This window comes from Anabrus simplex, chromosome 5 (assembly GCF_040414725.1).
Source record: "Anabrus simplex isolate iqAnaSimp1 chromosome 5, ASM4041472v1, whole genome shotgun sequence".
Classification (NCBI taxonomy): domain Eukaryota; kingdom Metazoa; phylum Arthropoda; class Insecta; order Orthoptera; family Tettigoniidae; genus Anabrus; species Anabrus simplex.
Window position 1 is genome coordinate 346,598,563 of NC_090269.1, and position 72,089 is coordinate 346,670,651.

The window sequence follows — 72,089 nt, forward strand, 5'->3', positions numbered from 1 at the left end:
TATTACTTGTAAACAGATATAATACCTTGTTTCAGAATATTTAAGGGATCAGTGAGGGAATATATCGTGAATTTATGACTGGAAACATGATTTTAGAAAATCGAAATGCCTGAACAATGCACCTTAGGCCATACAGTTAATATTATTCATTCGTCGCCATAAGACCTATCTGTGTCGGTGCGACGTAAAGCCCCTAGCAAAAAAAATAAATATATATATATATATTATTCATTTACCTCAACTTCTAAAACCGCTTTTAAGTGAGATGATAAAACTGGATGTAACAGGTTAATAATAATAATAATAATAATAATAATAATAATAATAATAATAATAATAATAATAAAACAGACAGATTGAAATAGATTGACGAAATAAGAACTGATCTGAAAGAGGCAAAAATTACATAAGATGTCCAGAACAAGGTAATCTTCGGATCCAAAATTTACAAGTTAGTCTGAATACAGAAAGGAAGCCCACAGCACATGAATGAAAGAAATATGGGCACAAAGAAAGGCAAATTCACGCCTCTAAGTACTGTGCGTAGACTTAACGGCCTTATTCTTAAATAAATAAATAAATTAATTAATTAATTAATTAATTAAATAAATAAATACATAAATAAATATAATGATAATAATAATTCGTATTCTAGTCTATTCTAACATGGATGTTCTCACTCTCTATTTCACCCGCTCACTTGGTGATTCCATTAACTCCTGGTATTCTTCCATAGCCTATGAACTAGAAATAAAACTCTTCCTACCCGGGTGAATGACTCAGACGGGAGAGCGCTGGCCTTCCGAGACCAAGATGGCGGGTTCGATCCTGGCATAATTTCGTGGTTTCTGAAGGTGCTTAAATACGCCTGACCCTCGTGCCCGCAGATTTACCCACACGTTAAACAATCATCAGGAGAATATCTCCGGCATCGCAGCGTCTCCGGAAAGTTGTTAATTGTATGTAAGCCTAGGTCAAATTACATCATAAATACTTCTGCGGTTATCGTTTATATGACACTGCAATTGCTACACTGTGTTTCTAAAATGCATTCCTTTATTATTTTAAAGTATTTATATTGTGGTAAATATCAGAATAGCTGCTCAGAAAAGTGTTCGTATTGTAGTCATTTAATGGTATATTCCGACGAACATAAATTCCGTTCTTTTACTGACGTGTGACCAATCTTTGTAGTACCACCAATTTCTACCTTCAGAAATACACGAGTGAGAATGCGAGCAAATATTTCCAGTCGGTCGTACACTATCGGTAATAAAACGGTAATAAAAAGGAGTAGGGTTAACAACCCTGCCCCTTACCAGAAGACCTAAAGCTAGCCATACACGTACAGGAAATCCTCAGGGAAAAATCCTCCAGGATTTCCTTGGGGATTTCCTCAACCGAACCCTCGCCCACACACGGAGAGGATTTCCTCTAGCAAGGAAAAGGCCTTGGGGATGTTCTCAAGGTTCAACGCCAGGTCAACATAACAGTTCTGTTGACTGGTGGTGGCTGGTTGAACACGTGGTTTTGCAAATAGTTTTCATCTTGATAATTTTTAACTCAATCATTCTGGTATATTTTTATAAATTCTGTTAAAAGTTCTCGAGACATGAGGATATAGGACACTCCCGACAATCACTTCACTTCACAAATTCTCAAGGCCTACTGCCGTCAAATACACGCAGCAAGAGACTAGGAAAATCCGGCCTGCTTGGCCTCAAGGCGGAAAAGAATTGAATTTTTTTCTGTAATTTTGGATCTCTCGCACCCAGCGCGGCCTCAGGAACGCAGGCACACACGTTGCGGAATTCCTCACGGATTGGCCTGTTCAGGCCGAACCTTGAGGAAATCCCGCTCGTGTATGGCCGCCTTGACGTTCGATTTCCGGCCTCATCAGGGACTTCTACTTATCTCCGAGGCTTGGTTCTATTCACAACCAGCCTACGAGAGAACGGTTGAGGGGCTCCCTGACGATTAAAATATAAGATCGGCTCTGATATAGAAAGTCAAGAATAACGCCTCTGACCACGTGTCAGTTCGTAAACTGTAGACCATCACAGGCTGAGCAGCAGTCGCTTGGTAGAATCAGGTCCGTTAGGTCTGAAGCGTCATGTAAAGTTGGAGGGGCAGTGTGAGCATATTAGGCATGTTTTGCCTCATTCAGTTGATATTTTCAAAATGTCTCCAATGATATGAAGCTTAAAATTAATAGGCGATATGACAAAAATACTTGGCTGAAGTTTAATAACTGATTCCTCACATGTAGCGAAGAAAAACTGTTGCATAAATTTGAGATATCGCTCTCTAAAGTACCTATCTAAAGTATCACAGCCTGAAGTACGATTTTCAGGAGTAATGTATTACTCGCACAGTTTTTTGTGATAGATGGACACCCTAGTGCTGAATCGGTGGACCTCGGTTGTCTTAGAGATTCGTATTGGCAACCTTCGAAACACAAACTATGAATCGCTTATGCATCGCTGTGCGACATCTGGCGTACACTTTATGTACTAGTACTATTGTTTTTATACAGCAAAGCCAAACTACAGAATTCATGCTAGGAACAAGATTCGCATCGAGAAATGTTATATAATGTTTGTGTGACACAGTTGTTGGCTTAAGATAATAAAGGTTTAGAAAATTAGCATCGATCGATCATATTATCGATTCACTTCATATTTCGTTTCCATTCAGTTGGTAGCATTATCGGAACCAGGAGAGCTCCATCCTTACTCCTCACCCCTGTACAAAAAACTATCACTAAAAAGTGTGCGAGTAATAGTACTAACTAATTCTAAGGTACGGATTTACATTGAGGCTGACTTTTTTTACCAATATAAGGAACCTTGAAAACCATCAAAGTTATCACCAGTTTAGTTAAAATTGTACAGAATTTTTAAAATCTTTTTTCACAAATTTTATTTTCTTAAAGTGAATTATTCCAAGAACTTATGCGTCAATTAAATCGGTATTATGAGATTATAAATACAGATTTTTATGCATTTATCTCATGAACAACAATATTTGTGCTGTATATGGAACTTAAGAGAAAGTTAATAACTTAAAATTATATATTGTCACCACATTTATGAAAATAGAAACCACAAGCCCAAGAAGGATTTCCTGGGTTGTAATTTGTGCATTTTTCTGTACGTTTGTCAAATTTGAAAACTGCTACTTTACGAGCCAGCCCATTATTTTAGCTGATCGTTAGTTGTAAGTTTAAAAATACAATTATAATGTGGGTAAAATCAGGACATGTTATTTGTCTAGTAAGGCGACTTAAAATTTTCATTATAATTGAACAAGTGTTTCTGATGGTTGAATCATAATAGCAGAACAGGAGCAATCTTATTTGTAGGGCAGTTACATGTCAGTTTAACTATTCGCACATTGCGTGCAAAACTTCTCGTGGCTAGATTGAACAATGTCATCATGAAATCTATCAAGACCACCATGAGACTGCATGAGTGCAATGTATAGGCCAGTGAAACAATACGAACAACTCCAGGTATTTTTGGCCTTGTTTGTAGCGTATAGATGTTTTAAAAGGTAATTAACAGATTGCATAATTACATGAAATTCAAACAAACCATGATATTTCAGATTTTACAAATAACCGAATCTATGGCCATAAAACATTTTCTTCTTCTCGGCAAACGAGCAAATCCACATAGATATTTAGCGTTTATTTTCGTTAAATTCTATGTGTACAACTCCAAATACTTGTAAAGGCGTATTTCAATATTGCAAACCAGTTATTTTTCTGGGAAGGGACCAAGTTAAATTTTTAAAAGCTATGGATGTATATACTAGCGTAGGGTGTAGGCTGCTGGAATGCGCGAAATCATGCAGAAAAACTGTAAAATACGCTAAGTATTGGACAAAACATGTCAATCTACATTTAATAGGTCTTCCATTTCAGCTATTCGTTTTTAAATATTCGTTCGGTTCTTCTGTTGATGAGAGCTAGAGTGTCAGTCTTGGAATCGTTAGGCATAAACCTAGTAGGGATAGTAGGATTTTTGAAGAACAGAAAGAAATTCATTCCATATTCTATGTTGTAAGATATCGTCAGGAAAACTATCCTTGGTAAAACGTGTTAAATAATTAATAAAAAATTGGTTATATTTTACCCAGTAGAGTTTCAGATTCTGTGTAACCGGATAGAGTAAAACCGTACGTCGAAATTGGCACGCAGGTAGCATAGTTGTTTTAAAAGGAAATGCCATCGCACGGTAGCTAACGCTGCATGATAATAGTGTTGATTATTATTATTATTATTATTATTATTATTATTATTATTATTATTATTATTATTATTATTATTATTATTATTATACATCTTCACTATAGGCTGTTATCACCTTCAGTATTCAGTCCGTAAGCGTCTGAATTAACCATGCGTCCCCACATTCCTCTGTTTGCTACCAACTATGCGATTTCACTCAGTTCCATACCTTTTATTCTCAGATAATTAAAAACAGAGTTTAACCACCACCCGTTTGCCCTCCTACCCTCCATGTCTAAGTCAATTATTCTCCTAGGTAAACTAACCATCTCTGTTCGCCTCAGAAGTCCCGAACACCGAAGCCGCACAACTTTATCCAACAATATCATTCCTGACTTACCCTTTAACTCCTCATTCCGATTACAGTGATGCCAATGCTCCTCTCCATCTGTCATTTCCGTATAACACTGGTATGAAAGTAGACCGATGTAAAGATAGTTTCGTCCTCGAGTTGACATTTTCCTTATGGTTTTTCTTAAAAATACCATTGATCGAATCTGGAAGCTGACTATACATTAGCTTTGCTACACATTGAGTCAAATTCACTGTGTTTATATTATTATTATTATTATTATTATTATTATTATTATTATTATTATTATTGCTGGTACAAACAGTTGGGAATAATGGCAGGAGGATACTAGGAATGAGGAGATAAAGGCTAATTTCGGAATGAACTCGATGGATGAAGCTGTACGCATAAACCGGCTTCGGTGGTGGGGTCATGTGAGGCGAATGGAGGAGGATAGGTTACCTAGGAGAATAATGGACTCTGCTATGGAGGCTAAGAGAAGTAGAAGTAGACCCAGACGACGATGGTTAGACTCAGTTTCTAACGATTTAAAGATAAGAGATATAGAACTAAATGATGCCACAACACTAGTTGCAAATCGAGGATTGTGGCGACGTTTAGTAAATTCACAGAGGCTTGCAGACTGAACGCTGAAAGGCATAACAGTCTATAATGATAATGTATATTATTATTATTATTATTATTATTATTATTATTATTATTATTATTATTATTATTATTAGACTAGTTACATAACGATGCAATAAGTCAAACTTATTCGGCGACGTTTGAGTGGGAATTGAATCGAAGTACGATTAGGGGGGAGGGGTAAGGGAGCGTTTGGTAGCCATCTATTTACAATTATTGAAGGCTTGGCATTTACCTGCTGTGAAAATGGGAATTCACGAAAAATTGGGCTTCCTACGGTGGCATAACAACACATTATCACCCGAATTAAATATATCTAGGTAATCAAATTATTATTATTATTATTATTATTATTATTATTATTATTATTATTATCATTATTTCTATTTCTAGGAGTTTATTTCTCAACTATATTTGATGATTATTTTGCCCTGTTTCTCATCCAATCATTACAATCCATTTGTGCGCATGATTTGGACAATCATACGATTTGCTAACACATCTATGCTCTTTATTGTTAGGATATCATGGACACAATTACTATTTATTTGTTGAATTAGGCTACTATCATGATTTTTGAATTATTTCAGTGTATAATCGAATCACGAGATATTAATGCGTATGAAATTAACAATCTCCCGTCAACATGGGCCAATAATATTCACAGTTTCATGTATCATGAACAAGTAATCCTGTTGCAATGGTTATTATAATAAAGCACCTAATTCCCACTATTTTGTGCTCAGCCATGTTATAAAAGTAATGTAAACTACACTTACATATCAGAGATGAAACCCGAACAAGGTATTCCAGTGTAGTTCCACTCATAACACTCGTACAGACTAATCGCACCATTTTCTTGCTTTCTCACAGACAAGCACGCACTGACTGACGGGGACGTACGACAGAACGTGCTGAGGAAACTTCGTAGACAAATGACTGTCTGATACAGACGAGTTCTCTCCGAGAACCCTGCAACTCTGTGTTCCCTGCCATTTTCTCCGTCTGGCTTCCTGCTATCCTGCACTACATAGGTACAAAATTAGAAACTTCTGCTATTGATATAGAACGTGAAATGGAACATTAGAGTTCCATAACAGTTTGGGGTTATTGCGTGCAGCCGGTAAGATGCGTTAATGCAGTAGTTGTTAACATTACGAATCTGTTTACCTGGTGAAAATTTTGTTTAAGGTAGCCTGGAAACATTTTATATAATTAACATGAATATGTTTTGGGGCTGAGGGTCTATCTGGAATTAGAGTGGACAATTTTGCATCGACAATTTTCCATCACCGCGGTAACCATGGCAACGGGCGTACGTCATCTGTGTACCCTAGGACAGGAAAAACATATAAATTCTTCTATTCTTCTCCGTGAAGCGGAGACAATTAATTATTTATTCGAAATATTTATTTTAATTTTCGGTCTTAGAATATTCGCGAGTCCACCTCTGTGATGTAGTGGTTAGCGTGATTAGCTGTCACCGCCGGAGGCCCGGGTTCGATTCCAGACTCTTCCATGAAATTTGAAAAGAGAACGTGGTCCAGCCAGCCTCGGGAGGTCGTCTGAGTAGAGGGAATTCGATTCCCACCGCAGTCACCTTCGAAGTGATTTTCCGTGGATCCCATACCTTCTCCAGACAACTTAAGGCCACGGCCGCTTCCTTCCCTCTTCTTTCCATATCCCTTCCATTATTCCCTTCCCCCACGAGACTCCTGTTCTGCATAGCAGATGAGGGCTCCCCACTTGTACCACCGACCAAATGTCCCCTCACTCAGACCTGAAGAAAACCAACCCTTGAGGTTAAACGAATTAAATAATAATAATAATAATAATAATAATAATAATAATAATAATAATAATAATAATAATAATAATAATAATAGTAATAATAATAATAATAATAATAATCTGCTATTTGCAATAGGTCGCACCGACACAGATAGGTCTTCTGGCGACGATTGGATAGGAAAGGGATACAATCGGGAAGGATGCGACCCTGACCTTAATTAAATGGGAAACCACGTGAAACCACCTTAAGGGCTGCCGAAAGTGGGGTTCGAACACACTATCTCCCGGATGCAAGCTCACAGCTGCGCGCCCCTAACCGTTCGGGCAACTCGCCCGGTAATAATAATAATTTAGGAACATTTCGCTTAATTCTTTCAATATTCAATTAAATTTGCATTTGTAAAATATTAATTGAATCAAAGGCAAACCATTTCATTCCTTTTCCTTTAATCATTAAATTAAATTAAATTAATGACGTACTTTTATAAAATAATCAATTTTATTTGGTTAATCTGAAATGAAAATAAAGATTTATTTGGAATGATTAATTCTTCTTCTCCTTCTTCCTTTTCTGCTTCTTCTTCTTCTTCTTCTTCTTCTTCCTTTCTTCCATATTTCGCCAGTTGATTAGGGTCTGTTCTTTATGTTGATTTAACCCAGTTTTACGGTTGATGCTCTTACTGACGCCAACCTTAAGTGGAGGGACGCATTCACTTTTCCGTGTTATTGTGATTGTTGTTAGTGTGGTGTGTTGTATTTAAATCAGGAGATGTGTATTGAAACAAACTTAAACACTCAGTCCTGGAGTCGAGAATCGAACCTGGGAACTTCTGAGTGGTAGGACAGTATGCTGCCCATTTAGCCAAGAAGCCGGACTTGGGAATGAGTAAGTGATTTTCTGAATCACCTTGCAGGAAAGGTTTAACTCCTCCGTCCTAATTCGTTTAGTATGCTTTAAAAGCGAAAAGAGAAAACAACAATTAATGAGTGTTATCTTCTCTGTTATCTTAATTATTCTTGCAACTTCCCAATTTCATTTTAAAGAATGAATTCATCGTTGTTATTATTAATTTTAAACCCATAGAACGCCTCTGTATAACCTATAATTGTGTCTGAAAACGTTAGCCGTCATTATCTCGATTTCACGTTTAAGGAACAGGGAGTTATTATATTCAACTCCTACGCTTAAAAATGTCTCTTACGCGCTTGTTTCTTCCCTCGCGTCCTAGTAGGATGTCTACTAATCGAAGAGAGAGTAATTGGATATTATGAAGACCGAGAATAGTAGTAATATTATTGGTTTTATATCTCACCACATACTTTCATGAAAGTGTGTTCAGTAGGTGACTTTTTTTTGCTAGTTGCTTTACGTCGCACCGACACAGATAGGTCTTATGGCGACGATGGGACAGGGGAGCGCTAGGAGTGGGAAGGAAGCGGCCGTGGCCTTAATTAAGGTACAGCCCCAGCATTTGCCTGGTGTGAAAATGGGAAACCACGGAAAACCATTTTCAGGGCTGCCGACAGTGGGGTTCGAACCTACTATCTCCCGAATACTGGATACTGTCCGCACTTAAGCGACTGCAGCTATCGAGCTCGGTAGGTGATTTTATATTTTATGGTAAATATACCGATACGAGCATGACGCACCTGAGTACGTTCAAATACCACAAGGGGCACCACAGTTTTGGTGTCACTGATTTCTTTCAAATATTAGAAGGCTTGTCAACGTCAGAAATAAAGAGAAACCTCCCGAGAGGTTTTTTTTTGTTTTTGCCAGTGATGGTTATTTAAATAGAAAATGATCGCCTCCGTAGCGTAACGGTTAGCACTATTAGCTGGAGTCTACAGAGTCCTGGGTTTAATCTCCGGTACTGTCAGAGATCTGAGAATGGCAGGGAAGCTGGTATGTGATTGAAATGGTACATGCAACTCACCTCCATTGGGCGTGTGCCTGAAACGACCTGAATTCTCCTCGGGACGACGATACGAGTTTACTTATTCACCCTGCGTTATAAAAGGGTTAGTGCCCTTAGCTACCACCCTCGGATGCCAGAGTTCGATTCCTAGTACAGCCAGAAATTCAATGATGGCAGGAGGGCTCTTATGTTGTTAAAATAGTACATGCAGATCACCTCCATTGGGGATGTTACTGAAATGAGCTGTACCAGTTCGGTATGAGTATACGAGTTTACTTTACGAGAAAATAGACTTTTATATTTTATCAGCCTGCATAATTGTTGGCAATCTGCCTATCTGAGATCGTACCATCATTGGTCTAGTGACCAGCATCCCTGACTTCAATGTGGGCGTCTCGGACTGGCGGAGTGCTACCACCTCATTCTTAATTTTTCTCTTTCCTTTTCCCGTTCTTTTCTTCTTTCTGTAATTGACTTGAATAAAAGGTAGTAGTGTGTATTGATGAGTACGCTTCTAATTTAAATTGAAAGTTATGTGGTATGACATTCCACTAATTACTAAACAAAAACGGCGTCCACATTTTATTGAATTTTTTAATCAATAACGTATCGGTTTGAAAATCATACATTGGCACGCTGTTCCTTACAATATTAACCCGTACAAGAATAGTCTACGATTTATAAAATTGCCAAGAAAAGACATGCAACAAATTATAAAATAAAAAATTGTTAATTAAACTCTGTCAAAGGAATTCATAGGAAACGACTGTCGTTTTCTGTTTTTGTTTGTTTGCTTTATGTCCCACCGTCACAGATAGGTCTCATGGTGACGATGGAATAAGAAAGGCCTAGGAGTTGGAAGGAAATGGCCCTGGCCTTAATTAAGGTACAGCTTCAGAATTTGGTAGGTGTGAAAATGGGAAACCACCGCAAACCATCTTCAGGACTGCAAACAATGTCGTTTGAACCACGAGTGCTTTTTATAGGGCCTACATTCACATTTTTTTTGGAAACCTAAACAGCTTCCATAGCAGTGGTTGTAAAACAAATATAAAATGCGAGGATTTTTCAATCCATGAGTGGCAAGACAAAATGAAAAAGAAATCATAGGTTGTGCTTAATCTGCGAATTATCTAGTCCACATGGGCAAACGTATAAGGAGGTAAAAGATGAAAGAAAGCGGAAAAAGGAGAAAAAATCAAACTTAAGAGCTGGAATTGAGATATCCATGTGGAAGTCGGAGATGCTTAGTACTAGACCAGCAGAGCTATTGAGGAGTGTCTGTTCTTAGTAGCGTCCTTAGTATTCTTAGTATAACAATTCTTAGTATTTCCTCCAGATATATTGCAGTAGTTGGATAGTATGGGATGCCATGAGCTATCCAGCCCAGAAAGATATAATTCTTTAAACGTTGTACCAAACCCGAACATGCGTACGTTCCATGTGTTTTTCCACAACTTTGTTAGGGCGAAAATAGCCCCTTTTGAATAGAAACTTCTCATTTGTATTTATTCGCAGACTGTCAAAATGCATGCAGGCTGTTAAGTTTAAATGGTCATTTTCTAGTTAAATAATTTCCAACGGCACAAACACTTCCACACTGAAGCGTATATTATTAATGACACCTCTCTTCTCCTTGTAAGCCGGAATGGAACCCACAGACTCTGGCTGAGAAAACAAGCGTTTTATTGCCTGAACCTCCGAGACTTGCTCGAGGTTAAGTTACTTTGATTTATAGTTGAACGTATGCAAGATCTTGAGATATTTTAATAAACAGATCACTAGTAGTTAAAGTACAAATTGGTAGAGCAACCGACGCAAAATCGGGAGGTTGTGGGTTCGGATCCCACTGGTGTCTGGTTAGCCATTTTTGTTGTGTACTTAGCATCTTTTCAACACGTACTAAATGTACTGTAACACGACCTAATAGGTTGAAATTCGGTTTCGATTACAAATTTCCTTGTCTCTGGGGCGAGAGTAGTAAATAATGATACGGTGTATGGCTTTTAGTGCCGGAAGTGTGCGAGCACAAGTTCGGCTTGCCAGGTGCAGATCTTTTGAATTGACACCCATAGGTGACCTGCGCGTCGGAATAAGGATGAAATGATGATGAAGACGACATATACACCAAGACCTCGTGCCAGCGGAATTAACCAATTATGGTTAAAATTGCCGACCCTGTCGGAATACGAACCCGGGAGCCCTGTGACCAAAGGCCAGCACACTAACGTTTTACCCATGAAGCCGCGGAGTAAATAATTTGCATGTAGAGAATAAACATCATATCGTATCGTAAGCTGTTTACCCTCCAGGGTCGGTATTTCCCTCGGACTCTGCGAGGGGTCTCACCTCTACCGCCTCAAGGGCAGTGTCCTGGAGCTTCAGACTCTGCGTCGGGGGATACAACTGGGGAGAATGACCAGTAACTCGCCCAGGCGGCATCACCTGCTAATCTTGGTGGGGGATGGGAAGATGGGAAGGGATAGACAAGCAAGAGGGAAGGAAGCGGCCGTGGCCTTAAGTTAGGCACCATCCCGGCATTTGCCTGGAGGATAAGTGGGAAACCACAGAAAACCACTTCCAGGATGGCTAAGGTGGGAATCGAATCCACCTCTACTCAGTTGACCTCCTGAGGCTGAGTGGACCCCGTTCCAGCCCTCATACCACTTTTCAAATTTCGTGGCAGAGCTGGGAATCGAACCCGGGCCTCCGGGGGTGGCAGCTAATCACACTAACCACTACACCACAGAGGCGGACGAGAATAAACATAATGTACTAAAATATAGTAGACTATTCGTGAAATGAAGACTATATTGTTAATTTAAACTCAGTGCTCTGTAGCCGATGTATTGAAGTCATGTTCGCTTCGCTGAGGGAAGATCTTCAACTACAGGAGTGCTACATGGCCCTGGAGGTTTAAAGCTGCCTACTCCAGAAATGTGTACCAGGTTAATTCCCGAGGGACGAAGGCGGCTTGGCATGTGACCATCCTCTCTATCCACTTACTGCCGAGTTTGTGAAGTGTAAAAGCCCTCGCCTTCCATTCCTCCTGGGACCTTCATGGTTCGTACTCAGGATATAGTAATTTATATAAACTCCAATCAAACACCAATACAAGCACGTGGAGATGAGGGAATTCATTTCGTGGTTTCATTAACTGTGCGCAGTGTATTGGTCAGTGAGCAAATTCGTTTTCTACTACTGTATATGAATTTTGTAGCGTTCGCTCTATATTGAAATCTATAGGAGCGTTGAGCTGCATGATATAGATTATAAAACTGACTGCGACTGCGGTAAAAATTATTTAGTTCCATTCATATGTCGACCAATATCATTGCAGTCCATTGTAAAATTTAATAAAAGTACCATTTAATGACAGCCGAACGAAGCGTAACGTTCAGTACAAAGACCTGTAATTAACCACGGAAAAATCATATTCAGAGCTGCCGACAGTTGGCTTCGAACTCACTACTTCCAGAAGGTAAGCTGACAGCTACGTGACCCAAACCGCGCAGCTACTCGATCGGTACACTCAACACATCCCTACATTCTGTGAATTTGTATATGATAATGCTTGTATTGAATGTTGTAAGCTCAACATGTAGTATTGTTATTTCTATCATTCTTCTTGATTCGTTATGCCCAAATAAGGAGCGCGTTTGAACTTATTAGCACTTTTGTTTGTTCTTCTTCTTCTTGTTCTCTTCCCAATATCTCTTCATCCTCTCGCAGTATTCCTTTTTACATCGTTCAGTCCAGCCTGTATTTAGTCGGGTGGGCTTTTCAGAAAATTTGTGCTTGTGAATTAAGATTCTGAATTTTATTCTATCCTGAACGGTTTCTTCATGAATGCCAATTTCATTTAGGTCTTGACTAATTTATTTTAGCCGCCTTTTCTGGCAGGATCTAGCGTTTACAGCGCACTATGTCTTCTGGTATAGGATAGAGCAATTTTGTTACCTTCATTGATCTGTCTCTGTCTTATCCTTGGCTTTGACAATATGAAAGTGACTGAGGTATGAGCGATGCTAGTAATGCCAATCCTTATGCAGCCAGTCCCTGCTATGAAAAAATGAAAAACCGGGCGAGTTGGCCGTGCGCGTAGAGGCGCGCGGCTGTGAGCTTGCATCCGGGAGATAGTAGGTTCGAATCCCATTATCGGCAGCCCTGAAGATGGTTTTCCGTGGTTTCCCATTTTCACACGAGGCAAATGCTAGGGCTGTACCTTAATTAAGGCCACGGCCGCTTCTTTCCAACTCCTAGGCCTTTCCTGTCCCATCGTCGCCATAAGACCTATCTGTGTCGGTGCGACGTAAAGCCCCTAGCAAAAAAAAAAAAAAAAAAAAAAATTAAAACCTACAACCTGTTTTCCAGTCTTTGACCGGGTCAGGGATGTAATGAATGAACCATACAGGCTATTATTACAATAGGGTCGCCACTCCCAAGGTGATTTATTAATGAGTGATAAATGCTATGAAATTATAATGGAGAGTTTTGATGGAATGAAATATGACAGGGAAAACCGGAGTACCCGGAGATAAACCTGCCCCGCCTCCACTTTGTCCAGCACAAATCTCACATGGAGTGACCGGGATTTGAACCACGATATCCAACGGTGAGAGGCCGACACGCTGCCGTGTGAGCCACGGAGGCTCTCCCTGCTATGAATGGTGTGAAAATGTTGCCGATAAGGTCTCTTGGTGTATGCATTTCAGTGGGCTTGGCAGACCGATATGTAATAGCAACACTGGCTCGGTGAGGAAAGCAACGGGAAACTACCTCACTCCTCATTTTCCTAGTACGCCTCTTCCGTGATCTATGAAAGCTGATGGCAGAGCTGTTGAGGATCCCACCAGCGGCATCGCTGACGGACTGAACATATATACAATTATTGTTATTTTTCATTGAAAAGGCTAAGTTTAAAATTTTCTTTGTGAGCTTGTTGTTACCCATTCCATATAAGTGACCATAAAATTTCCAGATTGTACCTGAGATTTCTTCGGTAACTTGATAGATTTCTTGTGGTTTCTTTTTTCATTCCAAATCCAGTTTTGCACTTTGGTCCTAACATTTTCCTGAGAATTTTTCTTTCTTGGTTTTCGATCACCTTTATTCGAGATTTTCCACCAATTATAGAAGTTTCAGATGCATGAAGTGCTTCTGTTTTAACCACTGTGTTATAATGCCGTAATTTTGCCTTTTTTTATAAAGGTCTTTTATTGTATCTGTTCCAAATAATTCGGTATGCTCTTTGAAGTTTTACAATCCTTTCTTTGTTAGCTTATTGATTTAACCCTGCTGGTTCAATAATTTTAGCTAGTTACTTAAATTGTCCAACAGCCTTAGCCGTGTTGAAATGCCGGATCCCGTGAGATTTCCGAAGTTAAGCAACATTGGGCGTGGTCAGGAGTTGGATGGGTTGCCACGCGCTGTTGGTGGGGGGTAAGGGAATGGAGGAGCGGAAAGGAACTGGCCACCCTACCGCACGTAAACTCCGGCTCAGGAACACCTCTGCGGAGGTTCGGACCTGCCTTCGGGCAGAACAACAATTACCTTACTACTTAAATTTGTTTATTTGAGCGATATTCCCCTATTTGGTGATTAATACTCGATTGTTGAAATCTGATCTAGTCCTTTCAATATACATTGTCTTTACATAAAAAATTTGGAGTCCTGTATTGGCGGCTATTTCATGGAGTTTTTCAACGGACTGGATTGCTTTCTGTCTGTTGTTAGATAGGATAGCAATAGGATAGACAAGTAAGGCGAATTTTGTTTTGGTTACATCTACCAATATTTGTACCTTTAGTTTCATTTTGCCATATCCTAATCTCTTTTTCCAGAACTAAATTAAATAGTAAGGGAGATAATCCATCTACTTGCCTGACTCCTGTTTTGATTTCAAATGGTTCAGAAATTTCTTCTGAAAGTTTTACAATCGATGTCCTGTCGGTCAATGTTTTCTTGATTAATTCTCATGTTTTCTTTTCAACTTGGAATCCCTCTAGCATGTCTTCTTGAAATCAGGAAAAATGGTTACCGACGTAGGATTAGCAGTGACAGGATTGGGTGAAATATGTACAACAGCTGAAGATTGGAACGATATTTCTACTTGGCAACGTCTGTAAATTGCACGTCTACTTCTTTTTCTGTTAGTACTGCTTCGACGGCTTGTACCGGAGGGGTTAATAGATTAATTATAACAACGCAGAACGTGTCATGACTCATGACACGAAACTGACTATGTGCGGAGTGTTCAAGCAATGAAATATTCATAGTCTGCGCAATAGCATCAAGCAATGCGAAACAGAGAAAGCTTTCTACAATTATTTTGAAGGTGTTTGGTGCAGTCTTGAAGAGTGTGGATGTAGCTAGCGGAAAACGTAGCAACAATATGAAGTAAGAAAAAACGGAAATGCATTTGGAAAGAATACGTCTTACGAAGCAGACATAACTATACAATTCACCCCATTACATCAAGTGTTGAAAATACACTCTGTCAGCCCGTAAACCAGCGATGTAGGATGTGATGATATCCGAGTTCACTCTTTTCAATTCGGCCTCATGAATCGTCAAAATTTCGGTGCGAATTACACTGTAAAATCGACAGCACATAAAAATATGCTATACAACTCATAAATCATGAATTGTACCGAGCCGATTAATTTACTGTACCAGAAATAGTCATCCTGTACAGTACGCTGTACGGAACCTTATCGCAGAGCTACTGTATGACATCACTGGGCGAACTGTAGGAATTAGACGGCTATTACATCATCCACTGACAAATACACGGGACATGGAGTAAGCGGAAACTCAACTGGGGCTCTGATTGTGAGGTTTTAATCGCATTGTGTATTCTTGTGGGAGTTGGAAGTAATAAGTCGCATCTTTTGATCTGTTTCAGGCTCATGCTAGACTTTGAGAACATTAAGTAGCAGAAGTCAGAGCTAACATTCTTTGTGTGAACAGTCTCTGAGATCAATGGCAGAAATAAGTAATTTCTAGGTCTGTAGGTGAATACATTTCTTTTATTTTTATGGGGACAATGGGATAGGAAAGTGCTATGAGCGGGAAGGAAGCGACAGTGGCGTTAAATATGGTTCAACGGCACCATTTGCCTGGTGTGAAAATGGGAAACCATCTTCAGAGCTGCCAGCAGCGGGGTTCGAATCCACTATCTCCCGAGTTCACGTTGACAGCTACGTAACCCAAACCACGCAACCACTCGCTCGGTTTCTGTACGTGTGTATGTCTATCATGTTCCAGAAAGGTCCTGAATACTCCAAGTGTAGAAGATAGCGGCTTCTACTATTTGTCTGTCTGCTTGTCAACTCATCAGCCGGGAGGTTGGTTGGATGCTCAATAGGACCACCGAAGATTATGCAGTTATAAGAAGACCACAAAAACCAAGGGCAGTGCTATAATGAGCTAGATGACGAGTGACGTAGTTTGCCATTGCTTTCCTCATTAAACCAGACACGACTGACTTTGAGTAGCCCCGTAGCATAAAGCTTAGCACTATTAGCTGCTGCTTTCAGATGTCCAAGTTCGATTCCTGGTACTTCCAAAAGTTTAAGAATGTCAGGAATTGTGTTATGTGGTTAAAATGGTGCATGCGGCTCACCTCCATTGGAGGTGTGCCTGAATACAGTTGCACCACCTCAAGATGAGGACACAAGTTTACTTCCTTTTCGCAATATACTGGCGCACTATCCATGTTCTGAATATCATTACTCAGCGCCGTTCGTACTTCAGCAACTTGCATACAGCCATTAAACAGACTTGATACTTCAATGAAAGCAACATTTTGTTTTGGATTTTACCTAGAAACAGGTGCAAGGGTACTGAATCCATCAATAAATAGTCACAGGTTGCTACTATGCGTATCTCCAATGTAAGAAAGGGTAGCCCAAATTATTAATTACCGGTAGCCTATGCTTTATTTTCTACGGCAGCTCAATTGTAGCAGAATTCGGGAGACGTCAGTTTATTAGAATTGTATCCTAAAATGAGGTTTCTTACCGTACAATGCCATCGGTCCATACAGATTTCTCGAATTTAAATACTCCTTAACACCAAGAATTGATTCTGCAACCAACTCTGTTTCTCAAATGTCGATGATGTAGTTTTATTCTACTAATTATATTATTAATTTGTCCGACTCGTTGGCTGAATGGTCAGTGTACTGGCCTTCGGTTCAGAGGGTCCAGGGTTCGATTCCCGGCAGGGTCGGGAATTTTAACCTTCATTGGTTAATTCCAATGGCCCCGGGGCTGGGTGTATGTGCTGTCCCCAACATACCTGCAACTCACACACCACACATTACACTATCCTCCACCAAAATAACACGCATTTACCTACACATGGCAGATGCCGCCCACCCTCATCGGAGGGTCTGCCTTACAACGGCTGCACTCGGCTAGAAATAGCCACACGAAATTAAAATTAAATTTAAATAGTAGTATAATTGGATGGTTCGGCCGCCTCCTCCTCCCGCGGCGCGGGAAATTTGATTTTTGGCGGGAAATTTGAATTCTGGCGGGAAATTTGAATTTTGGCGCGAGATTTGAATTTGTAAACAAAGCCACGTGCTTTTTGACAGCTGTCATCGACAACAACGCATCGCTAACCTCACTGCTACCATCTTGACGGGCCTAAACCTCAGTTGTGCCAACTTAACCTAACTAGCGTGAGGTAAACAAAGCCACGTGTTTTTTGACAGCCACGTGCTTTTTGACAGACAACAACGCATCGCTAACCTCAGTACTGCCATCTTGACGGGCCTAAACCTCAGTAGTGCCAACTTAACCTAACTAGCGCGAGGTAAACAAATCCACGTGCTTTTTGACAGCCACGTGCTTTTTTGACAGCTGTCACTTAACCTAACTAGTGCGAGGTAAACAAAGCCACGTGTTTTTCGACAGCCACGTGCTTTTTGACAGACAACAACGCATCGCTAACCTCAGTACTGCCATCTTGACGGGCCTAAACCTTAGTGGTACCACCTTAACCTAACTAGCGCGTGGTAAACAAAGCCACGTGCTTTTTTGACAGCCACCTGCTTTTTTGACAGCTGTCATCCGCCATCTTTAAACTACAGAGCACTGTGCTGCCCTCTTTAGATGTAAACTTCGTCACCTGTCATCGGCAGTGCTGCCATCTTGGCGGGCCTAAACCTTAGTGCTACCAACTTAACCTCACTAGCTCGAGATAAACAAATCCACGTGCTTTTTGACAGCCACGTGCTTTTTGAAAGCTGTCATCCGCCATCTTTAATCCATAGAGCACAGTGCTGCCCTCTTTGTGGTGGCGGATAATTTGAAAAATGCTTTTTGACAGCAGCCATCTTTGAGCACCGTGCTGCCCTCTATGTGGTGGCGGTAAATTCCACGTGCTTTACAAACCTATATGCTTTTCTGACAGCTGTCATCCGCCATCTTTAATCCAGAGAGAACTGTGCTGCCCGGTGGCGGCAAATTCCACGTGCTCTTGTTTGGAAACAAACCAACATGCTTTTTTGACAGCTGTCAACCGCCATCTTTATTCACCGTGCTGCCCTCTTTAGCTACTTACCTTTGACAGTTGTCATCCGCCATCTTTAATCTAGAGAGAACAGTGCTGCCCTCTATGTGGTGGCGGTAAATTCCACGTGCTCTTGTTTGGAAACAAAGCCATGTGCAGCTGTCATCCGCCATCTTTAATCACCGTGCTGCCCTCTTTAGCTACTTACCTTTGACAGTTGTCATCAGCCATCTTTAATCTAGAGAGAACAGTGCTGCCCTCTATGTAGTGGCGGCAAATTCTACGTGCTCTTGTTTGGAAGCAAATCAACATGCTTTTTTTGACAGCTGTCAACCGCCATCTTTAATCACCGTGCTGCCCTCTTTAGCTACTTACGTCATCCGCCATCTTTAATCTAGAGAGAACAGTGCTGCCCGGTGGCGGCAAATTCCACGTGCTCTTGTTTGACACTGCATTGCAATCAAACACTGTTTAGAAAAAAAAAATCTCTTCTCAACATGAGCTAGACTATAACATACTTACGAATCTGCTCAACACCTTCTTTCTTGCTTTTCTTCTTTGAGTAATAAACAAAAACTCTATCTTGCAAATAAGGAGCGGGTGGAAGGTTATACCTAACCCAAAATAAAAGAATATCCCAATTCTGCATTATTTATTTACATCTTGTATGTACAAGTTTTATCTCGAATCATTTTACCCTAGTGATGTTTGCGTACTTCTCGATGCAATTCTTGAATGTACAAGTTTAAACTTGCCGTACTACTCTCTCAGCGTACCTCTCCCTACAATATGTACAGTGAATTGTGATGTAAGACAGCGTAACGTAAGTACACACCTCTAGCATAATGTTTACTTCTGCTTTATGTAAAGTAGTACCTATCAATACTACTATGCCCCCAGGCTAGCGTGTTGGTAGAATTTGGGATGACAAACCGTTTGCAATCATCACAATTAAGGGCTACCTTACTAATTAAATGAGTGTACAACTGTGCTTCTTGCTTCTAATGACAGACATTTGCTTATGCAAAACAGGTGGATTACTTTTAATGCAATTGTTATAGTTTTCAAAACTTAGCTGATTCTGAACGACATTCTTTTTAACCCCCTTCAATCTCTTTATTTGTAATTCATTTAAGAGTTTTATGCAATATGACTTGGATTTAGTACCTACAAATGAATCGATAATATTCCCAGCACATTCATCTTTCATTTTACCTAGAACCTTTTTGTTCACTAGTGGAAGATGATATTGATTATTTGCAGGATAGTTACTTGTATCAAACCTACCCAAGTCTGGCTTTATATCATTGTAATAGTCATCAGTTTTGATTTGATAAATAAACGAATCGGTATCTGTGTAGAGCAATTGCGCATTATGCGCGTACTTCTTCATCATATAATCGTAATGGAATTCATACATGAGTGTTTTAGCCAATTCAAGTACTGCAAAGCCGACGTAGGTAGGTTTGTCATACTTAACCTTAACACGATTCATCTGTATAATAACTAAATTCTCATGTATGATGGTGCAGCTGTGGAAATTTGGTTTACTTATTAAATAGTTAGCACCATACCTTTTCTTAATATTCTCCCAGTTTGTAATCAATTTTACATCAACGCGTTTGTCAACATTTTCCATAGTCTTACCAAACACACTGTTATTCATGAGCTTGTAGAAATCTTTTTCAAACTCGTTAACCGCATTCGTTCTTAAATTATTGTTCAGATCGATATATGGCTTTAGCCACGGTGATTGATTAAATTCTAGTACGCGGTGAATTTTGGATAACTTCAAACCATGCTGCAAACACTGTTTTAAATTTCGGTAATGAATGATATACTTAGATTTATCGCATAAATTAGCAATGAGCATTTTCGTCGTTGATGCGATGTACGGGGGCTTCATATTTTCAGGGCAGAACGGTATGTCATTATGAGAAGTGTGTAACTCTTTAGGATACTGTAAGTCAACTTCGAGGAAATAGCCTTTATCAGCTTCATCGCCTAGGGCGTGCAGCTGTAAAGCATCAATTTCGCACTGCGTTAGCAAGCGGAAACCACTCACCGGTAGATGCTGACTCATCGCCCACCCATACTGATTATTAGCATCGAGATAAACGATATACTGAGATTCCTGACTAGAATCGAAACTTGGCATGTACTTATTATTTGCCTTGGAATACCGCCCGCTGCACTGACTTAGACCGCCTCGAATAGATGATTTTATAAAGTGCACCATATCAATATCAGTTAGCAGTTCCAAATTCACCTGCGTGTATTTTAACATCTCGTCCCAACTTAACCCAGGCGCAGTAAAATACTGACATGGGTCAAGGCTGTAGGTTTTCTTGCAAACACAGCGAAAATTTTCAAAAACATCAGCTAACAAAAGTACATCTGTCTTTAAATATAAATCGGAGTATTCACCTAGCGTTTGAATGTGGAACTGCTCCCAGATATGTTGTGCATGTAAATAGTCATCATCACTAATATCTTCTGAATTCAGCGAGCTGTAAAAGGATTGTTTCGATGGTAAGGCACGTTCTTGGAGGCGATCTAAGCAGTCGAGATATTCATAACAAAAAACACCCTTACGCCGAAGTAAATTAAACTGCGCTTCTTCGGGAAAAACGCGTCGAATTTCCGTAAATTGTTCAGGTTGTAAATGACTAGAAAGTTTATCGAGGCTACTCGCCATAAAGCGAAACGAGTCAAGGAATCTCAGTTTTATAGAATGCTCAGCATCTACTTTTACAGACTTTGCAAACGCAATGTACCGCTCTTTATTCTGAGGGATTATATCTAGTTTTTCATCTGAAGCTCCAAATTGTGAAATGATGAAATGAGAGTCGTAACCAGATAAGTTATGAAAAATTACAGGGATAAATTTAGGTACTCTATACTTAAGATTACAGCTATAATGAGCGGCACATCTGTAGAAACCAGTTAAATGATCATGATCAAAAACTTTAGGGTCATTTTCGGAAAATTCCCCATCACAAATGCTACACTTTGTAGCATGTTCATGATCATTTAACTGAATTTCGGTGAGTGGCTTCATAGGAATATTACTATTTAGAATACGACCAAGACGAACTGCATCACTTTCAAGTCTTTCTAAAAATACTTTAGCAGCATCATGTCCTCGATACAGCTCTAAATTGTTAAGCGTACTATCGTAACTACACTTGATGTAATACGCGAAGCTATACGGGATATGCATGTGCGTAGTATTAGTGAAAGAGTTGTCAGGATTAGGTGAGCATGTGTTGCATGGCGTGAGGATGGCTTCAAAGTCTGCATAAATCACGAACGGTACCCACTTCTGCTTGTGAAAATTTGTAAATTTTAAAACATTATTGCCTGTAGTAGGTATCTCTGTACGTACATGATTGCAGTCATTCTTGGAATGCTTCTTTAACTGATCTTCAGTTCTAAAATACTGCAAGCATCCATCACATAGCCACTTTTTGTTACACCTGTTTGACAACTGACTGCCAACAAGTCTACTCAGATTTTTAATCCAGCAAAAGTGGCTATTTTCACTGTTTTCAATATAGAGTAAATTAACATGAGTACTCTTCTTATGACATGTATAATACAGAGGACCTACTACAGACTTTTTCTCTACACCATACACATTAATACTAATGTTATTTAGTTCCTCAAAGCGCTTAATATCTTTTAACTGTACAGGAAATTCTATACTATCGAAATTTAGCTGCGTTGAATAGTGTGGATACGATGATGTTCTATTCGCTACATTCGATTTAGCAGGATTTAAAGCTGACATCACCGCCCATGCAAAACATGCTTCGTCATTGTTTTGGATGTTTACAACAGCTTCTTTTCGCTGAATCCATGTCGGCAGCTCGATGTACGATGAACCTCGCATGGGATTGTACTTATTGATGTTAACTTCTAGATACATTATTTCAACTAAAGCCCACCCTGTTTCCTTTTCCTGAAATTCCTCGCTCTTAGTTGAAATAATGTTAGAGACATCCCTAAGTACATCACCAAAATTAGTCGACTCACTTATGACAAAATTCTTCGTATTAAATGATTTAATGTCCGTTATTTCGGATTCATCCGTGCTTTTAATGTACAAGGCGAAAAGTTCAAAATTAACTTTAAATAAACTATGATTGGACAAAGATTTAGCAAGAAGCTGTTGTACATCCGGTTGAACACAATTTAAAAAGTTTGAAGTGCTCTGAAACTTTTGACTGGTGCGAATTCGGTAACTAGCAATCCTACTCTTAAATGCTGTATTAATTTCCTGGATGTTTGCGTTACTACCACTTCTACATGCATTATTTTTATGCGCATTACTCCGTAAGTGTCCCTGAAAATGCGAAGATGGTACATCAGTGTTACAGTGCTCGCAGTGAATAGTTTGAAGTTCATTTTTCCTAGGTTTTTTACTACTAGTACTTTCTACAGCTACATCAGTGGCTGCACGCTTTTTCCCTACTACTACCTGAGGGCAAGTAGATATTTGATGTACCTCTGCTAAGTGAGCCTCGTATCGCTCTACGTTAGCAAAATACACACTACAAACTTTACATAAAGCAGATGTTATGCTAGGGTGTTTTGATTTCATATGGCGCATGAAGTTATCACGCCTTGTAAACGTTACATTACATTCCTCGCAGCAGGGGAACATCTGAAAAGAGAACGACCGATAGAGATTAGGCGAAAGTTACGGAAGAAACCAAGTTTCAACGTATAGAGGTCGGACATGGCTGTGAGTTTGAAATTATAAAATTAACCTCTCTATAGCATGAGGATTGAAGAGAACGACTAAAGTTACGATGTTTTAGAAGAAACCAAGTTTCAGCCTGCTGAGGTCAGACATAGCTATGTGTGTTTGAAATTATAAAATTAACTAGGCCTATAGCATGTGGATTGAAGAGAACGACTATTTATCAATAGACTAAAGTTACGATGTTCGGAAGAAACCAAGTTTCAATGTATAGAGGTCGGACATTGCTGTGAGTTTGAAATTATAAGATTAACCCCTTCTATGAAATGCAGATTAAAGAAAATAATTATTTATCAATAGACTAAAGTTATGATGTTTTAGAAGAAACCAAGTTTCAACCTGTTGAGGTCAGACATAGCTATGTGTGTGTTTGAAATTATAAAATTAACCGCCTCTACAGCATGAGGATTGAAGAGAACAACTATTTATGGTTAGCTTAAAGTTACGATGTTCGGAAGAACCAAGTTTCAGCCTGTTGAGGGCAGACATAGCTATGTGTGCGTGTTTGAAATTATAAAATTAACCTCGTCTATAGCATGAGGATTGAAGAGAACAACTATTTATGATTAGCTTAAAGTTACGATGTTTTAGAAGAAACCAAGTTTCAGCCTGTTGAGGACAGACATAGTTATGTGTGCGTGTTTGAAATTATAAGATTAACCTCGTCCATAGCATGAGGATTGAAGAGAACAACTATTCATGATTAGCTTAAAGTTACGATGTTTTAGAAGAAACCATGTTTCAGCCTGTTGAGGACAGACATAGCTATGTGTGTGTGTTTGAAATTATAAGATTAACCTCGTCTATAGCATGAGGATTGAAGAGAACGACTATTTATCAATACTCTAAAGTTACGATGTTTTAGAAGAAACCAAGTTTCAACGAATAGAGGTCAGACATTGCTGTAAGTTTGAAATTATAAAATTAACCTCGTCTATAGTATGAGGATTGAAGAGAACAACTATTTATGATTAGCTTAAAGTTACGATGTTCGGAAGAAACCAAGTTTCGGCCTGTTGAGGACAGACATAGCTATGTGTGTGTTTGAAATTATAAAATTAACCTCGTCTATAGGATGAGGATTGAAGAGAACGACTATTTATCAATAGACTAAAGTTACGATGTTTTAGAAGAAACCAAGTTTCAGCCTGCTGAGGTCAGACATAGCTATGTGCGTGTTTGAAATTATAAATCTAACCTCGTCTGTAGCATGAGGATTAAAGAAAATGACTATTTATCAATAGACTAAAGTTACGATGTTTTAGAAGAAACCAAGTTTCAACGAATAGAGGTCAGACATTGCTGTGAGTTTGAAATTATAAGATTAACCTCTTCTATGACATGCAGATTAAAGAAAATAACTATTTGTCAATAGACTAAAGTTACGATGTTTTAGAAGAAACCAAGTTTCAGCCTGCTGAGGTCAGACATAGCTATGTGTGTGTTTGAAATTATAAAATTAACCTCGTCAATAGCATGAGGATTGAAGAGAACGACTATTTATCAATAGACTAAAGTTACGATGATTTAGAAGAAACCAAGTTTCAGCCTGCTGAGGTCAGACATAGCTATGTGTGTGTTTGAAATTATAAATTTAACCTCTTCTATAGCATGAGGATTGAAGAGAACAACTATTTATCAATAGACAAAAGTTGCAATGTTCGGAAGAAGACAAGTTTCAACCTACTGAGGTCGGACATTGCTGTGAGTTTGAAATTATAAGATTAACCTCTTCTATGACATGCAGATTAAAGAAAATAACTATTTGTCAATAGACTAAAGTTACGATGTTTTAGAAGAAACCAAGTTTCAGCCTGCTGAGGTCAGACATAGCTATGTGTGTGTGTGTTTGAAATTATAAAATTAACCTCTCTATAGCATGAGGATTGAAGAGAACGACTAAAATTACGATGTTTTAGAAGAAACCAAGTTTCAGACTGCTGAGGTCAGACATAGCTATGTGCGTGTTTGAAATTATAAATTTAACCTCGTCTATAGCATGAGGAATAAAGAAAATGACTATTTATCAATAGACTAAAGTTACGATGTTTTAGAAGAAACCAAGTTTCAACGAATAGAGGTCAGACATACCTTAAAATCTTCGCGCTGCAAACTGTTACTCGGATGAATAAAATGCGTGCGTTCAAGCCTGAAACTCGAATGATAATATTCTGGTCGTACCTAAAAAGAAGAAACATATATGAATGTAGTGTAGGGTACATCATCTAACCTAGCTATCTTTACAACTCAAAGTTCGAAAACATACCATAAAAATGCATGTGCTGCAGACTGTTACCCGGAAGAATAAAATGCGTACGTTCAAGCCTGTAACTCGAATGGTACCTAAAAAAAGAAAAGAACATATATGAATGTAGATGTCTAGCGTAGAAGTTGCTTTGCGAACAGTAACTAACAGTTCTACCTTACCTTAAGATAAAGGCTGAAGAATAATATTCACAGCAGACGGGAGATGTGTGTACGTAATAAACGCATACAGAGAACTGTGAGCACTTCACGCAGACTGCAGCGAGTAAATATGCTGCTTGTTACCAAGCGGATGTGAAAATCGCTGACAACTGCAGTACAGTCGGAACGAAGTGTTTATGCAACAAGAGCTCTCCTGAAGTCCCGCAGGCTGATGTATTTAAGCCGGAATCGAACCTCCTGTTAATGCCGAGGTTTCAGAATTTAAGAGTTCTGCAGCGGATCGAGCCTTGGAAAGTTAGCGCGCGATCCTCGACTTCTCGACTTAAACGGGAGGGTACTAAGCTACATCCGCGGTCCTTACCTGTAGGCACTTAAAGGTATTGAGCTAAAACTACATTTAGCTAGATCACGTTATGAAGATCGCGCAGGCTCCTCGCCTAGCATTTGCTATTTTTACGGCTTCTAGTTCGAACCCGCTATCTTCCGAAGTAGCGAGAATGATTGAAGAGTGTTGAGTGTGATTCATTTGTCGGATGGAGGCGTTAAGCTGTGTGCAGGCTTCTTCGGTAGGAGTAGGCTACCGGTACCGGGACATCTAGTTATCGATTTAAAATCCTAGTCAGGAAGGGTAACCGGTCGTATAAAACTATGGTGTATGATCTAAGAGGCGAGGTGTGCAAAAAAAGGCCAGCATTAAGTAAGGGCTGTTGATGGGGACGTTAAACCTTGTGCAGGCTCTTTCGAAAATGATTTTGAGTACAAGACGTTGAGGGTGATTCATCTGTCGGATGGAGGCAATAAGCCTTGTGCAGGCTTCTTCGGTAGGAGTAGGCTATGTGCCGGTACCGGGATATCTAGTTATCGATTTAAAATCCTAATCAGGAAGGGCAACCGGTCGTAAAACTATGGTGTATGATCTAAGAGGCGGGGTGTGCAAAAAAAGCCAGCATTAAGTAAGGGCTGTTGATAGGGGGTGTTAAACCTTGTGCTGACTCCTTCGAAAATGATTTTGAGTACAAGACGTTGATGGTGATTCATCTGTCGGATGGATGCAATAAGCCTTGTGCAGGCTTCTTCGGTAGGAGTAGGCTAGAATCGAACTCGGACCTCCGGGGGTAGCAGCTAATCACACTAACTACTACACCACAGAGGAGGACTATTTCAGTTTTACAGAACAGAATATTTTACAACCTTAATTGGTACTGTGTTTTAACTTCTCCATACAATCATAATATGTTAAGAGCTTACATGGGCTGAATGCTACTCAGCTAAGAAGACGTTCGTGAGTTACAAGTCGCTTATCAGCACACCGTGTCTTCGTTCAAGGTTACTAGTACAGCCGGAAGATACGTGTACAATTTCAGCTAACACATGCATTCCGCGCTCGCTCAGAATGACTGCGTCGATACAACTTCAAAGACTGTAGAACAAACCCATAGCCTACAGTTAATTTAGTGTGCATGCCTCTCACCCGGCAGTCTCGGGTTCGATTCTCTTGGGGTTAAAAATATGTTTTACAGAGTTTAAATCGCAAGAATTTGTTGAGTTGCCCTTCCTGACGCAAAACTGGCAGTATCTAGCCTCTTGCATCATACACTATAGTTTGCAACCGGTTGCCCTTCCTGACGTCAAAGAACTCGGATTAAGAATCTGTTTTGTTTTGAGACTAGTTGCCCTTCCTGACGCAAAACTGGTAGTATCTAAGCTCTTACATCATACACTATTGTTTTCGACCGGTTGCCCTTCCTGACGTCAAAGAACTCGGATTAAGAATCTGTTTTACAACTTCTAACACGAGAATCGGGGATTTACAGCTAGATGCTCTTCTTAGATTTTAAATCGCTGTATCACGAACTATTGTTTTACAGCCGGATGCCCTTCCTGACGCAAAACTAAGATTTTAAATCGCAAGAATTTGTTGAGTTACCGTTCCTGACGCAAAACTGGCAGTATCTAGCCTCTTACATCATACACTATTGTTTTCGACCGGTTGCCCTTCCTGACGTCAAAGAACTCGGATTAAGAATCTGTTTTACAACTTCTAACACGAGAATCGGGGATTTACAGCTTAAAGATGGCGGATGATAGCTGTCAGAAAAGCATATAGGTTTGTAAAGCACGTAGAATTTACCGCTACCACATAGAGGGCAGCACGGTGATTAAAGATGGCGGTTGACAGCTGTCAAAAAAAGCATGTTGATTTGTTTCCAAACAAGAGCACGTGGAATTTGCCGCCACCGGGCAGCACTGTTCTCTCTAGATTAAAGATGGCGGATGACGTAAGTAGGTAAAGAGGGCAGCACGGTGATTAAAGATGGCGGTTGACAGCTGTCAAAAAAAGCATGTTGATTTGTTTCCAAACAAGAGCACGTAGAATTTGCCGCCACTACATAGAGGGCAGCACTGTTCTCTCTAGATTAAAGATGGCTGATGACAACTGTCAAAGGTAAGTAGCTAAAGAGGGCAGCACGGTGATTAAAGATGGCGGATGACAGCTGCACATGGCTTTGTTTCCAAACAAGAGCACGTGGAATTTACCGCCACCACATAGAGGGCAGCACTGTTCTCTCTAGATTAAAGATGGCGGATGACAACTGTCAAAGGTAAGTAGCTAAAGAGGGCAGCACGGTGAATAAAGATGGCGGTTGACAGCTGTCAAAAAAGCATGTTGGTTTGTTTCCAAACAAGAGCACGTGGAATTTGCCGCCACCGGGCAGCACAGTTCTCTCTGGATTAAAGATGGCGGATGACAGCTGTCAGAAAAGCATATAGGTTTGTAAAGCACGTGGAATTTACCGCCACCACATAGAGGGCAGCACGGTGCTCAAAGATGGCTGCTGTCAAAAAGCATTTTTCAAATTATCCGCCACCACAAAGAGGGCAGCACTGTGCTCTATGGATTAAAGATGGCGGATGACAGCTGTCAAAAAAGCACGTGGCTGTCAAAAAGCACGTGGATTTGTTTATCTCGAGCTAGTGAGGTTAAGTTGGTAGCACTAAGGTTTAGGCCCGCCAAGATGGCAGCACTGCCGATGACAGGTGACGAAGTTTACATCTAAAGAGGGCAGCACAGTGCTCTGTAGTTTAAAGATGGCGGATGACAGCTGTCAAAAAGGCAGGTGGCTGTCAAAAAGGCAGGTGGCTGTCAAAAAGCACGTGGCTTTGTTTACCACGTGCTAGTTAGGTTAAGTTGGAACCACTAAGGTTTAGGCCCGTCAAGATGGCAGTACTGAGGTTAGCGATGCATTGTTGTCTGTCGAAAAACACGTGGCTTTCTTTACCTCGCACTAGTTAGGTTAAGTGACAGCTGTCAAAAAAGCACGTGGCTGTCAAAAAGCACGTGGCTTTGTTTACCTCGCGCTAGTTAGGTTAAGTTGGCACTACTGAGGTTTAGGCCCGTCAAGATGGCAGTACTGAGGTTAGCGATGCGTTGTTGTCTGTCAAAAAGCACGTGGCTGTCAAAAAAAAACGTGGCTTTGTTTACCTCACGCTAGTTAGGTTAAGTTGGCACTACTGAGGTTTAGGCCCGTCAAGATGGCAGCAGTGAGGTTAGCGATGCGTTGTTATCGATGACAGCTGTCAAAAAGCACGTGGCTTTGTTTACAAATTCACATCTCGCGCCAAAATTCAAATTTCCCGCCAGAATTCAAATTTCCCGCCAAAATTCCAATTTCCCGCGCCGCGGGAGGAGGAGGAGGCGGCCGAACCATCCAATTATACTACTTTAAATTATTAATTTTACATTGCACTGACTGATGTTATGGTTTATAAGGTGCCGATGTGTTGGTAGTTTGTCCCACAGGAATTCTTTTACGTACCAATAAATCTACCGATGTGAGGCTAAAGATTTTGAGCTGGGATCGAATCCCTCAACTTCAGCTCAGAAGGCCAGCGCTCTACAGTATGAGCTCCTTAGCCCCACAGTTTACTCTGCAATCAGTCAACTTTGTTCAGAAGAAGTAATGCGCTAACCAGGTAGCCTATAGAGGGAGTGAAGCAAAGGGGACTTGTGGCTATCTTGTATAAGACACCACCGAGCTCGATAGCTGCAGTCGCTTAAGTGCGGCCAGTATCCAGTATTCGAGAGGTAGTGGCTTCGAACTCCCCTGTCTGCAGCCCTGAAGATGGTTTTCCTTGGCTTCCCATTTACACACCGGCCAAATGCTGGGTTTGTTCCTTAATTAAGGCTACGGCCGCTTCCTTCCCACTCCTAGCCCTTTCCTGCACGTCGTCACCGATCCACCCAAAACTGTGCCTGTATTACGTCAGAAGATCGTCTCGTTATTCGGGACTCTGCAGCAACCTATGTTCCAAAAAATGTTGGAAAATCTGCGTGATCGTTATGAACACTGCCTACAGAGCAATGGAGCACATTTTGAACATTTACACTATCATCCCGATAATTAAGGTAATGACAATAAGACTAACATAATTTCAGTACTGTATATTTTATGTTCCTCTTAAAATTCAATCTATAATAGAATGAATATGATCACCACGGGAATAAAGTCTTTATGCCTACCTTAATGCACCCTTCATTAATTTTCCTTTCTATATGTTTATTTTTATAACTCTTAGGTTTTCAGTCTGCCGAAACCAATTCTTATTAATACATTAATAAACAATCTGTAAAAGAAAACACATGGTAACCATATTATACTTAAAAAAGAAACAACTTAAATCAAATAGAATGATATGCTTCGTTCTTAAGAGAAAATCATGAGATTATATGAAGTTACACTCAAATATTTAGAAATGTGTAAATATTTATGTATATTTCTGTTTAAATACTTATCAACTTGAAATCTGGAACTTAACTTACCGAAGTCCTGCATTGCCTCCACTCCAGCATTTAATGTGAGGTGTTTGAGATACCGTTGCTCTGCTATTCGCGTGAGTCCAATTGGCTGCCAGTTCGTTGACCTTTCATACGTCACGTCGTTCACCTTGGCTATGTCAATGACACGCTGTATTTTACTTTTAGGTGTTTTTTATTTCTCCACAAATCTTTTCATCTTTCATTATTTTTATTAGCCCCACAGTTTGGCTCTAATTGACAGTTCCTACTTTACCTTTGACACTAATATTATTTTATCATAATAATAATTAATTACATTAATGTTCAAAATTAAAACAGTAAATATATACTAGAAGATTACTCAGATTTAAATACCGCATCTACGCGAATAATCCCCGCGTATTTAAAAAAATTGAGGCACGAAATCTGGGTGCGGGTTTTATTTGCGTTAAGGTTGGCAACAAGCTCCAGGCTCACCTAGTTTCTCGATGTCCAGTATACAGTTATGTTTTGTGTAACCGCAGATGTAACACAACTCCCCATATGTCATATTTAATCGGAAAACAATTCAGTCGTTTTTATTCTAAACTGCATTTACATTACAAAATAATATTTTACAGAATAAATCAAAGATTTTCTGTGTCACGATAGAACGCGTCTTCCGGAACGTGCAGGGGTAGCTTTCCACATTTTCACTCACTTCGGTGCGTCTATAGTGTTTTTCGTAGTTTAAGTTCGAGTGAAATCGTAATTCTTTTATATTCAGCGTTTTAAGGAACGCTACAATATCACGTAGCAGACAGTGTGCGGAGAAGCAGAATCCGCGAAAACTGGCGATGGCGACAGTTGGAGAAAAAAGCGTGGCTTGTAATTATAATCATTTCGTACGCACCGAACAATATTGTCAATGCTGATGAAACTGTATTTTTTCAAATGCCGAGTGCAAACGGACTTGTGGTACTGTACTGTGTTGCAATGCAGACGGAAGCGAAAGCCTTCCTCCCCTCGTCATAAGAAAGTTTGATAAGCCTCGATGTTTTAAGGGTATCGGATACTTTCCGTGCAAGTACAGGGAATCTAAAATTCATACAATATAGTAATCCAATGGATAAAGCACTTTCACAGGGGAGCTAGCATAAATTAATACTGTATACGCACCTTGGTCCGCCTCTGTGGTGTAGTGGTTAGCGTGATTAGCTGCCACCCCCGGAGGCCCGGGTTCGATTCCCGGCTCTGCCATGAAATTTGAAAAGTGGTACGAGGGCTGGAACGGGATCCACTCAGCCTCGGGAGGTCAACTGAGTAGAGGTGGGTTCGATTCCCACCTCAGCCATCCTGGAAGTGGTTTTCCGTGGTTTCCCACTTCTCCTCCAGGCGAATGCCGGGATGGTACCTAACTTAAGGCCACGGCCGCTTCCTTCCCTCTTCCTTGCCTATCTCTTCCAATCTTCCCATCCCTCCACAAGGCCCCTGTTCAGCATAGCAGGTGAGGCCGCCTGGGCGAGGTACTGGTCATCCTCCCCAGTTGTATCCCCCGACCAAGAGTCTGAAGCTCCAGGACACTGCCCTTGAGGCGGTAGAGGTGGGATCCCTCGCTAAGTCCGAGGGAAAAACCGAACCTGGAGGGTAAACAGATGATGATGATGATGATACGCACCTTGTTGGATAAATGTTGGAAATATCTTTTCATGGCATTTGAAAACTATAAACTGTGAATCAATGTTAATTTCATACAGTAATGTGCATTAGAATATTTGTGACTTGGCCAGGGTTGGCATTTCTGAATTGCAAGTTAGCGAAATAATGTAATTCGAAATCCGTTTCCTGCATTCCTAAGACTTCGAATTAACGAGGTTTTCTTGTATCGCAAAACGAACATCCGAATTCGCCAGCGTGTCTGTCTGAAGTGTTTACATTGCACGAAAAGAATTATCCACTACTGGTCGTGTTAGTATCCGAGTAAGAAGACCTCGTGTGAGAAGTGTTTTAGACGTCGAGAGGGACGAATTTTTAAGTCGTTTAGGAGAGGATTCTAGTGATGCAGAGACAACGAATCTTCCGATCTACAGGGAATTGACCCTATTAAAGCTATGATTAATTAAATATCTGTCACGTAATAAACCTACTAGCTAATTTGCATGGAAATGTATTTCATAGCTGTGATAATGTATTTTTATCATCTCAGGCAAAGCAGCTATATCCGTAATTTTGCATGTTCATATTTGCGTGTAAAGACAACGTGGACCTCGGGGAGTGATAATAAATGGTTGTTTATTCCTGCGTTACTCTTTCGATGGAAGGAATTTTAGTTCATTTAATTTTTTCAAAATGAGCCTTCGTAAAACTTAGGGTGCGGGGATTATTCGCGTAAATACGGCAATAATGGTAGAGGAAATTGAAATCACATTCTAGATCGCGTTCATGAATTTCAAATCTGGTATTCTGTTAGTCCTTACCTAATACCCACTAAGAAAACTCGTGTCCTCGTCCCGAGATGGTGCAGCTCTTTCCAGGAACACCCCCTTTGGAGGAGAGCTGCATGTACCATTTTAACCACATACCAGTCTTCCTGTCATTCTTAAATTTCTAGCAGTTCCGGAAATCAAACCGTTACGCTACGGAGGCGGATTTACCCACTAAAACGACAGAACTGAGGAATAACATGCCACAAGGTTTTCTCCGCGAAGAATATACCACAAATCAACCTTGGAGAAATAAAATGAATTCAAGGAAACATTTCAAAACAACATACCTTAAATAATACTCAACAGAATCCCATCAGAACTCATTCACAACGTATGTTACTATTTATACACTTCTCCGCAATATTTCCGTCGTAAATACGTTTATGTATTTTATTTCGAAGTTTTAACAGGTCAGGATTTGATCTTCGAATTTCTCATTACTTAATTATATTTGAGTCATCAAATAAATTTTCATCACGCCGGATACGTAATAGTTGGCATCTCGTTCCACCTCCATGATTCGAACAGCATCAACAGCATTGTTCATAAGATCGACTTGAGGTCACTCGACGAGTCTGTTGTCCCTAAACGAGCTACTAGTCTTGAAAACTATTGGCATACACTGAATGCCGTTAACAGTATTACTACGCATCTCAGTAACTGGGAACTGTTTACATAAATTTACATAACGATTTTAAAAAATAATATCGATTCACATTTTGATAGCTTTTACTCGTGGTTTTCAGCATCACCGTTTCGCACTTTTCTCCACTGTTTCCCAAATAAATACTTTGTGAGCTACGTCACAGTCACACTCATTCACTCCTATCTATCTATATAAATAAAATCGTAACGACCGTGTGTCTATACATTGAATATTTTGGCGAATTTTCCGTTCAATTATCCGTTTCAGGTGTAATAATGATCATCTGCATAATTTTTAGCTTTGGTTTCGGTTTTTCTGTTTGTCTGTTTGTCTGTCCTTCTATAACTTGAAAACTACTGGATATACTGTATTCCCACCAAACTTCATATCTGGAATCCACCTGTCCTTCGTAGGTTTTAGGGCAAACATTGTTTCTACACTCCTGAACTGACTGGGGGTTTATACGAAACCGAAACCGTGATTTTGCACTCCCTCAAAATATACACAACCAAACATAATGTAAATCTACCTACCTTAATGATAATTCTTTTCTATCACGTGCATCATTTCGATAACAGGATTAATGAGAGAGAGATATCATTAACGGACTCTTTTTCGGTACAAGTCTCGCCGAACTTAACGCAAGAGCGGGTGCGTGTAAAGCGTATTTCTTACAACTTGAAAACTACTGAAGATATTTGAATCAAACTTTATCTTTAGCATCCACCTGTCAAAGGGTAGGTTTTCAGGTCAATACCATTTCAAATTCCCGAATGGACTGGGGTTTTATAGGGAAACGAAATGGTGATTAATACTCTCCCACCATATATATAAAGTCCAAGACCAACCTGACTGGAAATCGACCAAACTTGATGGAAATCCAATTCTATTTTTTTTTCTCATGTGCATTTTCTCAACAGGAGGATTAATAAGGAAGATATCATGAAAGGTCGGTTTTTCAGGCTAAGTCCAGCGGACATACCGAAAAAGGTGTTAGGCCTATACAAGCAGCAGATTCCTTATCTATCTACATAAATCAAATCGTAACGACCGTGTGTCTGTGCATTGACTATTTTGGTGAAATTTTCGTACAGCTTTCCGTTTGAGGGGTAATAATGAACATCTGCACATTTTTTAGCCATAGCTTCCTGTAGTTCCAAAATTGTACCCCCTCGCCCAAAATTAAGGTTGCCTCACAATCTGCCACACGAGCTGGAAAATTGAAATTAAGCAAAATTATACGTTTTAGCCGGTAACCTACGTAAAACTTCCAAGGTCTTTAAATTTTTCACTTTTTATGCCGAAGAATATCGAAATATGGAAGCAATTTAACGACGGTGCAGACCTTCGTTTCGAGGTATTTCGAGGCTAAACGGTAAGTCCTATCACAAAACGCATGGCACAATCTCCGTTCAATTTGGAGTGATCTACAACTTTGGTCTGTGACATTTTGTCGTCTTTCTCTCCCTCTCTCTTATTGGGTAGGTTTGGCTGTATATTCGATTGTTCGTAAATTTTGTGCTTTTTACACGTATGTTACTTAGTTGACACACTTATAGGAAAGATAGTGTCATCGAATTTGGCACGCACTTTGTCACGACCAATGGCTATACTCGAACCAAATTTCATGAACAATAATGTAAAATATTAAAAACGCACCCAAATTTCACCCCATCCAAATATCGTAACTCAATCGAACCCATACATATAGGAGATTCGAGAAAATATTTTGAGACTAAACATGTAGAGCGATAAAAGTGACGTCCGAGGGTGCAAACCGTTTGTTGGTATGATCTACCGTTTAGGAGCAGTAAATCTTGAAATGTAGGTTTGCACTTACAAACGTGCCCATACTTATATATCATCTATCTATATAAATACAGTCGTAACGACTATGTGGGCCTGTACATTGACTATTTTGGTGAAATTTTCGTACAGCTACCCGTTTCAGGGGTAATAATGACCATCTGCATATTTTTGGTGTAATTTTTTGAAAGTCCTAATTTTTACCCCTCACCCAAAATCGAGATTGCGGCATAATCTGCCAGACCAGCGAGAAAATTGAAATTCGGTAATATTATACGTTTTAGCCTGTAACGGACGGAAAACTTCCAAGACCTTAAAAATTTTCACATTTTTATCCCCGAAGAATATCGAAATGTGGAGGCAATTTTAATGATAGTGCAGACCTTCGTTTCGAGGAATTTCGTGGGATAAATGGTATCACATAACGGATGGCAAAATCTCCGTTCAATTTGAAGTGATCTTCAACCTTAGTCTTATGACTTTTTGTCCTATCTGTATCCCTTATACGTTGGATTCGTCACTGTTTCTGAATTTTAAATACGTTTGGAAGTTTTACATGCGTAATTCATTCTTTCAATCACTCACAGGAAAGATAGAATCATCAGACTCTACACGGACATGTGGCCCACCCAGTACCCATATGTGAGCCAAATGCTATGTCACATAATTATCCGAAAAGTAATGCAATGTAAGATAATCTTACACAAATTCCACCCTATTCAACGTTTCTAACTCAATCTAGCACATTAAGTGATGAGATGCGAGAAAATATCATAGGACCAGCCATTTAGGTCGCTAAATACTGCGTCTTATGGTACAATCCTTTGTCAATATGACGTACCGTTCAGCAGCAGTTCATCTGTAAATGAAGGTTGCAATATTATAAACATGCATCGAATATACTTTCGTACGTCGATCTATATATATATATATACATTGATGTCGATTTCTAGTGATCGAGAAAGGGTGTGTCAGCTGTTGTAATAAGGACTCCCCACACCGACTTTGACTGGTAGTAGGAATGGCGTCCTTCTCCAACTCCTGTGTAAATGATATTAGTAAGGAAGGCCTACTATTTTTATGAATAATAGAATTTTCGATTTGACTTGCAGAAGGCAAGGGATCATGCAATTTTGTTCAAAACTCCCCTACCCGTTTGTGTTTGTCTGTAGGTCAGAGTGGGCGCCATTATAAACAAATGTACCCATCTAAAATGTGACTAGCATTAGGCACAGTGGCCTGCTATTTTAATGGAAACTCATCAACTCTGTGTGACTGGCAGTAAGCTGGCTGGCAGAACGGAAAAGGCCCTGTCATTATAATGATAATTGCACAACTCAATTTTGACTGGTAGTAGGGACGTTGTCTGCCATTATAATAAAAACTCCTGGAATGTTATCTCTCTGGGAGTAGGAAAGGGGGCATGCCATTGTAATGAAAACTCCCTAAATCGATTGTGACCGCGCAGTAGGCAATGGGGCCTGTAATTATAATGTAAACTGCCCAACTCGACTGAGAATGGCAGTAGGCAAGTGAGCCTACCGTTATCAGCGCAACCCACACTTTACATTGGAAACAACGTATGGGGACCTCCCATGCTTTTTCTCGGATAACGCTAAGAGACATGCAATTTTTTAAAATTTTATTTACTACACGTAAAGTATGTACTTCGATATACGTATACAATGTAGATTACCGTAGCGAAGCAGGGGTATATTTGCTAGAAATATCATAAGTCGCTTCCTTATTACGTCTTCTTCCTTTTATGCCTTTAGGCGTAACCTCGCCCTAGGTTTGCAGAGCTGGCGAGTGCAACCCAAGCGTTCAATGCATCTCTACTTGTATACTGTTTTCCAAAATTTGAAAACTCACAACAACTTGCACAACTAATACCCCTTACAAAAATAATACACAAATAGTATGCCGTCTGATCTCTCTCAAGTACAATTTTTTGCTAGTGCCTTTACGTCGCAGCGACACAGATATGTCTTATGGCGACGATGGGATAGGAAAGGCCTAGGAGTTGGAAGGAAAGGGCCGTGGCCTTAATTAAGGTACAGTCCCAGCATTTGCCTGGAGTGAAAATGGGAAACTACGGAAAAACATCTTCATTGCTGCTGACAGTGGGATTCGAACCCACTATCTCCCGGATGCAAGCTCACAGCCACGTGCCTTTAACCGCACGGCCAACTCGCCCGGTAGTACAAAATTTAAACCTACACAGGGCACTAGGAAAGTTTTGCAATGTGCGGTGAACGCTTTATACTTTTTCAAAATAATTTCCACCACACTCATTACATTTCTCCATACGTCGAAGCCAGTCACTGAACCAACTCTGCCACTTGTCATTGCTTACATTTTCACACTCTTGATTTTATGCGCTGCCAGAAGCTCCTCGTCGGATGCAAAACGCCGCCCTTTCAGCTTGATCTTCACTTCTGGGAAGAGTGCGAAGTCACATGGGGCAAGATAAGGACTGTATGCAGGGTGATCAAGCACAGTCAACCCTGATCTGGCAAAAAAATCCATTGTTACATTAGCACGATGTGCTGGAAAATGAAATGGCGTATGGCTTTTAGTGACGGGAGTGTCCAAGGACATGTTCGGCTCGCCAGGTGCAGGTCTTTTGAATTGACACCAGTAGGCGACCTGCGCGTCGTGATGAGGATGAAATGATGATGAAGACGATACACACACCCAGTCCCCGTGCCAGAGAAATTAACCAGTTAAGGTTAAAATTCCCGACCCTGCCGGGAATCGAACCCGGGCCCCTGTGACCAAAGGCCAGCACGCTAACCATTTGGCCATGGAGCCGGTCGATGTGCTGGAGCATTGTCGTGATGCAAGAGCCAAGTGTTGATCTGTGACCTTAGACGGAGCTGCTTGAGAACCTGGATGACCTGAGGCAGACAAGTCTCACTGTACAACTTCGCAGTAACTGTCCTTTGTGTTTCTAGCACAACCCGAGTCAGGATGTCCCATTTAGTGAAGAATACTGCAATCATCATTTTCTTCACTGACCATGACTTTTGCACAGTCACAGGAGTACCCTCATCTCCAAACAGCCACCCCTTGTTCTGGGATTTTGTTGGGACATCGTAATAATAAAGCCAAGTTTCGTCACCTGTAGCGATGCTGTTGACGTTACGCGAAGTCCCATTCAAACTGTTTTAGTATTTTTCGGCGCCATTTCACTCGATGTGCTCTTTGTTCCTCTGAAAGTGAATGGGGCACCCAAAGGGAACAAACCTTTCTAACATGAAGATGGTCATGTAGAATTTAATGAATAGCTGGTGCAGGGATGTGGAGGGTCTCTTCTACCTGCCAATATGTCAGCCGCCTCTCTTGCTGCAACATTTTCCTCACAGCTTCAATGTTTTCCTCAGTCACTGATTCAGACGGTCGCCCAGAACGAGGATCGTCTTCAAAGCCAAAATTTCCCCTCTGGAACTCTTTGTACCAGCGGAAAATTGTTTTCCGATGTAGACAGTCTTTCCCCAGCACATGAGTTATTTCCTCCAGGCACTGGTCAACAGTTAATCCACGAACAAAATTATCACCGAGCTCGATAGCTGCAGTCGCTTAAGTGCGGCCAGTATCCAGTATTCGGGAGATAGTAGGTTCGAACCCCACTGTCGGCAGCCCTGAAAACGGTTTTCCGTGGTTTCCCATTTTCACACCAAGCAAATGCTGGGGCTGTACCTTAATTAAGGCCACGGCCGCTTCCTTCCCACTCCTAGCCCTTTCCTGTCCCATCGTCGCCATAAGACCTATCTGTGTCGGTGCGACGTAAAGCAACTAGCAAAAAAAAAATGTAGCGGATAATTGCGCGATATTCACCTTTCGACCACACTGACACCTTAACTTGCTTTCAATCCCACTGCTTGGCAACAACTGGTGTGAACGTCGCGCCTTGCTGTCTTATAGGCCAGTTTTCACCCCTCTTTTCATCCCTCACCATAAGACGGGTGTCCAGCCAACCGTTGTTGCGTATTGCAAAACTTTCCTAGCGCCCATTGTATGTTAATACGTAAAACATTACTAGTAAGAATGTCACCTAACAAAGTATACATACGTCGGTCGTAATTGTTAGGATCTAAATTTCATAAATATAGGGGTTGTAATATGCACATGTTACAGATAAGCTCCATAGCTGAATGCGTTCGATTCCCGCCACGATCGAGGGATTTAAATAGTAAATCAGTCTAGCTTAAGCCAGTGAGGAGGACGGACGTCTCGTGTGGCGTGCGCCTGCTGAGTGGAGTGGATTAAGAGTGAGGAAGCGGTAAGGTCAAGCGGTCGGCAAGGAGATAGATACGATGAATTGGGTAGACGTAGAGGTTATGAGGAAAGTAGTAAGAGAAGTAATACAGGAGGTATGTCCGTTTGAACAATTAAAGAAAATGCTTCAAGAACAAGGCCAGGAGCAAGAAAAGACGAGACAGTGGATTCAGGATTATATGAAGAATACGAAGGCGATGATAGAAGGCAGCGAGAAAGAACTGGTGTCACTAAGAGAGAAAATAAAAAATATGGATGAAGAGATGGTAAACCTGAAGAAAGAAATCGAATTCTGCAGACAGGAGCGCAAGAAGAAATCCATATTTATTTATGGGGTGGAGGAAGACAAGGCAGAATCTAAAGTGGACATTATTTACAAAGTGGTAGATGTTATACAAAAAAAAATGAAAATAAATTTCAGTGAGGTAGATATAGACAATGTGGAGAGAGTTGGCAAGGTGGGAGGGCACAGGCCCATAAAAGTGTCGCTGTTATCTTCATTGATGGCAGACATAGTGATAAGGAACGCTGGTAATCTACAGTGTGAGAACATTAGAATTAAGAGAGATTTCGGAAGAGAAGAGAGTAGAAATTTTAAAATTCTTAAGAAACATCTTGTGAAAGCAAAAATTCAGGGATTGAAAGCGTATATTAGTGGTCAGATACTCGTGGTGAGCGACAGGAATTGGACCCGTAAGTGGACAATATCGAAACTGAAATTAATGGATGAGAGTTTGAGGCAAGAAGAAACTAGCAGGGCTGACAGTTCGAGGCAAGAAGAAACTACCAGGGCTGATGTACATACTGTAAATGAAGGAACACTGAGTAGATGGGGTTCCTGGGAAGAGATCATGAAAAGAGCTGAAGAAAAAGTAAATGCAAGAAGGATGGAAGTAGTCAGGAATTTAATGGACGAATTAGTGTCGGAAGTCTGCGCGAGGGAAGAAAAAGAACCACAGGGGAAGACAAGCGGACAGAATCGGAGCGAGAATAATGGTTTGAGGGAGGAAGCAGAAGTAAGAAGTGCCGTGATCAAAGGGAGAAGCTTGAGTTTGAAGGACCTATGGGACAAAAAAGGAAAAATGGAAGGAATAATTACGAGAAGTAAAAAGTCAAGTAACAGTAGTAAGTAACATAGTTTGCCTATGATGGAGGACAGAAGCGTAGTTATGGTGGTGTTTGTATGTGTGTATTTACTCAAGTAATGGTGCCTGTATGTGTAGTATAATTGTAATTGAAGTGATGGTGTCTTTAGGTAGAAGATGGATAGACCAAGTGTATGGTATTTATTCAAGTGATGGCATGACGGAGATCGTATTGGTGAGTGATTTATTAGTTAATGATAAGAGGTATATATGTAAGGATATGTGGTATGGAATTGAAGAGAATGATTGCGGAGTGCGATGGATGGTTGATAAGAGAGGTAGTGAAGCTTAGAGGGTATTTATTCAAGTGAAGAATGATAAGAGGTAGATATGTATTGAGGTTTAGAAGTTGGATCAGAGTTTAGATGGATGGATGATAAGAGAGGTAGCGAAGTTTAGATGGTACTTACTCAAGTAATGATGTCTATATGTGTAGTGTAATTGTTACGAGTTTGGAGATATAAAGGAGGTTGGATGGTATCTACTGGAATTGAAGTGTTAAATATGAAAGGTGATGATAATAGATATATGATGGATGAATGATAAGAGAGGTAGCGAGGTGATAAGGTGTTTTTAAGTGTACTGTAATTGTATGGCACTTATTCATATAATGGTGTCTTGAGATATAAGATGGATGGATTGTTGAGTTCGAAGGGCATTGTAATGGTTAAAGTACGTATTAGCAGAATGTGAGTGTAACGGAAGTATGGAATCAGCAACCACGAGGGAGTCAAGTAGAGGAAATGTAGTAGGAATGGAATGTGCTAAGGTTAGCGTGTATGGGGTCTGTGACATTCATAATACCGCTGAAGCATGGAATCAGCAACCCTGAGAGAGACAAGTAGAGGAAATGGAGGAGGAATGGAATGTGCAAAGGTTTGTGTGTATGTTCAGCAGGGGCATGGTGGCGAGTGGATGATAAGAAAGATAGCGAAGTTTAGTGGGTATTTATTCTAGTAAAGGTGTCTTTATGATAAGAGGTAGATATGTAATGATATGTGGCATGGAAATGAAGTGAATGATTGTTGAGTTCGATGGATGGATATTAAAAGAGATAGCGAAGTTTAGAGGGTATCTTTTCAAGTGAAGGTGTATTTATGGATATTAGGAAAGATAGCGAAGTTTAGAGGGTATTTATGCAAGTGAAGGTGTACTTATGTGTATTGAGACAGTATTGGTTTTGATTTATTAGTTAATGATAAGAGGTACTAGGATAGAATTAGTATAGATTTAATGTTATAATTAGTTATAGGCTTAATTCAGATGTAGGGGGTGCCCTAGCATGTGAGCTGGTCATCCGTCCATGTTAGAGGCAGCTTAGGATAGATTAGTATAGATTTAGAACTAGTATAGATTTAATGTTGTAATTAGTTATAGGCTTAATTTAGACGTAGGGGGTGCCCTAGCATGTGAGCTGGTCATCCGTCCATGTTAGAGGCAGCGTAAGATAGATTAGTATAGATTTAATGTTGTAATTAGTTATAGGCTTAATTTAGAGATAGGGGGTGCCCTAGCATGTGAGCCGGTCATCCGTCCATGTTAGAGGCAGCTTAACAGATTTAGTTAGGGGTGGAACCTTGCATGGTTGCCCGGTATTCCGCCTGTGTAGGGTCCACCAAGTTAGTAGTATGTAATTTGGCTTAGGCTGGACATTGTTATTTTTCTTTATAACGGATCAAATGAGTATTATTACTGTAGATCTAAAGAAAAATAATAAATCTAAATCTAAATCTAAAATCTAAATAGTAAATGATGAATTCTCATGTCATTCCAACAATTCACACACCAACTCCAACGATATTATTCAGCACAACAATACATCTGTTCACATACACGGACGTTGTCACCCACATTCGTCGCCGGGTCAGTTTTAAAATGGCTACACGAGGCTAGCAATGGCCGCACGAAATTATTATTATTATTATTATTATTATTATTATTATTATTATTATTATTATTATTATTATTATTTTGCTATTTGCTTTACGTCGCACCGACACAGATAAGTCTTATGGCGACGATGGGATAGGAAAGGCCTAGGAGTTGGTTGGAAGTGGCCGTGGCCTTAATTAAGGTACAGCCCCGGCATTTGGCTGGTGTGAAAATGTGAAACCACGGAAAACCATCTTCAGGTCTGCCGACAATGGGGCTCGAGCCCACTATCTCCCGATTACTGGAAACTGGCCGCACTTATTATTATTACACGCATAGGAATTTTCTTAGTGATAATAAAACACTAGCAGGTAAAGGTTTCCTATTTAATGTCCACTATTTTTTTGGCTATGTGCATAAATGTCTATGCAACGACAGTCATGAATTCAAATATCTCTTGCTTTCTGCCGTTTGTTTGAATATGAACTGGTGGAATGTTTCATAGAAAGTTATTAGAAAATATTGAATCAAGATGTAGAACTAAATTTGTTGTGAGATACCACCCTAAGTTAAGTCGTCTCAGTATTATCCTATGCTTACGAGACCATGAGAAAGAAAGAATAGAATATATCGTTGCTCCTAATAAGTGGCATTCAACACAGTGTTAGTAGACTTAGACTGTAAGAACTTCTGTCAAATTAAAACTGAAATAGTACGCCAGCGGTAGGGGTTTGTAATCGGATTACAAGAGTAAGTACATTAAGTAAGTTTGGAAACAAAAATAATGAGATAGTTCGTTACAAATGAGTTGAAGCAAACTTTCCAACAGACTTCACCAATTAGTGAAAAAAAAATCACTTCATCAGGTCCAAATTCATTCTTAGTGGACCCGTATTTGGCGTAGAATGCAGCTTGGGGCCATATTAATATACTGTATTTAATCATACATAGTGTTATTCATAGTTGAGACGATAGAATATATAGATTGTCCAGCGCTCTTTTCAGACAAAATTCAGGCATCTCAGCGTCTCTGAAATGTACACATCAGGACAATTTTTTAGGTTAAGGAACCTGTTCTGTTGCAAGTGCATTTCCATGTCCTAACTGCTTGAGGTTAGCATAAATTACGGATATGTACGTGCAATCATCAATTTTTTTCTGGCACACTTTTCCCGACATTATTTATGTGCTCCTTTCCTTCAACGTTTAACTTCATAATCACAATTCGTTTTCCTTCCAATTTCTTACGTCTTTGCCGTGGATAACCATTCCTAACGGTACTTGATGAAGACATAATGATCTGCTAATACAGTACTAGCATTATGGATGTTCCTACGTTGTTCAAAGAGGTATTGCTCCTTTATAAACCAAAGTGTTAAGCATTGCTTGCTATATTCTATGATGTTACATATCACCTTTACACTAAATTTAACTGCCTTAGCATAAGGCGTAGTCGAAAAGTTTCCGTTTGAGGGCATTGCTGTAGCGGACATGCAAGGTCGCGCGGCTCCGAAGCGGGTATATAAGCACGGACATGTGGGTAAAGGGATTAGTGTGGCAGTCGTGTCGTCCCGAGGTGCATGCGTTAAATACGGCCACGTGAACTTATTACAAAATGCGTCCAAACAGGACCAACGTATTGTTATTCTGTTTTTGACTGCCGAAGAACAAACACCGGTGGACTTCTCTCGGAGAATGAAGCCTGTGAATGGGGCAGCATGTCTGTCAAAAATCAGCGTTGGTGAATGGTGCACCTAGTTCAATGAGAGTTGGGTTTAAATGCAAGAGACCGGTCGATTTGGGAGAGCAGCCTCATCCATTACAGAGAACAACAAGCGGGCGTTGGATGAGGCGATTTGGGCGGACCGGCGAATAACCATTCATGCGATTATCGCGCCTTCGATTCCCTCAAACGTGCCTTGAAGGGTTGATTTTTTCTGTCGGATGAGGATGTGCAGCAGAAAAAATATATATCTGGTGAATATATAAAATGCATTACTCACCTCCTAATACCTTATGGAAAAATCTTCAAGCAGAAGGACATTGTGTTTTATCACACGGGGATCTTCAACCTTGTTCATCGGTGGGATGAGTGCCTCTGATTAGCATCCCGATTCAAAACTGTACGGCCGTCGAACGGAAACTTTTTGATCGCTCCTTATATGTCAGTCAACTTTTCAGTTATATTTTCAGTAGAGTTTTTCGATAAAGCTGAAACGTCAAGGGGCTTCTTGAAGACCTAGAGTTGATTAGAAGCTATCGATGCTTGACTGAGGCTGTTTCTGACTCTAAGAATACTTCCTGATCGTACTAGTCACTCACCTCCATAAGGTGGTATGAATGCCTGATCTTCTTTTGGCCGGGTCTGATTTTTGGCACACATATCTTATGCCTGGGGGTCTTCTGAAACTATGTGTCACTAAATTATCGAAACAAAATATGTGACGTGATGGTGACCGGGAACAGTGCAGGCTGTGATATGAAGTACTGATGGATACCCATGTCTGAGAGACATATTGTCAAAGAGGGGCTTAAGAGTACAGATTGACGATGTTATCTTGCAGGCTGTGATGAGAAGTATTCATGGATGGCTATGATTGAGTGACATATAGAAGGCTCTTCGGCTTCGACACATTATACTCAAGAGAACTGATTACTACATTCGTGGTAGTTTAATAGGTCCAGAGTCAGTTTCGCCCCTTTTGACACACTGAATTGTACACTTATCGACTCTAGATTCCATAGAAAGGTCTCGAAAACATTTCGTAAGCTGAAAATAAATTAATCGTTAATAATTTCAGTTTCTCTTATTAAAAGATATTTATTATTAGTTGCATTTCCAAAGGGAAATTTGACACCATTTTCTTGCTGGACTGAGTGGCTCAGACGATTGAAGCGCTAGCCTTATGATCCTAAATTGGCAGGTTCGACATATTTTAGTATTTTAGTATTCTAGGGTTTAAAGATGTTGGGAAGGAAGGCACAAGTGCGCAATTTTAATGTAGTCTTCCCCTCCTTTGTATGGTTATTTGACCGCAATGAAAGTATTAATTAGTTAGAATCTAATCTTCTGATGTGCGGACATGTGTTTTAACGTACCCAGGATTATTGAAGAAACGATTATCGTAGGAGACATCTGCTGAGCAAAATGTCAATTGCTATTATAAGTTACCGATTGCCGTCACTCATAGTGCTCTCAGTTAGCGAGTCCTAGATTTTGTGAAAATGGAGAAATAATTCCTAAGTTTTCAAAATGTACCTAAACAATGAACTAGTCTCTTGGCATATCATTAAATGAATGTTCTTACTCTTGTTCTTCTTCCTTTCTGCAGATTAAGAGAAATGTATTAGGATGAACACAAGCATTTGGTCCCTAAGCCAGAGGAATTTACCGTATGCCAGTTAATGTCCCGGTTATTGAACCTAGGGTCCTCTTAACTGAAGATCATTATGCTGACCACACAGCCAATGAGCCATACTGCATAAATATAGCCTATGTTTCATTTAATTATTTAGGAAGTGTTTGAACTGAGTTTTCCATTAGTTTAAATAGGTCACTATCCTATTGCCCCGAGGGAATTGTCATCCTGATAAGTGATCGAACTTCCCATTTTCTGTCCTCTGTGGCTTGTCATAGGACGTCCTCGCCTGTGAACATGACTGGCAGATTAAAAGTTCATCAGGAAATAGAAAATGAGAGGGAGGAAAGGAGGGATTGCTCAGCAAGTGAGACAGACTGGAGAACAGGGCCTGGAGCTTCCAGCTCACTGGAGAGAAAGTATTTCATCTAATGGTGTTCCTTTGACTGTAAAAGGCCGGCCCCGTGGTGTAGGGGTAGCGTGCCTGCCTCTTACCCGGAGGTCCCTGGTCGGATTCCTGGCCAGGTTAGGGATTTTCACCTGGACCTGACGGCTGGTTCGAGGTCCACTTAGCCTACGTGATTAGAATTGAGGAGCTATCTGACGGTGAGATAGCGGCTCCGGTCTAGAAAGCCAAGAATAACGGCCGAGGGGATCCGTCGTGCTGACCACACGACACCTCGTAATCTGCAGGCCTTCGGGCTTAGCAGCGGTCGCTTTGTAGGCCAAGGCCCTTCAAGGGCTGTAGTGCCATTGGGTTTGGTTTGGTTTTAACTGTAAAAGCCGCTAAATATCAGCGGAAGCCCTCGAAATAGTGAAAATAACAAACCTAGACTGTTGTGTACTTTTACAACTTATGTTTTCTCCAGTGTGGCTTCTAGTTCAGTTGATCGGAGTTGAACTTCCAGCTCTTTCTGAAATTTTAGACTGATTTCCGTTACATAAACTGAAGGTAATATAATCTGAGAAGTGTCTACCTCGGTAGTGTACTATTTAGTGCCATTAGGTTTTGTCTTTTGGGGCAAGGGTTCGATTCCTCGTATTATCAGAAATTTAAGATTGGCACCTCGGCTGATATGTGTATACAAGGCTCATGCAGTTCAACCGCATTGAGAGTGTGCCTGAAAAATGCTGCACCATCACGGGATGAGGACACTAATTTAATTTCAAGCAAATGTTGTTTCTAATAAAACTGGTACTCCAGTCCGATGAATAATAAGGCAAGTCATTGATATCAGTCACGTTTTTCAAAGTACCGTTGTTTTAAACTAAATTTACAGACACAGGTAATTGTATATAAAGTAAAATACCTTTATCCTGTCACTGATGCATTTTTTAAAACCCCCACATTCATGAACAACTCCCCAGCTCCACTAAATATCCTCCACACTCTTCTGCATCTTCTTCCGCTAACGGCAGACCAGACACATTTGAAACCAAATATCTGTAATCTAACATATGGCTAAGATTGTTAGAAATGATACTGCTTGAAATTTGGAATATTTTATTCTCTTTACTAGGGGTGCGTTGAGAGCATGCAATGTCTTTACCACGGAGGAAGTCCGCCACAGTTCTGACATAATGTCACTATGTCACATCAAGTCTGATTGAAACCTGAAAGATGATCTTGGATTTTGAAGAGACAGGGATGAGAAAGGACAAAGGTAAGGCAATCAGTGGCTGTGACGTAAACTAAGGTACAATCTCACACTTTGCTTGATGTCTATACGGCGATTTACGCAGAAACATCGTCAGAGCTGCTAGAAATGTCAGCATATGAAGTGTTCCTAACAAAACCACTTACCGTACCGCGATCGATAGCTGCAGTCCCTTAAGTGCGGCCAGGATTTAGTATTTGGGAGATAGTGGGTTTGAATCCCACTGTCAGTAGCCTTGAAGATGGTCTTTCGTGGTTTCCCATTTTCACAGCAGACAAATGCTGGGGCTGTACCTTAGTTCAGGCCACGGCCTCATCCTTCCCACTCTTAGACCTTTCCTCTTCCATCGTCAACATAAGACCTATCTGTGTCGGTGCGACGTAAAGCCACTTGGTATTGTAATATATATTCTAAGGATGTAGAAACATCTTCTGTAGTAATTTGTCATATTCCTCACTTACTCTTTGAAATTGCTCCTAATTCAAATGTTACATCTTTCTACTCTGCAATTCAAACCATCTATGCCAACCTTATCATGTAGTCAAATAACTCTGTACATGGAAATGTTGATTCACTGTGATGAGTGGACTCTTTATGGCTGTACAGTATATTCCCAAATGTTGGCTACCAGCAATCAGCCATTATATGATTTATTCTTTTATTGTATGTACAGTACATTTCCTCAGACATATTGGGTACATGGTGAGTCTCTCTTCTACGCAAAAGGCAGGGAGTAGGCTGGAGGATGAAAATGAGAATCGCCTAGTACACTACTACTGTTTGTTAAAAACAGTTCATCAAGTTTCCGTCGCCTGCAGAAGTTATTTCGAGCAAAATGCTTTGACTCGTTCAGCCCAGCGTAGACTCTGTTACCCGAAGCGCATTCATCTACAGCCTGCCCGCAGATTGCAGCACGGCACACACCCACTATTCACATTTAGAATGCGTATGGAGGTAACTAAGGACTTATAGTTGCTCTAGCACCAACATTTGCAGTCCTGGATTAGCAATTGCTGTCTGAGCAGCATACTGGTGTAATACAGAAACGGTAGCGAATTGCTGAACAATACATCTTGACTTTGTTAACTTCTTTATCATCTCTTTGCTGTTTTATCTAGAGGATGTTCCTATTCTAATATTTGCAGGGAAATGAAAGACAGGAACGTGTCATATTGCTCACCTACATTTCAACTGGATATTTAACTTAAGATCTTTATAGAATCACATTAGTTTGCTGCGGGAGCTGAAGCTATGATTGTAATTGCATTCATTAATTTTCTCCAGAACGCTGTCATTATCTTCTATAGTTGTAATACTGAAGGATATGTTCTGACAGTTCTTATAGGGAGGTCCGTTTACTGCCTGCCTGGGTGGGTGGGGAGAAGAGAGTAGGGGGTACGGTTGCCATGGAAACGTGGGCGGATCTACTGTGATTACCATGGAGATGAGCGTGCTGTTGCTTGGATTTTCCAAACCTCTCACTTCATAGCAATGTACAACAAAACACAGCGGTCTGAACGAACGAACAGGTGAGCCGGAAACAAGGGGATGAAAAAAATGAAATGTTGTATGGCTTTTAGTGCCGGGATATCCCAGGACGGGTTCGGCTCGCCAGGTGCAGGTCTTTTGATTTGACACCCGTAGGCGACCTGCGCGTCGTGATGAGAATGAAATGATAATGAAAACAACACATATACCCAGCCCCCGTGTCATTGGAATTAACCAATTAAGGTTAAAATCCACGACCATGCCGGGAATCGAACCCGGGACCCTCTGAACTGAAGGCCAGTTCACTGACCGTTCAGCCAACGACACTCATGCGATTAATTCTCCTGATGATACGAAGATACATAGTTTACATCGTAACTCGCAACCGAACACTCCAGGAGATGCACTCGTGCAACAGCTTTACTTGTCAGCACAGATACAACATGCCACCGTCTAATAGCGCTAGCAGGTAAAATAGTACTGTTTTTGTGAGGAGAGATCTGTATTTTTTCGTGCTGTTCAGAACGCTCGAGGTCAAGAGTGCTTCTTCGTAAACACCGAGTTTGTTAGCTGCACAGTATGAGTCGTTTTGCTGTAGGCTTGCAGTCGGGAGATAGAGGCTTCGAACACTGCAGGTGACAGTCCTTAACAGCTTTTATATGATTTCAGAAATGACTTTCACGCCCAATATATCTCCATGAGGAGTACATATTTTTTGAAAACGGAGAATTCACTTCTCCTTTAGCAGGTTAGCAATCCCTGCTTGCTAAAAGGGTGGGACCACGCATTTGGTCTGCCACTGCTAAGCAGAGTCTTGAAGGGACGTGCCAGTCCAACTGATGAGCCCAAGTGGCACGTCTGGGCAAAACTCTTCAAATGCACACGGCCTAACCACTCGAAAGCTATTATATAGTTTCCTATTTTCATACCAGGCGAATGCTGGAGCTGTACCTTAATTAAAGCCATGCTACATGTAGAACTGGCATCAGCACACATATGGGCTGTTACATGAAGGAGTGGTGAGGAATAACATTGACAACTTAAGGGGTCTGTGAGGTATCGGTTTCCGAGCCTCATGAGACATGTCTAGTCATGACATCCCAGGGACGGGTGGTTACAGTTCCTCACCAGGGGGGTGTCGCGGCCATACATATTTAGTATACAATAGATTTAATGTAGTAAGTAGTTAGTTATAGGCTTAATTTAGATGTAGGGGTGCCCTATCATGTCAGCTGGTCATCCGCCCATGTTAGAGGCAGCTTAGTAGATTTAGTTAGGGGTGGCGCCTTGCATGGTGTCTGGTATCCAGCACATGTGGGGGGACACCAAGTTAGTTGTAAGATTAGAGGGTTGTAGGGTTGGCAATTACATGTGGACTGGTCATCCGCCTGTGTAACGGGCCGCTTAGTAATTTAATTGGTGTATTTTTAGTTATGTCTAAAATTGTTCAGTTTCACTGGGTTTAAGCATTCTTTGTTTTATGTAATGGAATTGTGAACACGTATCTGGGCTAAATGCCTCCAATGTTCAATAAAATTACTTACGTACATTCAATTAAGGCCATGGCTGCTTCCTTCCCATCCAACGGTTGTCGAAAATCTTAAAGTTTCAGTGCGACGTTAAAATGCTAGCAAGGAAAAAAATATAATAAAAACAGTCTACCCGCCATTTTATCGTTATCCGGTAGGAGTTTCCGGACGTGATGGAAACTAGGGACCCCGAGCGAGATGTCTGTGCGGTTAGTGGCGCGCGGCTGTGAGCTTGCATTCGGGAGATAGTGGGTCCTAACCCTACTGCCGACAGCTCTGACGATGGTTTTCCATGGTTCCCATTTTCACACCAGACAAATGCTATGGATATTCCTTAATTAAGGCCACGGCCAGCTTTCTTCCTGCCTCTAGCCTTTCCTATTTTATCACCTATCTGTATCGGTGGGACGTAAAGGCAAATAAGCTAGGGACACACAGTTGTAGATTTTAAAGTCTCCTAAATACCTACGACCTCAGCCGCAATCAGACGCTATTTCATGGAAATAGAAGACAACTACACTGAAGAAAATGGAAATTGCAACACCCAGAAGGAGTGGTGATACCTTGCTGCAATTGAACATGCTTCCTGACCGCAATTTTGGACAACAATCAATACGGGATGTGCCCACCCCGAGCTACAATACATTGATGAATTCGTCGAGGCATGCAGTCAATAAGGCCCTGGATCGCTTTCTGAGGAATTGTGGCCCATGCTTGCTGCACTGCACGGGTCAGTTGTTCCAGAGTTGTGGGTGGCTGAGGACGGTTGGCCAGTTGTCGACCCATCATGTCCCACACATGCTCAATAGGACTGAGGTCCGGGGATCTGGCGGGCAATTCTAAGGTTGTGATGTCGTAGAGAGCTTCTCTGGAGATGCGTGCAGTGTGAATCCGGGCATTGTCCTGCTGAAACATACCATTAGCAATATTCGCCATCATAGGGACAACCACTGGATTGAGTACTCTATCAACGTACTGTTGAGCAGTCATAGTGCCCTCAACAAGCACTAATTGTGATTTCACATTAAAGCCAATAACTCCCCAGACCATAATGCTTGGTCTTAGCCCTGTGTTCCTCTCGACAATAAGATCTGGGCGGCCCCTCTCCCCGGTACGTCGGTGCACACGATTCCGGCGATCACTACGGGCAAGACAGAAGCGCGATTCATCACTAAAGACGACCCTATGCCATTCGTCGACCTACGTCGATCTTTCTCGACACTAGGCCAGCCTTACACGTCGCTATTGTGGGGTCAATGGAACACCTTCTACAGAGACACGGGCTCGTAAGCTAGCTGCACGCAGGCGATTACCAACTGTTTGTTGTGTAATGTGGGGTGCCACAGCTGCTCGAATTTGCGCTGCTGTTGCATGGGGTTCCATCCGGGCCATCCGCATGATGCGGCGATCCTCTCTCACAGTTGTCTGTCGCGCTGGGCCTGTGCCAGGTCTACGAGTGTGGGTACCTTCATTTGACCACAGCTGCCATACACGTTGTACCGTAGACGCCTGCCGGCCAACACGTGCAGCGACAGACCTTAGCGATAATCCAGCCTCAGAGAGCCCAATTATCCCAGCCCTCTCAAACGGCGACAGTTGTTGATAGCGTGCTCTTCTCTGTCGTCGAGGCATGTTTGACGGGGAACACTTCACTGCACAGACTGCAAGTCAACTACGCTACACCAGAGTCCGTATACTGGAGTTGATTCCTCCGCGACCAATCACGTGGGGAGACCTATAGCAACAATCCAATGGGTCTGAAACTTTGATCGTTTACATATCTACATGACATCGTTCCATATCTTGAAAATGAACACAAACGACCAATGCCTTCATGGTGTTGCAATTTCCATTTTCTTAAGTGTATTAGCTGACTATGCCAGTGAGGTTGGTTTTAAAATGTGTAACTCCATGACAATGTTTTTGACACAACGCAAAGAAAGGGTGTGGGGTCAGGTCAAACTGATTGACATTGAACATCCAGCTATATACTGTGGTTACAAACTTCCAAAATGCATAAATGAAAACTTATCACTGAAATATATCCATGCATGTACAGTTTCCGACGGAACAAATATTTATGAATTCTATTTTCAGTATTAATTATGTGGACTCATTTTGTAAACGCTAGCAGTACCCGTGGCTTCATCCTCATTACTGGCGCGTTAGTGTGGTGATTGGTTCTATGGTGTATTGTGCATTGTTGAAGAGAAATGTGTCCGCCAATGTGGTCACTGTGATTAGCTGGCAACCCCGGAGGCCCTGGTTCGATTTCCGGTTCTACCATGACATTTGAAAAGTAGCACCAGGAATGGAGCGAGGTCCACTCAGCCTCGGGAGGTCAACTGAGTAGAGAGGGGTTCGATTCCAACCTCAGCCATCCTCGAAGTGGTTTTCCGTGCTTTTCCACTTCTCCTCCAGGCAAATGCAGGGGTGGTACCTAACATAAGGCCACGGCCGCTTAGTTTCCTCTTTCTTGTCTATCCCTTCCAAATTTTCCATCCCCCTACAAGGTTCCAATTCTACATGGCAGGTGAGGCCGCCTGGGCAAGGTACTGGCCCTCCTACCCAGCTGTATCCTCGACCCAATGACTCACGCTCTTTTGAGGCGGTAGAGGTGGGATCTCTCGTTGAGTCCGAGAGAAACCCCAACCCTGGTATTTGAACGGATAATGAAATGAAGAGAAGTGCACTAAGATATACATAAACATCCAATCCCCGAGGCAAAGATGTTAACCGTATGCAGTTAACATCCCTGACCCGGCCCGGAGTCAAACATAAGGCTCTCTAACCTGAATGACAGTACGATGACCATTAATCCAAGGAGCCTGACTTATTCTAGCTATATTCTATTTATTAAGTTTGTATTTTCCATTCTAATAGCGAACCATTTCCTGCTATACTACCCCGGCACCTGACAATCTCGTTACGTTTCGCAGACTGAATTAGCTATGTCCGCCACCAACGAGTTCCGAATGTCTTTATGATGCATTATGTCAGCCTGTCTCTTAGCACTGAAGTGTTTGTTTAAGCAGTAAATGTCAGAGCTATAAAACACTCTGAAATATGACGAAACATTTCCTTTCCTTCTGAATTGAAACCAAATCTGCAGTCACTTCTGTCATTTTATTACAGCCATGAAGAATATGGTACTATTGGCAACGTGTTCACTACGCATATTACGAAACACTCTCGTGTCGCGGCTTATGGTTACAAGTCAGCCACGAACTATAAATCAGTGTACTGTTCCGCAAGTGCTTTGTGGGTGGCAAGCAATTTAAATACCACTTCACAGCGTATTTCAAGAAGAAATTGATCAGCAAAGTGATGTTAAACTACTTCATTTCACTACCCTTACTGCATATTACATTCAGTATTTCTGAATTTAATAGTGTAATAATAATAATAATAATAATAATAATAATAATAATAATAATAATAATAATAATAATAATAGTTTTTCGGTTTTCGGAGACGCCGAGGTACCGAAATTTTGTCCAGAAGGACTTATTTTACGTGCCAGTAAATCCACCGACACGAGGCTGTCGTTTTTTAGCACCTTCAAATACCACCGGACTGAGCCAGGATCGAACCTTCCAAGTTGGGTTCAGAAGGCCAGCGCCTCAACCGTCTGAGCCACTCAGCCCGGCGAATGTTACTAGTATATTACTATAGTGAGATGGGATCATGCCATGCGTATGGTGACCAGAGTTTACAATGGTAGTGCGGAATTTGGTAATAGGATTACTTTTTCCGCGATATTTTACCAGATGCTCAGATACAGCTCTGGAGCTGGATTCTGTAAGAATTTGATATGCAGGAATGGAATTACTATGTAAACACATATTTGTTTTTCCATTAACTACAGTTAAAACTTCGTCATATCTTTACGAATTGAGATATTTGGTGTGATTTAAATCATACTTTATTTTGCATATTGTTACGGGGATTCCGTGGTGGACAGAGGTGCAAGAAGTTGCGGGCATGAATGGGTCCATCTAATACAATCAAAAGATTAATTAACCCTTTAGTGCATATTGGTGCCCTCAGGCAGGATATAAATTTCACCTGTATAAATGGATACAGATTGTGGACAGAGGTAGTTTTACGGCAGACCATCAACACCTTCAAACAGTGATGCCTTTATATATACATAACATCAGACAAAACAGCCCTACAACCAAAGGTACTCCTTCCACCCCGTCAACATCCACGCGTACCAACCACCGTTTATTTTACGTGGGCCCTCCCCATCACATTACCACATGGTTTAGAAGTACCTCTGGCTCAACCACAAAGACATTACCGACCTACGGTCGTGCAAGTATACTTGCGCCTTGCAATACGCACCCATGGCCAGTAGGCAGTAACGTTCGGTCTTTGAATGTTAAAAGCTTAGCGTAAAATCGTATATATACCCCATTATATCAATTCACATCACATACGAGTGTTAAGCTTCTAGGTCCAGTTAAGAATTGCTTGCAGATCTAAAACACTGAACGTAAGTTGAACATTAACACGTTGGGTGCCACGTGCCGCCATATGGCGTCACGGTGGTCTTCAAATTTAAGATGGCGTGACGCCATATGGCGGCACAGTTGAGTTTCAGCCGATGCGCCGTAGATAATCAGCTGTGACATCTATGCGTGTAAAATTGGAACTACGTGAAGGGCGAACTTCAGGGTCTATTCCAGCTATGTATTTTTACTGTATGCCACCATGTGGCGCCACAGTATTCTTCCGAAGCCACTGACTGGCCAGTGGTCATTGTCACAGGTGAAAGCGCGCCAGGCTTTGCTTATTCCACGTTTACGTACGTATTATCACTCAGTTTATATAGTTGTGCAAAAATATTAAAAGATGGAAGATATTGGTAATACTCTTACCAGGGAACACATACATGTGTTACACTCGGATTCGGTTGAAATTTGGTAGGAATATTCGTGGGAGGCAGTGGAATGCCAAGGTGAAAACTGCATGTACCCAGCGCAAGTTTAAACCCAAAATTGAGCAAATAAAGTCATAAAATTAAAAGTGCCGCGGGAGTATCGGGGTGTGGCGGAGAGGTAGGGAGGAGCGAAGCAGCGGACGTGAACCAACCGGGCTGCGTCGAGCTGCGCCAGTAGCCAGGTAGCGTGTAGTTAGCGCGTTCCCCTTAACTTCCCGATCATATGTGCAAAACGTAAATATGAAAACAGCACATGAAACAAGTGTACAAAAGGACGATGTTTGAACAACGATGTCAATAAGGTTTGAAAAATTACAACAAGTAACAAGAACTCGGGCATGCCGAGACGCATATTTTCATTGTTTAGAGTTATCAGAAAACTGTTCACAACAATATGTAATTTAATATAAGTACTTGTTTTGCATTTTGCTAGGTTTTCATAAATATTGCGTTAATTTGAATTAGGAAATAAATATCCCGTATTGGAAATTCGTATTGAACATTCCATGTCAAAAAATTCTGTGACACCATATGGCGTCACGCTATATTTTATCTTTCCTAAAAATTGATGTGACACCATATGGCGCCACGGATGACCATGGTATGGTGAGATAACATTTACTTAGTACATCATATAAATACATCCCAAGATTATATAAACAGTCTACAACGCGTACAATTGCTTTGGCACCAGCGGAATGCAATTCAAAAACATGTCTGGCACCAGTGGAATAGTGTGCTACAATCGGCTCGGCACTCAACGTGTTAAAGCTACCGAGCTCGATAGCTGCAGTCGCTTAAGTGCGGCCAGTATCCAGTAATCGGGAGATAGTGGGTTCGAACCCCACTGTCGGCAGCCCTGAAGATGGTTTTCCGTGGTTTCTCATTTTCACACCAGGTAAATGCTGGGGCTGTACCTTAATTAAGGCCACGGCCGATTCCTTCCCGTTCCTAGCCCATTCCTATCCCATCGTCGCTATAAGACATATCTGTGTCGGTGCGACGTAAAGCAATGTAGCAAAAATAAAAAAATTGAAGCTTGATATTTTCTTCACCAAACGAAAACGAAAAATAATTCATGCAGTGAAGGGTTAAAATCTATAAAATTATAAATTATATTTCTTTTCTCCTCTTTTTCTTAAATGCAGATTAACAAAACAAGTCGCTCAGCGACAGGACAAGATTTCAGGTACAAAATCAGAAACATCAACAAATTGCCAATTAACAGTACAAGCTTAACGCTCTCAATCTTACAAAGGTTACTTGAGCAATATTTCTCCATCCCCTCAATAGTCAAGGAAACAGGCCTTCCAAGTTCATTTGCAAAGTTTAATAACACCTCTACAAAAAATAGAAGGGGCGTCTATGCTCTACGAATATCTAGGAGAGTTTATACCTTTACTGTCTTATCACGGCAAAATTCTAAAACCTGAGCATATTTTTGCTCACTAAAATTTACACTTTCCAGGCCTCTCGAGGCACAACATACATTTTACAATACTAAAATAATTCACTGTGTTAAACCCTCAACAGTTTAACCACATAACAGAAATGACAAAGTTTTAGAGGAGTATCGAATACTCATTCTATCGGGCCTTTGTGGAAAGAAGAAACACAGGTTAAAGTTACTGGCCCAAAAATCAAAATAAAATGATGCGGAGGCAGACATTTGCACTCCTTGAAATTTGCACACAAGATTAAAACCGTATTTGGGCTTCTGGCCCGAAGTTACAGAGGCTAACGGTTACAAAAACATGGTCACCTCAAATACAAGTTGATGAGGAACGCGAGAGGGTGCCACACTCCACTCTCTATTCCCGACTTTCGGCTAAGTTCCTAGGCTAGTTTTGAGATGTACATTTGAAGATGAAGTTTACATTACTGAAGATTGGAAATTAAAGGTTACATAATTAAAGACAGGAAACCTTCCCCTTGAGCTAGTTTTCAGAGGCTATCACCTAGTTATAAAATGGCTGCCATTACCTTACTGCGCTGGACTGCTCGATGAAGGGAAAAACACCTCCGCCTCCACTATTAGCATACAATCAGTAAACTGGACAACCAAAAAGACAAGGTGGCTCGAAAAGGTACCAGCTTATATACCCGAGAGGAAAGTTCTAGAGATCTCTGGGCTATGGCCCGACACAGACACAATTTTTATTGGATAATTAAATATGTAGAAGAAAACGGTGATTGGTTGATTGATACACATACAAAATTTCCTATTAGTTAATTTTGAAGTTGGCGGAAAGAGATCGAAGTGTTGACAACTGTGATACACACACAAAAATAGACAAATCAACTCAGTTTAGGAAACCCTAAATTAATAAATTACTTTGCAATTTTCATTGTTCCTCTTCACACTAGAGGGCATAACATTCGTTCTTTTGGTAGAGACATCCTTGAAGAAAAGTCCAAACTTCCTACACAAGTTGTTGCAAGTTTATATTGAAGATGGCGTTCTTCAAGGCGCTTCATTTAAATGAACGGGGCGGGTGTAACCTCGCAGTACATATATTATTCTATTTTTCCAGCTCTATATACATATTTGCGGAAACTCACATATCCAGGGCGGGCAAAAGAAGATTGGCCCGGAAAATATTTATAAGACTGACACAGTATTGACCCTTGTTAACGAACAAGAGAACTGGCCATCACAGGCAACGCTGGAAACCGTGATTTCTATGCATCAGTCGGTTGCTGTCACTTGTCTGCGCGTGCGCAACTGTCCCATTCCGCGTCCCGAGTACGTCGCTGTGTCATTACATATGAATGAGAGAGAGGAGCAGACGTAGCCACCAGGCTACGTACAGCTGTCCGTGATAGGAACACGTATTCCTTAAATCCACGCCAGACACTCCAAATACTGCTCCTGGACTTTAAATAATTATAGCAATGCAAAGCAAAGCAAAGCAAAGCAAAGCAAAGCAAAGCAAAGCAAAGCAAAATCATCTCCGTACTGGCCATGAAGGCCCTGTTGGGTGGTGGAAGATAAAGGTTTCCACTATTCGTAACCTCGGCGATTGATGGGGTAGAGTGCTTAGCTCTCTGCCCGGGCACCTTTGCCCCCAGGAATTTCCTGGTACTCATTTTTGGTGTATTAAATAATTATAGTCATTGCAAAGTGGACTTTTGTCAGGGAACTGAAGTCTGTTAAACTGAAAGGGTCAGTCGGATGGGATGAAAGTAATGGGTTGTGCGCAAACCCTTTCTCCTTGAATAAATTCTGTAGAGATGGTCATTTCTATGAGATGTTCGTACAGGGACTTTATCTGGAGCTTCATAACATTGCATTGTCTAGGATGATATTAGCAAACGTAAATACTGAGCTCATACTTCAAGAATCAAGCAACATGAATGCCTGCGGAGAGAAGGGGCAGCCACTGTCACCCCTGATGTGCACCATGTGCCCTTAAGACCAAAATATATTCCATACCTAATATTCGTACAGTCTTACGGCTTTCTGAGTTTCAGATGTCGGCCATCTTCGATTGCCTTTCCCTGAAACACCTGGCATTCACTCCGTGTAATACAACGGCTCGTCTGCAAAGCCCCCTGTTTTCTTTCACAAGAAACTAAGGATGTCAAATAAATGTCACTCAACCGAAAGTTTAAGTTCATTCGTCAGATGATTTTGGAGAAATTGAAAAATTCTTATCAGTCCTAACCACCTCAATTCGTCCAATCCGACTTAGTAGACCCCGTTCCAGCACTTAAATGAATTGAACACAGGATCACTGGGCAATAGGCAGACACGCTACACCTGCGATTCAGAGTGGGCAGAATTAGTGCTACTACGACTATTACTACCAGCATTATTTAATAATAATAATAATAATAATAATAATAATAATAATAATAATAATAATAATAATAATAATAAAGTCCGCCTCAGTGGTGTAGTGGTTGGCGTGGTTAGCTGCAACCCCCAGAAGCCCAGGTTCGATTCCGGCTGTGCCATTAAATTTGAAAAATGGTACGAGGGCTGGAACGGGGTCCGCTCAGTAGGTCAACTGAGTAGAGGAGGGTTCGATTCCCACCTCTGCCTGCCAAGGAGGCAGTTACACTGCCCCCGTTGCCTTTCAAGGTCCCACCAAGTGATATTCGCTCTCAGCTGAGACATCTGGTTATGTCCCATTGGGAAATGGAGTGGCAGGCCATTCCATTTCCCAATAAGCTGAGAGCTATAAAAGAAACAACGAAGGTATGGAGGACTTCCCTTCGGGTTTCGCGGAGGGAAGCCGTGGTATTATGTCGTCTTCGGATCGGCCACGGTATCGTGACTCACTCGCATCTTTTGAAAGGAGAACCCCCTCCGGTGTGTACCTGCGGCGACCATCTTACCGTGGTACACATCCTTACGGAGTGTATGGACCTGGTCGATCTTCGCCGTAGTCTTAACCTCCCGGGTTCCATCTCCCTTATCTTGCGAGATGACGAGCAGTCAGCAGACCTCGTCATCCGCTTTATGAGGGATAGTGGTCTGTTTTATCGTGTTTGATGATATCCTTTGTCCTCGTGTATTATCCCATTGACTTCATTTTAGTTTGTATTGCGTATTTTAATGTGTTATTTTAACGTCTAATGTAAATTATGTATATATATCTGCACTACCAGGCAATGCCTTAGACCGAGCTCGATAGCTGCAGTCGCTTAAGTGTGGCCAGTATCCAGTATTCGGGAGATAAAGGGTTCGAATACCACTGTCGGCAGCCCTGAAGATGGTTTTCCGTGGTTTCCTATTTTCACACCAGGCAAATGCTGGGGCTGTACCTTAATCAAGGCCACGGCCGCTTCCTTCCCAGTCCTAGCCCTATCTTGTCCCATCGTCGCCATAAGACCTATCTGTGTCGGTGCGACGTAAATCCAATAACAAAAAAAGCAATGCCGTATTCCTTTTTTCCCTGTATTTTTCCCTGTATTTTCTCTTATTTTATAAAATAAGGCATTGCGAATTAGATCCACTGCTGTTTTAATCTCATACTCATTTTCTCATCACCATTTTTTTAACTCTTGTCAGTGGATACATGTTAAAATTTTAAATATCATGTACCATGTCGTCCATCTCGTTCCATTAGGGCCCGATGACCTTCGATGTTAGGCCCCTTAAAACAACAAGCATCATCATCATCATCAACTACCTCTGCTATCCTCGAAGTGGTTTCCTTGTCTCCCTCTTCTCCTCCAGGCAAATGTCGTGATGGTACCTAATTTAAGGCCAGGGTCGCTTCCTTGCCTATCCCTTCCAATGTTCCCATCCCCCCTCCAAGACCCTGTTGAGAATAGCAGGTGAGGCGGCCTGAGTTAGGTACTGGTCCTCCATCTCATTTCTATCGCCCCCTACCCATAATCTCACACTCCAGGACACTGTCGTTTAGGTAGTAGATGTGGGATCCCTCGCTGAGTCCGAGGGAAAAATCAACCCGGGAAGGTAAATGGATTAATAATAATAATAATACTAATAATAATAATAATAATAATAATAATAATAATAATAATAATAATAATAATAATGGTTCATATCCTCATTAAACCAAAGAATAGAATTAGAAAATCTCGCATAAAGTAGCTCGCCTTAGACAGCCAAAGGTGAAGAAGGCGCACTATTTGCTGACCAAGATGAGGTACTCTGAAGGCGAACAATGAACAGATAAATCGATATTCAGTTCCTGAAAACGATGGGATGAGTGAAGTGTGCCTAAGGAACTGGAGCGCGTTGGCAAGCTGCAGCTCCTTAGGCCATGCAGTATAGCAATAAACTGAACCTCATTATTCTATGTTGAGAGGTGTAGAAGTCATTTTATGTGAATCGTACGTATAGACAGTAAAAGCCCTATTGTTTATTATATAAATGGGAACAGAAACCTAAAGTCCATAGGAAGTTGCATATATAATGAATCGGTCGTTTTTAAAAAGGCGAAGGTCAAGAAATGTAAATTTATGGGAAATTAAAAAAAAGACTTCAGGGGAAACCTACCAATAAAGATACCATTTTGAAAGTATAATGTGTTAGGTTTAGTGAATATTTATTACTTTGAATGTAATTGCCTACTGAACATAATACACAATAGTATTTTTATAGGTTTCAATTATGAAAAATACAGTCCTTTTAAAATACAGCAGGAAAAATTCGCCCCTTAAAAACGTTACCTTAAGTACAGGGACAAACTTAATGATTTAACAACACAACATTCTATTACATTGGAAGTTTTCCTGAATCACATACAAGAACAAAATGTTAATGAGACCCAACATATTGCTTACATTATAAAATAACACATTAACTAATTCACTAACTTTCAGTCATTATCTACACCATTATTCTCAGTAGGCCAGTTGAAAATTTCCTCATAAAATTGTATATGTTCATGTGGAACATACTGCTTCATCTTTTCCAAGTATTACATTTTGTTAACTGCAATTGGCACTTTTCCTGAAAGGTATGCCAGTGCTGATGGTGAAGGGACAGGTCCTCTCCTAGATGACAAAAATGTGTGTTTTAATAATCCATTAATTCCACTGGATCCTTTGATATATCCAACTCTATCGTGTGAGTACACAAGGTGGAACAGGGTACTGATTGCAAAATGTATTCTTTCAGTTCTACGCTTCCTCCTTGTTTCTTCAGAAACTGCTGTTTTCTTATAATATTTTACCCACCAATTCTTGAAGTCCAGGATTTTGGATACTTCAATTTCTGCTACTGTAGAATTCCCTACTTTAACAGTACTTTGTACAATGCGCTCTACAATGTGATGGATTGTGAAAATTATGTCATATCGACGAAGCATTCTTGAGATGATTCCAAAATCTCTGTCACAGGGCATAAAAATGTGCCCTCGCATGGGGTAATATTGCTGATTTTTTGGGGAATAGCCAGAATCTGTCAGTGATAGTTAAAATCTGCAGAGGGGCTGGTTCTTGTTCTGTCCAACACAGTTATCACAGAACAGTCTAAGCTCTGTGATGGTTTCCGGCACTGAGTTTAGGTAGTGAAGCTAAAAGTTAAAAGGAACATACTTCGTTATGACCCTCTTTACAGTTTACTTCGCGGTAAACATGATAGGAACTGGTTTCATTCCTTATATCATGAATGAAAAAACATTCACTGTAAGTTTTCTTAAATAAAATAGTTCCTGAACTGGCACTTTTGCCAGACTAGTATTCTGCATGTAATCCAACGACAATGCCAATACAGCCATCTCCTTTCTTGCTACATCTGAAGCCTCATACTTGAGAGTTAGAGTAAAACTTTTTACTTCGACGCTGATGTAACATCACCGCTCTGCTTTTTGCTACATTAATATATGGCGATCTAAGTTTCAATTTGAGCTATTCACAGGTACAGCAGGTATCTACCTCAGGTCGCCCAAATCGGTAATTGAAGTTTCTTTTTTTTGAAGAAATTCCATTAAAAGTCATAACTTACTTTACATTCTGGATGCTTCTCTAAGAACAATGTCCACATTGTTTTCACATATAATTCTGCACTAAGGTAATACAACTTTTCAGAAGTATAATGGCTCCCCTTTAAGGGGAATTACTGAATATGCTTCCGTACTGCATCATGAATAGATGAATGAAGACTATGTGTAATTCCCCTACCTGTCATTTCTTCTGGGGTTTTACCAGACTACTTAAGCAGATTTGTTCTTCGAAATCGTTTTTCACCAATATAAACAACTGAGAGGAAACCTTTCATGCAAAAATATTGACGATGTAAACCGACCAGTACATGATACAAAAATAGTAGAATGTAGTCCCAAAGGGTTATCCTGTTTTCTTGTTCTCCTCTGCTTGACCTCTCCTACATCCTTGAATAAATATACATATTTCGTTCTTAGTAGGATATTGTAAAAATTTGTGAAAATATCTAAGCAGTTTTCTTTTCCAATGACCTCCAAACATTTCTTCTTACATCTGCAAAAATAAATAAAATTGCTTTCAGAATAAGAAACGGATTACGTTATTTTGAGGTCATGTGTGTGGTAGGTCAATAGAATATATAATTTATTTCTATTATTCGTGATATGGTAATGCATTTCTATATAATGGGACTGACATAGGCGGTACATGCTATAAAACGTACAGAAGCCGTGCTTACCTGCAACAAAATTCAGGTTGTTCAGCCTCAATTGACTTGCCTCTGTGATTGACATAGGCTACTCCCTTCAGACGAGCTGCTTTTATTTTGTTACTTTTGTAGCCTACCTGGAAGGATCTCTTCCTCTCTTCCTCTTTCTAGTTTCATCTTCAATATCACCTTCTACACTTCTATCATCTGACATTTTACAGGTAATTAAGTCTTTAAATTTGCACAATAATATATTAGTAGATTTCATTCCACAAGGCAGCTACAAACAGGGTTGTTTATCGCCCGCTCTGGCGCTCTTCATCTGTTTCGATGTCAACTGTCCATTTTTACAACGACGTACGTCAGCGAGATCCGCCCGTTTAAAAACAATTACGTATTTCATTTTACTTTACCAACCAACCATTACAGACGCTCTTTTAAACACGAACGATAGGCCTACCTCTGTACTATCTAAAGCGTTACAAATATGAAAATGCTTAAAACCCTGACATACGCCCTTTTAAAAAATACCGATAATATTGGAGATTTAATGTTGCAATATAAAAAGGTCAAAATATAATTTCTCTGGTTTAATCTCCCTTTTATCTAAGAATTCTGAACGTCATGCGAGTAACGTATTGAATACCCTAGCTTAATACAATCAAATCAAGTGAAAGAACTAATGCTGCTCTGAGTTATTTAATTAGCATAATTTCACGGTCTCGCTCATCAGGCGATAATTTAAAAGTTGACATAATATTATTTATAGGGTTTAGTTTTTTTTTCTTTACGTCGCACCGACGCAGATATGTCTTATGGCGACGATGGGATAGGGAAGGCCTAGGAAGTGGAAGGAAGCGGCCGTGGCCTTAATTAAGGTACAGCCCCGGCATTTGCCTGGTGTGAAAATGGGAAACCACGGAAAACCATCTTCAGGGCTGCCGACAGTGGGGCTCGAACCCACTATCTCCCGACTACTGGATACTGGCCGCACTTAAGCGACTGCAGCTATCGAGCTCGGTGGGGTTTAGTTTTATCCCCGATTGGATCAAGCAGAAATTTTCATATATTAGCATTAGAGAAAAGATGTGCCTTCAGAACATGCACATCATAGTTTGATGTATAGGTTTGTTAAATGTAACGAAGATTCTTTCATAGCGCAACGAAACCTTTACAATTTTTCTCAGTGATTTTCTCCAAATTGTCCGAATCTGGTAGGAGATGCATTCATGTATAAATATAGGCCTACTAACTGTAGAGAGCAATTTATTTTCTTTGTTACAACTTGTTTTCCGTCGCACTGACACAGATACGTCTTATGGCGATGACGGGACTGGAAAGGGCTGGGAGTGGGAAGGAAGCAGTCGTGGCCTTAATTAAGGGACAACACCACCATTTGTCTCGTGTGGAAATGGGAAACCAGGGAAAACCATCTTCGGGGCTGTCGACAGTGGGATTCGAACCCACTATCTCACGAATACTGGATACTGGCCGCACTTAAGCGACTGCAGCCATCGAGCTCGGTGAGAGCAATTTAAGAAGACATTACAAAGGTTATGAATTTCGTATTGGATCGATATCAATTCTGTGGATCAGCGGTCGACCTATCATTCTCCTTATCCAAAGGTTGTGGGTTCAAACCCAAGAAAGGTAATCAAAATTTTAAAAGGCAGGTAATGTAAAGTTGGTACTTTTCCTTGTACGACGTCGTCATATGAAGGATTTCTGATAAGGCAGTTGGTGTTTGGCTGACGAAATTAATTCAAATCTAGCCACAGTTCGCCCAGTAGAGATCCATTTCTCTGTCATCTGGCAGAGAGAAAGGAAACGTCGAAATTGAAACACTGAGAGCCAAACTGTTACACAACATGAAAACTGTTTTTCAAAGACTTAAAACTGAATGAAGCCAAAACAATTCTCCACTGTAACACAGAGCTTGTAATGTGAATCTTTCTTTCCAAAGTCAGCAGTGCTTGTTTGTTTTCCTGCTACTTACGATATTTCTTATATTCAAATCTATATAAATAAAGTTGTAGGGGGTCCGCTGTCTGTAATTTCGTTTGGTTTGCCAATTTTTCAGATATTTATCCGTTTTAGGTCAATTCAAGACCAAATCGATGGTTTTAATTTTTCGTGCCTGTTCGTTTGTCTGTCTGTTTGTTCCACCTTCACGGCGAAACGGCTGGATAGATCTCAACCAAACTTCATATTTAGATTATACTCGTCCCAGGGAAGGTTTTGATATGCATATCATTTTAAAATCTTTGAATAGTCGGGGGTTTATAGGAAAAACAGTACGGTTTTCCTCCATTTTCTCTTATACTACTGATTTTATGTAAACTCCGTGATCGTATGTGAAACGCATCTTCATTATAAACAACTTTCGTTATGTTCATAATTTACCTTACTCTTCAAATGACGGAGAAATTTACTCTTTTCTGCGGGTATCATGCTCTGCATTGAGTGACCGACAGACGGACAACGAACCTACAGGTTACCATTGCAACGTCTCTGCCTGCATGCCAGCAGGGAAGTAAGGTATTGCCATTTTCCTCATCACGCCTTTAAATTCGTGGTTGTTCCTTGGGCAGAAGGCGAGAGAGAAGTCAATCGGTCATTCTGTGGGATATTGGCGGAATATCTTTGGAGGTTATAACCGTCCTCGAATAGCTCAAGTAATAACACCATAAGTCATCTTCTTATCTGTTTACCTAAGAATCCCTGCGCCTAAATTTCTCCTCTGTTATCGCTTTCTTACATCCATAACTCACACCAGTATTATTTATTGAGGGACATTTGTTTTTCCAATACATTCACTTGGTATTTACATATTTGTCGTAATCCGGCTATCCTCAGTTATAATCCATTTTCTATTAATGTCAGCTTTCTTAGGTGTATTATTTTGCTTCCTCAGTTACTCCGTATGTACCGAGCTCGATAGCTGCAGTCGCTTAAGTACGGCCAGTATCCAGTATTCGGGAGATAGTAGGTTCGAACCCCACTGTCGGCATGTAAAATGGTTTTCCGTGGTTTCCCATTTTCACACCAGGCAAATGCTGGGGCTGTGCCTTAATTAAGGCCACGGCCGCTTCCTTCCCACTCCTAGCCCTTTCCTGTCCCATCGTCGCCATAAGACCTATCTGTGTCGGTGCGACGTAAAGCAACTAGCAAAAAAACTCCGTATGTATGCGAGTGCTAATCCTGAAAGCTGGACAATCTTTTCTTGGAGGAAATATTCTAAGTTATGCAAATGCATAACTTTTGGCCCCGGGAAATATCGAAATATGAATGAAATTTAAATGACGGTGCAGACCTTCCTTTCGGAATAATTGGTGGCTAAACCGTAAGTCTACCGTTCACAAAAGATCGCGTTTCAATTTGGGGAAGTCTACAACTTTGAGCCTATGACATTTTGTCGTATCTCTATCCCTAATACGTGGCTGCTGTGCTTCTTCAAGGGACCGAACTCGGAAGCGTACCATCGCCTATGCATCTAGGACACTATCGGCTCAAGAAGCCAAGTATTCCATCTATGAACTTGAAGGTTTGGCAGTCTTATTTGCACTAGAGAATTTCCGCCTCTATCTGGAACACGTCAAGTTTGACTTGGAAACTGATAACCAAGCCTTAAGTTGGGTCACAGCTAGGCCGCGGCATACTGGGCGTATAGCCCGCTGGGCCATCAGGATTTCTGCCTTCCAGTTTGATGTTAGGCATATAAGAGGATCTGAAAATGTTGTGGCGGACGGATTAAGCCGTATGTTTTCCAATGATATGGAGACCTCTGAACAGGAAGATAGTTGTTTTTGTCACAGACATGGAAAATGTCTCTCGCCGTATTGCAGTAGCAACGAAGCCATCTTATGTTGATTTTCGCGCGAGATTGGGAGAATGGTTGGATGAGTGGACGATTCGGAGATTGATGATTCTGAACAAGATCCAGATTTCATCATCAGCAATACTGGTGAGAGTATAACATCTGATTCAGAGACCGAGTTTTTAGAAGAATAAATATTGAACCCTGGCGGAGCCAGCCGCGAAGATGGAAATATAACAACCACAACCACTTCACCTGACACTGCTACAACCATTGATGAATATCTAGGTAAAAATTATATTATTTTTGGGGTACAGGCAGCCGAAAAGTCAATCTAGACCTGCAAACAATATCATTCGAGGTGTACTTGGTCTTACTGCCTCTGCTAAAGCCTGGGATAATAAAACAGCTCCTACAGCTACATGAAACTTACTTCTGGATGATTATATCGACGGTGCGCGAGCAATATCTCGTAACCCACAATGTTCTTCCGACCTAACGTCCTCCTTAAGACTGGTCACGCCTCGCAGCCACACATGGATATGCAGTCCATCAAACCAACGTTCGTTGTGTTCCTTTTCCTGTGCTAGTGCGTAAAGAAAAATCGGCCTTAAATGCATTATACTGCAGTAGTGCGTAAAAAATCATAAAGTATGCACTCCTACAATACGGTACAACAAGGTTCATTTTTCTGTACATATTGGCATATGAAAATGAACGCGACGAACATTGTTCTGATGCACTGCATATCCATGTGTCGCTCGGATGCGTGACCATTCTTAAGGAATTTTTTTGCTATGGGCTTTACGTCGCACCGACACAGATAGGTCTTATGGCGACGATGGGGTAGGAAAGGTCTAAGAGTTGGAAGAAAGCGGTCGTGGCCTTAATTAAGGTACAGCCCCAGCATTTGCCTGGTGTGCAAATGAGAAACCACGTAAAACCATCTTCAAGGCTGCCGACAGTGGGATTCGAACCCACTATCTCCCGGATGCAAGCTCACAGCCTCGCGCCTCTAACCACACGGCCAGCTCGCCCCGTCTTACAGAAAATAATGGATAGGAAGAGCATTGTGGAACACGGGGTATTGCTCGCGCACCGTCGTTATGATACATGAAATTATTCTATGGGCAAACCTAAAACTATCAAACGTACGGGGCAAAATTCAAAATCCATTAAACATTTCTAACTACAGGGACACCAATTCTTGGATTACTGGCATTATCTTCCATTTTCAAGCCAGGCCTCGAGTATACGCACTCTTTGTTTTCTACTGGATCGCCAGGATGTCCAAATTGTCGGTGTACAATGTCAATGAAGAGGTTCGAGATCCTTCTACTCGCTCAATCGTTTTGGCGACTCTAGGGACAGAGAACCAGGAGGAAGACAGGTCACGCGGCTCCAATCTGTATAATCTTCGGGAAACTTTTGGGCGACTTCCAAAAGCTGTCCTTCCTCGGAGAAAATTTTTGCTTCTACGAGATGCTTATATCATTTGTGAGTAGATGTCCCTTTAAAGTATAGGGCCACATGCCAAAGAAACCAGGGAAATATGGGATAAACGTAGTGTGCTTAACAGATGCGAAGTGTTCGTACCTATATAATGCCTATATTTATATACGTAAGGATGCTAATGGGATATGTCTTAACAGGTGAAGAACAGGATTAGGAAGGCCAACGCAGTCCGTCTTGGGAGTTACAAATGTTCTGCAGAAAACCAATCCCAATATAAAAGGAGACAATTAGTTTTCATCTGTGGAACTGGCAAACATGTTTAAATATCAGGGACTATCATACGTGGGAACTATGAAGAAACCAAAAACAGGGATCCGTAAGTAATTCCAGCCATCACCTTCAATGAAGGTTAATTCCGCTATGCATTGATTTACTAAGGACTTGACACTGTTGTTTATCGTTCCAAAGAAGAATAGAGCTGTAATATTTATTTCATCAATGCTTCACAGCAGAAGTGAAGATGAAAATGGAATGCAAGAAATCAACAGTTGCAACAATGTAACTAACTCTGGTGTGGATACACTTGACATGAAGTACGCAAATTATTAGAATAACCCGGCGATAGCCCATGGCAGTATTCCTTTCTTTGTTCAATATAGCTATGGTCAATAGCCATATTCTATACTGTGCTACTCAGGGAACAAGATTGTGAAGAAGTTCATGACCTTGGGGTGGAAATGGTAAAACCTCATCTTGCCAAACTTCCCACTTAATTTGAGGAACAGTATTCGAGAAGTCCTTAAACCTCGAAGATGACTTGCCTAATGCAGAAGGCATGACAACTGACAGATTAAGAAAAGGAAGACTTGCAGTACGTGCCCATACCAGGAGAAGAGGAAAACTGCGTAGGAGTGCATTAGATGTGCAAAAGCAATATGTTTGGAATGTTTCTTCAAAATCTGGCGATCTTATCCATAAGATACAGGTGACTGTTGTTAGTTACAGCGCTAACTGTGGAAGTATAATAATATCACTATGAAAATAATTTGTAAAATAATACTATATATTTCCTGTAATCTTAAAATTTGTAATTGTGACCATTTTCTCTACCAGTTAATGCCCTTAGAGTGTACAAATTTATTGTTAAATGTGCTTTTTTAAACCTACAACCTGTTTTCCAGCCAGTGAGCGGGTCATGGATAGAATGCATGAAGCCCCCATCTAGCGGCGAGGTTAGGAATTGTGCCGGCTGTCGAGGCCTGTCGCACTCCTCTGGGGCAATGATTAATGACTGACAGATGAAACGAAATGATAGTGGAGAGTGTTGCTGGAATGAAAAATGACAGGGAAAACCGGAGTACCCGGAGAAAACCTGCCTCGCCTCTGCTTTGTCCAGCACAAAGCTCACATTGAGTGACCGGGATTTGAACCACGGAACCCAGTGGTGAGAGGCCACCACACTGCCGCCTGAGCCACGGAGGCTCTCGCTAAATGTGCTTTTTATGGTCTATCATATATTATTATCAGCGAAACACACCTGGATATTACGTGATGTCAGTAGTTACATAAGCCCGGGCTCCGAGACCAATCTTACTGTAAGTGTAATTTAAAGAAGTCTTTCGAATAGAGAAATATGATCGGTAAATCACAGAGTTTTGATTTCCTCTCCTTGGATTGTGATTCCTTTTCCAAATTCCCTTTTTTGTTTCCCTTTACCGCCTGTTGTCAGTTACAAAGTGGAAATACCTCTCGCAAAATTGTTGACGGGTTGGGAGGCAAGAGGATGCGTGTCTTGAGGTTTCAGCGCGTGAGATCGAGTTGATTTTTATGGTTTTAGGTATAAGAAATTGGTAGCCTTGCATGCAGAACCTAAAGAGACATTCACTTGTCACGCAAGTTTAAGAAGTGATCTCAGGAGAGGAAAAGCCGGACTAGCATCGATTTCGTCTATCTTTTCTTGTGCTGGCTCTGCACATCTACGTCTGTGTGTTTTATATCCTTTATTGTTTTTATCGAGCACTGAGCATGTGGATTCGAATTTCGTTACCAATTTTTCTAATCACGCCTCCTGAGCGTGGATTAGTTTCAATAAATTCCCTTCTAGTTGACGAGAGAAATCAAGTTCACATACACTTTGAACAGGAAGAAGCCTTGTTCCTTTCTTTGCCGTCCAGCCGTCCCGAAGTAGGCAGTAAATTTAACCAGGGACAAAAGGGAGTCAGGAAACATTTTTGTCCGTCATTGGTCAGCACTCAGCCTACTTAGCGACCAGTTGTAATCGGAGCGCTCACTCACTCTGAGGTCTCAGCGGACCGCATCGTTTTAATCTGAAAGCCTTGAATAATTCATTTCTTCTCACAAAACCCCATGGTGCGTCTCCAATATCTTGCGGTGACCAAACGTTTATCATTCACAGCGTCAAGAAGCCGTGTTCATCTTTTTAAGTGCAATATTTAGTCAGACATTCTTTAAACCTTCTAGTTATTAAACATGTGCTATTAATTGCATCACATTACAGTATGCATCACAGAACTATCACATAAAAGTAAAAGTAGCGATGAATGAATAATTGTATGTCCATTCAGCTCCCCTGATCAAAGAAGGAAAGGCTGTTATTGAACGAAAGACGATCTCCCCTCACCTCATGAGCTTCAGAATAGTTTACAATTTGGAAACCATTCTCCCTAGGAAAAAGATGGTTGTTAGAATGCACAATTTTAATGTTTAATTACTAAAATAATAATAATAATAATCGTATGGCCTCAGCTACCGTGTGCAGACATTTCAATTTGACGCCATCTGGCTGTCTGCTCGTCAATTTAGACGTTCCGTTTTACTCTAGGCCCCCACTAGATGGCAGACCGAGTAAACCGAAACTCTCTTGGGCGTCTGTGGCTGAGATTTAATTAATTTTGTCGGGTAAACACCAAATGTGTCACCAGAGATCTTTTACATGCCGACATCGTACGACATGGAGTGTCGAATGGACTTTTTCCCGCCCTTCAAAAATCCGACTACCTCTGCCGGGTTTGAACCCGCTATCTTGGGATCCGGAGGCCGACACTCTACCGCTGATCCACAGAG